Source organism: Anopheles arabiensis, chromosome 3 (genome assembly GCF_016920715.1).
Source record: "Anopheles arabiensis isolate DONGOLA chromosome 3, AaraD3, whole genome shotgun sequence".
Lineage (NCBI taxonomy): Eukaryota > Metazoa > Arthropoda > Insecta > Diptera > Culicidae > Anopheles > Anopheles arabiensis.
In genome coordinates, this window is record NC_053518.1 from 29,791,610 (window position 1) to 29,863,698 (window position 72,089).

Below are 72,089 nucleotides of genomic sequence, written 5' to 3' on the forward strand. Positions count from 1 at the left end.
AGTAGTGAGCTAGTGCGAACTGGATTGGGAAAGTTTAACCGTAAGCCTTACTGTCCTCCAAACATAATTTGCTCGATACATAACATGTTCACAGATTATGTTGAAGCTCATTATCAACAGGAATGATAATAGATCAACTGATACATTGACACTGAAATATTGTTGGATGTTTTTTATGTTATATGAAACATGGACGAGGTTAGATCGAAAATGAAAATCCTTGAAATTATGCTTCGCTCAAATCGTTTGAATAACATATAATTTTTAGGTTGCACATCAAATCAATCAAATAATGTCTATACACATATACAATTAAGGATTTGATGATATTATTTTTAATGTATAAGCAACAAGGCTGAACCATGTCGCTTAGTTGTCAATAATATTTCTAACTAATCAAATTGATTACATTTTTTTAAACCATTTCGAAAGATCGCTCAAACGTTGCTCATTTAAATAGATTCTTTTAGTTTTCTGTTGAACAACATTCCCCACAACGTACGTAATACTCAATCAAACTCATCGAAACTCATCAGCTGATAACGGCCTAGGACATGACAGAGAGAGAAGAACAGGAACAAGTTCTACTCACACACAAATAACAAAACAAAAAATCATAACACCCTTACCTCGAAACGTAAACGTATATTGTCCGTTTTGCTAGTTTTTGAATGAACAGTTTGGTTGTGTTGGTGTGACAATGACAAATCTCCCTCCAGATGGCTCAGTGAGTGCCCCGAAAGCTTTTTCGTTCGGTTAGGGGAAGTCACTCAGCTCAGCTTGAACCAACGAAGTCAACTCCATGGGCGAATGAAACGAAACAGCAACTCAGTAGCTCGGTGACTAGCGTTGACGATAGTTGACAGGAAACGGTTGTCCGTGCGTGCGTGCTAGCGTGTAGTAGCGGTGGGTGGTGATAAGAATACGACTGTTTTCGTTTCGTCGAAAAGCGTATCGAAGCGAGATATACAATCAGTGATTTCTTCTTAATCGGTCTTCGGAAAGATCATTTCAATCCTTGCTGGTGGATGGTGTAGTTCGTCTCTTGAATATTGGATTATTATTCCTTTACCGGTGCGCTGGTGACCATCGTCGGCAGACGTGTTTTAACGGCTCGAACGTAGGAATGTACGAGTGTGTTGAGGAAAGAGGCTCTCCAATACTCTCGTTTTGCTTGCAAAGTGTCATAATGTCGTACGGGTTCTTCCTTGGTTGCCGGTGAAGCGGACGGAATGAAGCGACTGTGATGCAATATGAAACAGTCGTCGTGCTTTTTATTTTTAAGTTACTCTCGACCATTGCTTGAAGAAGGATGTTTGATACATGAAGAAAGGCAAGACGCAGGATGAAATTAAAAGGAAAAGTCTTGAGAAAAGAATAAAGTGCCCTTAACAGAAGCATTCGACAGTGATGCTGTTGGATGGCAAAAATGTTCGGTCACACCTGTACAATGGCATGCCAAATGGTTGCTCGGTTAAGCCTTAGTTGGTGAAACATAAATTACCTACACACAAGTGTCACATTTCCGCCATCGGGTTGACGGTTTCACTAATCGTTAATTGCTCGGAATGAAATGCAGTGCACCAGGCCGTGTGTGTTTGGCGCAAAAAGTTGTTGCGCTTGGAATGTTTGGTAAAGCGATTTGAATTTTTTTACGACCCACTCATGATGATAATGTAGATGATGATGATGATGGTGATGATGATGATGATGATGATGACGATGATGAAGATGATGATGTACGCAACGCATGCAGATATGTACTCACGTCGACGCGGGTATGTGTGTTAGTGTGATCGTTGAGAGATGCCATTGGAATGTGGAATGTGTGAGACCGGTTTAATGGAATTAGAAAGCAATTTTCCAACCCGTTCCGTTGTACTGCAGTGTTTGATTTTCGAGGTTGTAGTGGTTGCGTGACGCATACGTTGTTGAGGTGCCTTGTGAATGGGGGCAAGTCCGGTCTAGTGTACGATTATGTGTCTATGAAGTGTACGGCAACTGGAATGCGGTCCAGAAATAAAAAAAGAAGAGCAAAATACGAAGCAGTAAATAAATAAACCAGTGTTCCCGAGAAATCTTTTTCAATTCCAGTGGAGACTATTTGTGTGTTGCATATTGGTTTCAGCTTATCGATGGATAATGCAGAATACTGAGTGTCTGTTTGTGTAACAGTATGTGTACTCCAGATAATGTTTGCATTAGCCGACGTCGTGTCATCCTTTTGCCAGGGAGGTGTAAAATTGTACCAATACTCCCAATTCCCCATGCATCGGTTGTATGCTCAAACCATTTCCTTCCCTTTCATTTTACAGTGTTTTCTCTACGTGGTGGTATGGGGGAAATTGTGATTTTGCGTTTCTCGTTGGTGGTAAACCTCGGAGCTTTGGATGTATCAGTGTGTGGTGGCGTCTCACCGACAGTGTCTGTTACGGTAATTGACAATTTGTGTTGCGGTCATCAGAAGCAGAGCCTGTGAATTGCGATCGAAAAAACCACGCAAAGGAACAATCGTGAACAGCATGCAGTTTTTGTAAAATAACGTCAATTTCGTTGTGTACTGGATACATATTGTGAAAATGAATTTATAAAAAAGTGGCCGACACAAACGATGCCAAATTTGGATTAAAATAAAAAAGAAGTATTTACTACAGGTACGTAGAAGAAGCATAGTCTGTATGTAAGGTTTACCATGGATTGCATATTTTATTCTTTTAAACTTTCATCATTTAAAAAAGTAAACCGACAAGCATTTCTGAGTATTTTTATAAATGGTTCTGTGTTTATTCTAACATTAGATCTGTAATTTCATTCAATACATTAAACTATGCTGCTCCATACACCAAAATAATCCAATACAGCTTTTGTTCTTTTCCAATATGGTCAAGGTACGAAATTTGACGCTTTTCAGCAAAACTCAATTTTTGACTTTTGCGCTATCAATGCGTGTAAATGCAACCTTTTCAAGTGAATAATTATGTCAATAGGTTGAACAGATTGAAAGGAAAACAGAATTTTGCATCTCTTTGTATGCTGTGTTTATTTTAATTGATTGTATCAACAACACAGAATTCAAATGAGTAAGGCTTTCCATTTACGGAGCAGGCGTTTCGTCCTGTTTATAATAATAATGTTCATGTGTGAAAAACATCACACGTAAAAATTACCTCATACCAGCAAAGGAGGTATTGTTGCTTCAACCAACCTGCTTAACTTTTTTTCATGTTTCCTGCTTTTCATAAACTTCTTTTTTTCGTACAAGCTGCGGGACCTTCTCTAGCGGCAGTTTATGCACGAAATTATTTTTCCCCTGCCACCACTACAGACGAAGTGTTAAAACCGCATTTTAACCTCCGGGTTTCCGGTGATTTTTCGGGAGTCTGCTTTTCCGGCTCACGGCTTTGCAGGTTAACCTTGGCCGGGTTGCACACGGTTTCATAAATATTTATCGAAATGCTCATACCTTTACGTGGTACTACTGTGGTGCACGGTGCAGTGTGAAACCATAAAACAGCATAAAAATGGTGAAATCGTCAAGACTCTCGTGGGACAGCAGCTTGGAACGGTAAAGCTATGTGCAGCTTAATTTTTGGTTGTTTTTTGGGTGAGAAAGTGGCAAAGTTTGAACACCAGCGTACGTGTAAGGAGTTTTAGAGACATTCAATGGGTTTCCTGAAATAGGCAGAGATGAATATAAAAAATAATAAAAAAACGGTAATAAATTGAAACAGAAGTTTGGTATTGCTTGAGAAGTTGAGTTTTTCGTTACCGAGAGATTAGGATATTTTGGTGCTAAATAACCTTAACTAAACCTAATGGGATACGTTCAGATTTCGATTTCTAACATATGAATGATCGATTATTTTAGTCTTTGAAAAAAAAAAATTGATTATAAGCGACTTTCCAGTTTTTCTTACGTGATGTGTGTAAGTGAGTTTTGACCAATGTTTGCAAATAAACTACGAGCTCAAAATTTGCTTCGTTGAATGTCATCATCAGGAGAGAGTTGATGCGTTGCTTGATTCTTAATTTGCTGGATTAGAAAAGATTCAACATCCGGGTCGAATGTGAACTAAGCAGAGGTGTTAGATTTTTTTTTTTCTTTATGATGAGATGAACCGGGTCTGATGTGCGTCTGTGTGTGTTTTCTTACGTGTAATTGTGTTGGCATTAGACGAATGATAAAAAAAAACAAAAACTTTAGAATACAGTGAGATTGTTCGCTCGGGGAGCGAATGTAAGTAACATGTCGGGGGAATTGTTTGCGACTTTGATTTTAAAAGCAACCAGGCGTCTCCATTAAATGACCTTTCTACACAAACGACTGGGCGGCTCCACTAGCAGTGTACCATTTACTCTCGTATACCGGTTTTGGACATAAAAAGGTAGGAAAAATAAGAAGGGTTTTCAATAGTTTTGAAATTGCTTTCACGATAATATTCTACACATTCTACACTTCATAAAACCACTCCAAGCCGGATTGAAAAGAGAAACAGTGGGGTCCACCTTCACAAACACTGTTTTCTATTGAAACCCCGTTTTGTTCGAATTCGTGGAAAATACTTACAAGCAAACAGCATTTTCATACCAGCTGTACCATCTATACTTCTGGATATGGGTCACCATGGTACAGTTTTCTCGCTCGAAGCAGTATTATTATTTCCTAGGATCGATGTTATTCGGACTCTCCATTCTCTCGCTCCGAAAAAGACCGGCAGTGGAAAAGCACAGCGATGATTCCATGAAATAACAAAATGAAATTTGCCAATACAAACGTGTACCACGCACCAAGGACTGAAAGCTTTTAGGTTGTGTTTTTGTTACCTCGTTCTTTCTCTCCCCTTTCGTTCTTTTGCACTGATGCTGGACAACTTTTAGCGTTATTCTTCCTGGTCATGGCTTCATCCACTGGGTTTCATTTTTGTCAGAATAAAGAAGCAGCAAAACTCAACAAACCATGAATAATGTGTCGGTAGCTCGAATAGCAATCGGTGGTTAAACGTACTACAGCAGCCGTATCCTGTTATCGGACACCAGGGCACACCTTTTTCGGCACGCTCTCGAGGTCGTGTTATAATTAATAGCACGTCCAAACATTGAGTTATGCGGAAAAGCGTCAAATTTCGTGCCTTGACCAAATTGCAAAAGATTGCAAAGAGAATGAAAGGCCACAACGGAAACAAAAAGGCTTCAGAGAAATGCTGTAAGGCTACTGATGGATGAAGCGAGTGTTCGTGCCTTTCCAATACGTTTCCGAGACCGGACGCATAAACTGTGGTCGTTACGTTTTGACGAGTCTATTCGTCGCACCAACGGTGCACATAGCTGGTGACATATTTTTGACCTCTCTGTTGATGAATGACATTCCGAACATGCTCGAAACGATACCGGAAAACACGTTGTGCGAATGAGATTAGCGGTTGGCTTAACGGTTTCGACTGGTCTTGATCAAATTTTGTGCCGTTTTTTGGTTTGGGTTAGTTTCTTTCCATTTTTTGAGCTACAAAAATGTGTCACTCACGAACGGCGACCGGATCCGCAGCTGCTTTGAGCTAGCTAGGTATGCAGATATGAGGAATGGACGAAAACCGACACCAGCTAAAGGCTCACGTAAAACGAGTCGTAGGACGTCTGAGAATGAGAAGCTTTTCATCCAAAACGTTGAGCGCTTGTGTTGAGATCCAACCACAATCGTCTGTGTCGGTGTGCATGCAGGCTTACGGTAAACAGAGGAGAAGCGAAGACAAAAAAAAAACACCAAACGGACGCCCTGTGAAAATCGATAAAAAAGATTTCCTCGTTTTGGGTTCACTTTTTGAAAGCTTGTTTCGCCAACGTGTCGACAAGGGTATGCCGCTTGTGACGAGGTCTGGTTGTAGCTAGAGAGTGTAAAATCACATCCTGCATGAGAATGTTAAACCTGGGAGAGGGTTTTATCGTTGTTACTGCTCAAGGCAGGGAAATTGATTTGATAGAGTATGTGTTCCGGAATGCGCACATTTTCCACTAATGGGGATTCAGGATTTTGACTGTTTCCAATGTTTTATTTACTATTGTTAAAGATTTTTAAGTGCTCTTGCTTTTTAACAAAACTGGCAAAGATTTTGCTCAATTCCAAAAAAATAAGAGGTTTTAAACATTTGATATCAAGTCCCGTCAAAACGTTTTATAGTAATTAATATCCCTTTGAAACATTAAGTTAGCTCTTGAGTTTCAAAATCATAGCCAAATTATTGAAAAGAAAAGGAACACTGCTAATTGTTATCTGTCTCAACCATCAAAGAACGACCGTCACCCCGTTATTGGTAACAAGATGGTTCGCCTCTATTAGCCAGTTAATTATTTATTAGGGCTGTTCATTAATCAGATTGCTCCACTGATTGTTGTGCAGATTTATGGCTTCTTCAAAGTGTTAAACCAAGCCATTATGCAGGTGTCTGGGACAAAGCGAAAGAAACTGATATGAATGGGGTTGTTATGTCTCAAGCCAACGCTTTATCCGATCGGTGCAAAGTGTTCATTAATTTGAGACGATGAGAGATTAGGATAAGTAAGAAGGATTAGCACCTGCTACCGCTGCTGGGATTGATTTCGTGATCCGGTGATAATTATCCAAAGAAGTAACGGTAATTAACGAGTTAAAAGGGCCGTTTAAATTATTTACTTTCAACCTGTGCTGTTTAACTTTGATTTAAGATTCTTCTTTGGAGACTGATTTACTCAATTTTCCTTGTTTAATAATTAAATGTTCAGATTAAAAAACCCTTTACAAATTGGACCGACAGAATCATATTTTCCACTACCAACGCTTCCTCATTTAAAAAAAAAACATAATCTTGTTAAACTGTAGTAAACTATCGCCTATTTATAAAGTGATTTAAAAGCCAATGAACAAAAGGTTGGTTCGTGGCCAAAAAAAACCCGTTCAGCTTGTTTATTTGTTTAGTTTGCCTAAGTGGTCGTAATTGCAAAAACAAATTTTCAGAGCTCAACGAAAAGCAAACCATTCAACATATTCAACACAAGGGAAAAGTTCGGCATATAAAAGCAAAGTCAAAAACGCAAATGAATTCTGCAGCGTTTTTATATTTCGTTCCGATGGCAATTGTGCGGAGGGCAGTTTTTCGGTAGTAGTGTTCGTTTTTTGTGGTTATTATGCCTTTCTCTACGTTTGTGCCTTAACCTCCAAAACTTCGCATTTTTAGTAGTGCCTGAAGTTTAACTTGAGCGATTAACTTTTAGTGTCGAGCGATTATGTTTGTTTGTTTTCACAACGATGTTGAGTAAAGCGTATGGTTCAACTATTTACGTATTGCAGTGGAATTAATTAAGCAAGCAGAAACAAGTGAACAATTAACTGCCCTTGTGGGAATTGTGTGTGAAATGAAGGAACCATTGTGTGCTTTTTCAACGCCCTAAATTATTCATATTAGGGTTTGATAAATTTCCACATAAGACTTATTGTAGAACTAATAACCAAAAAAGTTTTTAAATGCTAGTTCAACTGAAATAACGAATTTTGCATAGTGAATGTAAAGTTAGACAAACTCCTCTAAAACATTTCAATTCTTTAGTATTATCTACATCATCAAAAAGCACAAAATCATGTAAATCATTGTTCTTAATCGTACCAGCTGCGGCGCATCATAACTTTTTCACTATCTAAGCATTGCTGAAGCTCATATCTGAAATTGCTCCCGCTTTGCGCCACTGGGCATAAGTACCAAACACAAACTTACACAAACTTGCCAAACGTTGGCGCTATAGAACAAAATACATGCCGTGAGTTGCAGCCTTTTCATGAATGCTTTAAAACGTGTGAGGCTGCAACTGCAGAAATCGTTTTAAAGTGTTCGCTATTGTACGCTTGTTTTTTTAGGACTATGCAGGCTCGCGAACACATGCAGAGCAAAATTGGTTTGGTATGGTCAAAACAAAACGACAAATAATGGGGTTTTGGTAGAGGTTGTGTGCATTATGCTCTATAAATTGGAACAACATGCAGCTCAACGCAAAGCAGGATAGTGGAGTGTAGAAACAATTGAAACCACTTTCTGCGTGAAGGTAGCAAGTTTGTTAGCACTGAAAATGCTTTATGTAGTTGTAAAACAAAAAACTCAATCGAGGAAAAATGCATCCATAAAAATGCTAATTTCATAATAAATCGCAAAAATAAAACATAATGGTGTAATTTTGATTGATTTGCAGTGCAGGTCGTTGGAAGTGGAATTTTTGGAACGATTTTCAATCTATTAACATTATTAATCAAAATACTGGCCCAAATACTAAAAAATTTATGATTAATCTTTTTGGAAAAAACAATGTTATCTTTATTTTACAAAATACTAGTTTTAAAAATTATGAAATCGCTTGAGAAATGTGCATGCTCTCGAGTAATTTTCTACCTTTTTTGGAGTTGAAGCGTTTTTTTCTTCTCGTGAATGAGTCTCGCAACTTGGTAGTACCAAGAGCATAAATCACTTGACCTGTGGAAAACCTATCCAATTACTCCTTTAAGATCCAATCTTCTCTAAACTCTATCTTTAAAATGAGTACAATGGCCTTCAAAAAAAGAAGAACTTTTCAAACTGCCTTTTTTAACCGATTTAATAGAATAAACAAGAGAAAAGTCACACGTAAAGCACAATGCAAGAGAAGAATTTCATCATTTCTCATTTTCCATTGTCTGCTGCGTACAGATGAGTTTGCTTTCTGATGAAATTTCATCCTACCGTGTAAACCCGAGACAGCACCGAGAGAAATGAGTAAGATAAGAAGAATGGCTAGAAACAAAAAAAAAAACGTTGTTTTTGTTGTCTAGCATACTGTTGCTTGCCTTTCAGCGCCCACTGTTGCAACCATTAGCATTTCAATTTCAGTGTTGTCTGCTGATGGGAAAACCGTTCTCAACATAACGTCTGAGAACAATAAGAAGTAGAAATGCAATTTTAGAATTCGGCATAAGATTGAAGTTTGTTGCACGAAAAGGCCGCTACGATAAAAATGGAAGCCGAACTTTGAGAGCAAAAGAATGAAATATGAAACACTTGACGAATGTTTTGTAAGTTTGTAAATAATGCTTCCACGAAGAGATATATATAGCAGAATACGGAGCAGACAGGATGGACGCTGGGAGATGTCATGGTGGGAAAAAGTATCGGAAATGTAAATTTACTCATCGTGGGTGTTGATAATAATGGATTTGAGACACAACCAAGGCTTCCCAGTAACAGTGATTGCGGAAACAAAGCACGCAGTAATAAATAGAAAAGTTTTCCCGGTAGTTGTTCGTTGCCAAGACTGACTGTCAGCGCAAAATAATGGATAATGAATTATGAGCAGTACCAGGAAATGGATATAATCGAAAATGGTAATCTTAGTTATAATGTGGTTAGACTAATTATTAATTCGTGTTTAATAGCAATAATGGTAACAGTCATTTATGTGTTTAAACTGAAATCCTTGTTGAGTCCTATCCAGCAAAACAATATTATCTTAATAGGAATCTGTAACCGTTTTTCATTCTTATCTGTTAACAATCGAGAAACGCTTACAACCCACTGCCCTCCTATTAACTCGATGCAATCCCACAGAGAAGGTCATTCTGTTGCCCGAGTTGTTCCTTGATCACATCCCAACTACCGCAACGCGTAAAGTCAGCAAACAAAGCTCAAAGCAACCACAAGAACGAGGATTTACTTTTGCTCTAAGAAAATTCAAACACCAAACACGCTTGCATGCCATTTTTTTGAACCTTTTTCTGCCAGGTTTGGGAGAACTCGTTCTCATGAAATGTGTTGCTACAACCCACTCCCATGCTCCCGGTGGTTCGTAAAATGCAAAGTTTTATAATATAATTGGCCGGTGCGTGTGGGTAAGAAGTTCCCAGTGCTGTTGTACAGAAGCTTTTGGTAGAAACTTTACAGGCTTTGACTACTGTTGATGCTAGAATTCACTGAACACTAGAAATGTGGGTTGAAGCTTGAAACAGTTTACCACCACATAAAGCCCGCGGGTTGATGTACAATTTACCAAACGATAAACTATAATGTCATGTTGCTTTCCTGCTTCGCTCTTGTTCTGCGTTTGTTGCGGTGAACACAAGTCTCTGTTGTTTACGTTCGGATTTTTTGGGGAAAGTCAAGAGTATGGCACAATATTTCGAAATTGTTGGTCGTAACAAATATAAATTGAAAACCTTAACAAAACATAATTAATCAACAAATTACCAAAGCTTCCTTTTTCTTAGAACGTATATGTAACATCCCTAGTGCGGTGGAAGAATACACCACTGGTTTGCTGGTTCCACCACAAAAACCGCACAAAAAATGAGTTCAACTTTAAAGTCTCTCTTAAAGAACCTCCACGAAGGAAGGAAGGATTCCCGTGCGGTGCGATAACCTTCCATTGGAGTAACAATAGCAAAAACGAGGTACTGTTAAATACTGGCAAGCGCATTGCCTCGGGGGACGTGTCCCTCCCGTTGCCGGTTCAAAGACAAGGAAACGATTAAAAGTTTTCTCAAGAAATTATTCCAACCCTACACGCTTGACTCAGTTTCATTCTTTGTTCCGAATTCTTTCGTCTCTTCTCTCGCCGCTCTGGATCTTCAGGAAGAGGGTTCCACCCAATGGAAATGGAAGAGCAAAAGCACCTCGTTCCTGAGAAGTTTTCAATTGACGTTGGGTGGTGCTGTGGAACTGTATGTTTTATCTGAGATAAATCAAAGTTAATGTATGCCCGTCTGCTCAGTTTACTGAGTATTTCCCCTTTTCATATGCATTCTCGTTGTCAGGCTCAAAGCTTTCTAGAATGCTTTTGTTATATTTTTTTTCTAAGCGAAAGTTTCCCATCTATTTGACTAACTTTTTTCACTTCAACCCTACATCAGTCTCTGTGGCAAACTGTGACGGATAGTAAGTGTTGCTTATTGTGTCTTCTACCCATCTACATGGTGAATTTAACTCGGAAAAGGATGGTCGTGTTGGATGTAAAAGCTCGACGTAGCCATAAAACTAAAGCCAGCATGTGTGGAATGGAAAGTTTCAATATATTGTGGCTCTTTTTGTTAGGCTCGTTCTGTGATGCTTTCGACCACAACCAGCCATTGCATCGGTTACATCAATAGAGTGCTGACAGCAATGGCAAAAAGCTGTTCAGCAAACAAGCACATACACACACACTCACGCACGAACGCAAAAAGGGAAAGCAAAACAAAACAATCTCACCAAAAACCTCATCCAACGACACCCGCAGGAAACATAATGTTTGAATGTTGGTGGTGGCATGTGAGTGTGTGTGGGTAAGAGAAAAATTTGCATGCCACACACTTCGGTGTACATAAACCATGAGCACAAGCGATTTTGGTGCGGAGGTCACTGACGCTTGTTGTGTCTTGCGCGAGAAAAGAAGATGTCAAATTTACGATACCGATCTGCCCCAACAAGTCCCCACGTGCGTCTTACGACTCTGGGGCAAAGCTGCGGTGTTTTCCTGTTATTCGTTAAAGTTTCGTTTTGACAAACGCTTGGCACAAGCAATGGACTGGGACCATAAAGCATCTGGCAGCTTTTGCACAGTGCGTACATTTCGCATTTAGCTCGAGGACAGGATTAGCCCGAAGGTAGTAACAAAATTCTACGCACGAGCCCGAATAATGAACCACGGGCTGGTGTGAGTCGCTAGTGAGCACTTGGTTTTCGTTTTGAGCCGACAGGCAAGGATTATGGCAAGGACACGCAAAAGCCATTGAGACGGTAACCAAAAACCAGCTGGCGTGTGGAATGTCTCATAAAATGCTGTTATGAAACGCGTCGTTGCTTTCGTTTCCTACTTTTCTCCAGGTGAGACTCATCTTTCCCAAGGTGGTTTTGCAGTTTACCGACCGCTCCTTGGGGCTTTGTGATGGCTTTTGTTCAATGGAGGATGTGCAATAGAAAACAGCCATATGAAGTTTTCCTTGAATGTGGCTTATTGCTTGTACGGAAACGGTTTTATGAGCAACGGAAATGGAATAGAATGACATTTTTTTAAGCGAAAAGAGTTTGACGTTCTCGAATTTTGAGCCCTTGTTATGACTATGATACTAGTTTCGTTTCAAAAATGTGCCATGCTTCGAGAACATTTGAATCCATCCTATCCTATAACAAATTTTACAAAAAGGTTCTTATTTTCAATCTCTCACTATAGAGCGTTACTTTTTCACTCCTTTAGTGAGACGAAGTTGGTTAGTGATTTGATGGTAGGTGCGGATAGCTTGGATGATTTTTGTACTGTGTTGGTTTTCTTGCACACTTTACACCGATATAGCGGTTCATCGATGTAGGCGTTGCACGAAAAACGACAACCATGTTTACCTCAAACAAACATACGAATAATATGTTGTGTAATATTAATGAAGTGATCTAAATAGTTTAAAAATTAAATAAGTACAAGTAAGCATAAAATTAATTGCAGCAGCTTCCATGGTTTGTTGGTACGGGTAACCAGTGGATCACACACCGCTGCCAGACTGATATCGTTATTGACCGCATGGTGTACTGTTGATGTCTGGATTGCGGCAAGACGACAGCAAAATATCCAGGACCCTACAGGAAGCAGTTTCATTTGAAATTCTCAACATCTGCGTCGCCTATTTGCCCTTATATTGTCGGAGGGAATGTCCCAGAATCCTCTTTTATTGTAGGACGCAAACGTGAAAAGATTTGTTAAAGGCAAAATCGGAGCCAGTGCACCGTACACACTCGGAGCAGTATCGGCTGCTGCGAGCTGTCAAGCACGTCAAAATGCAGCGACTCATTGATCAGCACCTGCGATAAATGGTGCCGCAGAAGATGCTGACGATGTTTCCTGTATTCTGCAGTTATCCGACTTTATGCAGATGGGACCAGACCTGCTACAATACGCCTTATCCATTGCCGAAATATTTTCCCTGGTGAACGCGAAGCACTCTTATGCTATTGATGTGCTGGACAACATATTAGTATACGTGAATCGTTTGAACAACGAATAACGAATTACAATGTAATTAACGCAGCAGTGGATAGCTACGCTTTGACAGAACAATCCAGCCGAGAGGAGGCACATGGGCAGATCTTTTTCTTTGATGGACCAGGTAGCACCGGGAAGCCGTTTCTGTTCGAAACTATTATTGCGTACACGGGATGCCAATCATAAATTGCAATCGCAGTGGCTCCAAGTGTAATTGCTGCTCTGCTACTGACCGCGGGACGTACGCTTCACTCTACATTCAAGCTATCGCTATACCTGGACGCTAACAGTTCCTGTAACATCCATGTATAGTCAGGACAGGCTGAATTGATGCAAAAGGCATCACTGATCTTATGGAACGAGAATTCCATGAGCAGCTGCTATGCTCTCCAAACAGGGGTCTCCAAACTAATAATAGGCTCTCGAGGGCCTCATGCGGCCCGTGGGCCGTAGTTTGGAGACCCCTGCTCTAGAAGCTCGCGCCCTCGATCACGCCCTGCAGGACGTTATGGGAATTCGCCGGACGTTCGTTGAAAAGGTGGTGCTGGTATGTGGCGACTTTCGACAGATACTGCCAATCGTTTCGCTTGGTACCAACGTTCAGGTCCTGCAGCAGTGCATCCGGCGGAGCATGCTGGGGGGCAAATTTAGGGCATTGTGTTTGCGGGAAAACATGCGTGTGCCGACAGCCCAGACTGTTCAAGATGCTGAAGAGCGGAAAGAGTTCGTAGAATACGAAATTCCCGGGATTCGATAAGGCGTATGTCAAGATACCACGGGACATGATGTTACCTGGAACATATGACTCGAAAGATCAAATTTATCGCAAACGGTGTGTATTTTGATTAAAAAAATTATTCCAACCGGTACACCATTCACAATTCAATTTGTAGTACATTAAATAAAGAAAATTGTCAAATCCTAAACACTGCAATGTTTGTCATAAATAATATTAGCACACAAAAAAAATTACAAAGGATTCAAAAACAAAATGATTATTTGAAGTGCAATTTTATATCGTTGATAAGACGTATATGTCCCAATAAACGTTGCGTAGCCCTGTAACCGGGCCATTTTAACTAGTGTTGAAAAAAAACTTTGAATATTGCAGTTTAGACACAAATACTTTCTTTCATCATTTGAAAGGAAAAAATAACGATCCTAAATCAACGCTGAGCATTAGAGTGTTAAGTCAACGTTTAAGCCACATTAATGACTTTATCGACACATCAATGACTTTAGAAACAATTCCTGTTCATTAAGAAATGCTGTAGGATTTGCTACTTCTTCCATTTTTTTAAACATTCACACAGAATTGTAAATTGTTCACTTAATTTCAACTATCTCGATTGCAAGAACAGAATTAGTTCGACGGAATGAAAAAGCCTTAATGACCATTCAGGTCATGCATTTCAATGGAAAACAAATAAAAAGCCAATCGATGTAGCACAAAATTTCTACAAAATCCTGTTAGCCTCAAATAAGAGTAACGTTCTCAAAAGGACCCTTTTACTGAATGAAAGGGCAAAAGAGGTTTCCATAGCACTATTTACTGTCAAGAGTGTTTGATTCCAGTGATCTAGACTTTGTCATACGTATTGCATCAGATCGGTACGATTTGTAGAATTGGTAAAGGTGTCCACTTGGACAAAAAGTGTTAGTTGTCTCCTCTGTGATAGAAAATATCCATCGTTTTCCGGGAAAACACCAGAAGGTTCAATATTTGTATCAATAAATTGCAATGGAGACTATCCTTTTCTTGTGTGAGTAGCTTAGGTCCTGTACTACACACTGAACCACGTGCATAATTCATATACCAACAGGTTCAAACAACAGTTTGAATGTCTGAATAAATGTCCAAGACGTGTACAGGTCATCTCCATCCTAATAACAGGTTGGATTCGGTTTGTATTGGGTTCGCGTCACCCGACATTATTTTTCTGGACAGCCATTCGGGTCACCAATGTCGACATAAATCAGCTCACACGAGACCTGCAAACACGCGTCAACCCATATCGAACTCTGGACACAATGTCCATGCCTCAAGGTTTTGTTTCTTGTGCAACAGAACACGGTGTGCTTCAAACACGATCACGACGGTCAAGAAGAGCGATTACTTGACCACTGGCCATTAGCGTAATGAATGCAAACACGAGCTCGCCCCAGTGTAGAAGAACTAGGACGCCATTAAATCACGTCTCACCATGGAGAAAAGGCTTCCACAGTTGAAACACGCCGCCAACTATACCAACTTCCTGCAACTGTTTCATTCATTGCCTTCATTCTTATCCGGATGCAGTTTAGTTTAATGTGCTGGCTGGTTTTGTTTCATTGTCGTAGTGTTTTTATTGCACTTCATTGCAACGTTCGACTGGTAATACGTAAGAGGTGGTAATGGTTGACCTGAGCTACAATAATTCTCCCTGTGTGTGTGCTTCGTATGCTGTTGCTGCCCCCCGAGGCTGATAAATAGCCGTACATTATTCATTCGATATCACGTGGAAGGGAGACGCTTCGGGACGATGATGGGTGCAAGGTTCAGTGGTCTTGTTTTTACTAAAGTTTACCACGTGTAGCATGTTCCGGCTTTGTGACTATGTTTTTTTCTGCAGCTCTCATTCACTTTTCATGAGAAGGGCAAAGAATTCTAGAGGAAGGTGTTGAGAACTCGATACTTCTGGCATGCATATCATCGTCTGATGTACGCCGCGAATAGGAGGAACCTCGATCCTCCCACATTTATTTCCCCTGTCACGCTCGGATCGTTGGCATCCGATTACTCATTATGTTTATGTTTATGTTTATTTGTCTATCGATGGACAATAATGCCCTCTCGAACCATTTTTGCAATGTTTTACAATGAGTTCTTTACAATGGATTACAATAACATAGAACATAAAAATGTGCACTACGGAACCAAGTTTAACACAGAAACACGATCATTAAACTCAGTTGGCGAAATCCTCGGCTCAAAAGCGTCGCTGACTGCGTTGAAAGCACGGCACATGAGTAGGAACGGGTCAGAGGAGCCAAATTGCGTTCTACGGTCGTCGAGGGCCAACATTGCCCGAGTCCGGAGCGGCCTGGCCGGAACGTACAGGTTGATGGCAGCCAGTAGTGACGGAGAGTCAATACGGCCGTCGAGAAGTCCCGTGATGAACGACAACCTGGCTTTTCGTATACGCTCACTTAGGGTGGGTAGCCCGAGTAGTAAACACCTAGTCCGGTAATCGAGCCTTTGGTTCCATGAGCGAAGTGCAAATCGTGAAATTTTGCGCTGGATTGATTCCAATCGAGCTAACGGACGCGCTGCAGTTGGCCACCATACGATATTTACATATTCCATTAACGACCGGATAAGTGAACAATAGAGAGCCTTGGTGCAAGGTATATCATTAAGCTCGCGAGTCATATTGATAACTAGTCCTAGCATTCTATTGCTGGTGGCTACTACGTGATCCAGCTGATCCTTAAATGATAGTTTTGTATCGAGCAAAACACCTAGATCCTTAACACATAGTTTTCGCACCAAGGACTGTCCATCAAGCGCATATTCATACAATGATGGGCAGCGAGAACGACTGAAAGTGATGACTTCACATTTTTGTGTGCATAGGGATAACGCATTACGGTTGCACCAACACTGGAACTCATGCAAGGAAGTTTGCAGTCGGGCGTGGTCTTCTGGTTCACGAATAACACGAAAAATTTTCGCGTCATCTGCGTACAGTAGATGATTATCAGCCGGAAGGATCAATGTCGCGTCGTTGATGAAAAGAAGGAACAGCAAAGGACCCAGGTTGCTGCCCTGCGGGACTCCAGAAGATGCATGCACTGGACTTGACATGTACGGGCCTAACTTCACAGAATATTGACGATCTGTAAGGTACGATCTAAGCCACATTATCATAGGGTTTGGGAGACCAAGTAAGTCGAGTTTCGCTAGCAAGATGGAGTGCGATACACTGTCGAATGCTGCCTTGATATCCGTATAAATAGCATCTAGTTGTAAACCGTTATCGATAGATTTATGGCATTTGCTAACAAATTCTAGTAGATTAGTCGTTGTAGATCGCCTGGGTACAAAACCATGTTGATTCACACTAATATAGTTGCAGGCCGAGGCCAACAATGGCTCGTAGATTAGCATTTCGAACACCTTTGCACACACGCTGAGTGAGGTTATGCCACGATAGTTTACAGCATCATTCTTACAGCCCTTCTTGTAGATGGGTGTCATCCAGGAAGATTTCCAAGTGGCAGGAAAGGTTCCACATCTCAGGGACTCCTTAAAAATCTTCATCAGCGAGGGAGCAAGCGCAGAAGCACACCACTTTAGGATAACGGCCGGTATACCATCTGGGCCAGGGGTATATGAGGATTTGACACGTTTGATGGCAGAGGTGATCGTATCGACAGTAATGACTGGTAGCATAGGGAGCAGTGCACCAACAGGTGTGTTAGAGAGAGCATCGGCCACATCTTCTGGGCCAGTAGTTTGAGAAGCAAAGTTGTCCTTGAAGCGCAATGCAAACAGTTTACACATTTCTGGCAGGGAACAGGCACTGTCACCGTCATAACGTATAATGCTTGGTAGCCCAGCAGATTTTCGTTTTTTGTCCATATAACTCCAAAAGCGCCTAGGGTACTTGCAGAGGGAACGTGCAGTTTGTTTCAAATAACTTCGGTGACAGGATCTATTATATCGGCGATAGAGAGAATGAACTCTGTTGTAATAAAGACGTGACGTGCTGTTTCGTTCTGCTCGTTGATCAGAATAGGCTTTTCTTTTTTCTTTTTTTAATGCATTTAGTGTGCGATCAGCCCATGGTGGTCCACGACGAGGAATTTTAACAGGAGTGCATTCACATATAGCAGATCTCATGAACTCACAAAAAGCCTCTGTGGCATCGTCAATGGTTGAATAGTCCGAACAGTTAAAAGAATTGTCAAAAGATAAAATCAATCGCTCCAATTTTGGAAGGTCAACACGAGCATAATTCAGCCTTTTATCAGCATCAATGGCTGTAGCGATCGTAACTGGGGCTACGTTGTCCAAATCAAAGTCAAGCGGAGGGTGGTGTTCGTCGATAGTAGTAAGGGGATATTCACAGACACGTATTGAAGAACATGTAGATGCAGCTGGCCAATTTGCGTAAATTAGGTCAAGTATTCGCCCCGATGAGTTAGTATTGAAGTTAAGCTGGTATAGTCCACTCTGATGCAAACCATCAACGAACTGGACACTGCGCGCGGAGCGTGCATGAGGCTCATAGAAATCAAAAGCAGCTCCATTTTCCTCTGACGCCGATGTCCAGGATAGCGTAGACTGGTTGAAATCACCAATAAGCATGAACCTGTCTCTCGGACCAAGAGTAGTGCAGATATTAGTAACGAAGTCGATCAATGCACTTATTTTCTCCTCATTCATGCTATGGTTAGGAGGCAGGTAGGCAGCGGCAATAAATAAACGGTGGTCGCATAACTGAATACATACGCAAGTGAGTTCTAACAGTGGCGGCAACGTAGGAAGCACATAAGAGAGAAGAGAAACGTTGCATGCAATTAAAACACCACCCCCACGAGAGTGAGAGCTGTTATTGGCATCCCGGTCGCATCGGTAAACACGATACTCATCTCCTAGAAGGAGAGCGGTGGGAATACAGGGATCAAGCCAAGTTTCAGTGAGTACCAATACATCGTATTCCGTCTCAAGAACCGACAAACGGAACTCATCGGCTTTAGAACGCAGGCCACGCACATTCTGATAGTACACAGTGATACAAGCCGCTCGATCAGTGGGTGCTTGTTGCGTAGTGTTAGTAGGCGCTGTGGTGTTGCAATTGAGCGAGCTTATCGTAGAAGGTGAGTGTATTGTGTTTGTTGTCGAAGGATTTGCTCGAGCCGTATGCGCAAAATATGGGTGCGCTGCTGTAGTGCGGTTACTTCGGAAAAAATTGAACCAGTGTAGTTTGAAGTGTTTTTGAACGTGACGTGGACGGAAGAGTGGGTGAAGGGAGAGTGCAGTTCATATCGGTTGGTGATTGTTCGGTTTGTGTTCGTGCGGGTTCATGGATATGTGCAGGTGAGTATGGATTATTGTGGGGATTATTGTGTTGGGTACAAGGCTGCTGTGGTGCCGGTGAGTGTTGAGTGCGAGGCTGTTGTGGTGCCGGTGTCTGCTGAGTACGGGGTTGTTGCGGTATCGGTGTGTAAGTGTTCGTGTGTTGTGTTCGTGAATGTAGAGATCGCGGCGGGAGTGAAATGAACTCACGCACACCGAGCCCGACCGGCCAGGAGGCTGCGTTAAGTGCCTTACTACGAAGGGCAGCAGGGATTCTGACCTTGAACGATACAGCACTCAATGGGCTAGGAACCGTTCCTGCTTTTAGCAGACTAAAAGCAATTACGTCTGCAGTGTCCAACTGCAAACACACCAAAGAGACAACTTGCTCTATGGTGACGGACGCAGCCAACCTTGAAAGATGCAGCCATAAATAATCGGTTCTTGGTGTCTGTGAAACGGTTGGTATTGAAGCGGAGGTTGTATTAGTACCTGTGATTATTGGTGGTAGTGAAGGACGATCGATTCGGTGAGTGTTGTTTGTATTTGTGACGTTTGATATTGCTGCACTGTCAACAAACACGGCATCTGAGGATGCAACTGCATCACGAAATAATCTTCGTCTTTTTCCGTTTGGTAGTGCATCTGGGAGCAATTGATTGCTTTGCTGCAAGGATGCCGAATGGGCCGTGGCGATTCCGGCAAAGCCATCCCGAATCTCCTGTATTACCGGTGGGACCAAGCTAGCCTTCATGGCATCAACAGCAGCTGTGAGGGCTGCCTGAAACCCAACCTGCATACCCATGCCCTTGACCGCCTTGCTACGCGGATTCCCGATGGCGTTAGTACACCCAATGCAACTCCAGTGCAGGGAAGCCATCCGTTTCACTTCATCGATGACCGATATAGGCACCTTAGTGCACACCAGATGGTATGTACCCTCACAATATAGGCACGTAATTGACCCTTCAACCGGGCCCAATGCTTCAGAACATGCATAACACACATCCTCCATTTTAGATGCCGCTGCAGATGAACGTCGAAGCAGCCACAAATAAAAGCCAAATATATCGCGAACACGGTGGTTTTCGTCAGGAACACGATGGCAGGGTCACGAGACTACACTTATGTACACACTAAAACTGGTGTTGATTAGGGCAAAACCAGATTACACCAATAAAATAGCGGATAAATGCGGAGCGATAGCAGTAGACACGCTGTGTTGACAACTGTCAAATGTCAAATATTGCAGCCAGTGTGTAAGAGAATATTGTTGATGCAATTGCAACTCGCTGTTGTATAAATATATTGCTTACGTGTTCGCTCGGCGCTGTTGAAGCTTAAAGAGTGCTCGATGACTCTTCGTTTTATGTTGTCTGAGGATGCGTTGGAGTATGCGAGAGAGCGCGGAACAAGATTTATCATTCAGACGTGTTTTGATAGTGGAAATGTGAATCTTTGTTCGAGTTATAAGTCACCCATAGATAAACATTACCAAGTTGTACCAATTTTCGATCCGCATATCGGTGTTTTTTGTATGATCAGTTACGGATGCAATTCCCCGCAGGTTTGCTTCGTGTAGAAGATAAATATACTGCCTCTAGATCGCTTGCATTTGATGTACAGTAGTGATGGCTGAACAGGCAACTGAAACTTGAGACTAAACCATCGTTTTCCCTTCCGCCTAGTGGTGCTTGAATGCGATGCGATATGGGCCAAATATTTTCCCCTATGCTGAAGAAATATAATGAGCATGTTTTGCTTACCGAATGATGTCAACGAATGACACTACCTCATCATATCACTCCATCTCTCTCTTCCTTTTCCCTTTGATCTCTTTCTCTCTGTCACTAAATGTATCTCTAGTGCGCTCCACATGGAGAGGAGGCTGCATAAACATTCTAGTAGAAAAGCAAAGCTCGTATAATCGTATCTCTCGGTAGATGAAAGCAGCAAAACTCTACACACTCAAACATATAAAAGCAAAAAATAAAAACAAAAGACAACTAAACGACCTGAAATGAAAATTAAACAAGACAGCTTAGACAAGCCGGCTCCAGTCGTTTGACATTCACCTTGATCCCAAAACACGCCAGAGAGACTGTCTCACCAGAGACCAGAGCCATTAGAGACGAGCTAATGTGTACTTTGCTCCAGTGTGCTTTCAAGCGTTTGTTTTTGTTTTATGCTTAGATGTATCTTCGTGTTTCTTGTGAATAAGAGTTTTTCATGCGTCAAATTTTTGCTAAATATTTGTTCTATTATGATGTACAAACTAATTACTCGACTTTCAGGTAAAAATTTCAAAATAGAATGTAATAAAAATGTTATAATATGCGCTCACCTTGTTTATAAACGATCTCCACCACACGACTACGCTTTAAAATAGACGATAAAAGGGAATAAAACAATTAATTACGACCCAAATGTGCCCGTCGGCGACCATTAGCGGCACTCTTAAGGCATCTTACGCTTATTGTTCCGCACGCACCATTTTTTTGTGCTTTTCCCCCGGGTAAACACGATATCTAACGATGCTGGAAACGATTATAAATTTCCGTTTATTGCTCCTCAAACGATTACCACTTCTCGTGCTTACCGTTGCGTAGGATGTATCTTAAAGGGCAAGTCGGTTGTTATTTTCAATTCATGCTTTTGTTAGAATATGTTACACATTTGTGGTAACAACACAAGATCCTTTTCTAGCATTTTGGGAATGTTAAAGTGGAAGAGTATTAGATTTCTGAGCTGTTTCCATGCCGTATTTCTACCTTTCCTCGGCTATCAAAATGCTAAACCGTGCATATTATTCAAATGACCAACTGGTTCCATTCTTTCACCCATTTCTATAATCACCCTATGTAATGCTTTCCTACATGTCACAAAGAAAAAGAGAAAATGTTGTATAAGAATTAAAACTTGAAATTTATTGCAGTAGCTGACCGTTACTGGCTCGATGTGCTCCTTTTGTTCCGGTTGCGTGATGTAAGAGCGCGATCGCTTGCGTTAGGAGTGCCCGAAGTACATACACACACTTTTACATAAGGAGTACGTTTAAAGAAAAATGAAATTAAAAAAATATGATCCAAACTGATTGTGTTTGGAGCAAAAGGAGCAGCACTGAGGGACAAGCTTTTCAATTCTACCCATAAAAAGATGTAGCTATAAGAGGCACATCAACACCCCGGTACCAAAATCCATGCGACTTTTCGCTAACGGATTGATTAAATGGCGCCCGATTAGACGATCCGATAGAAGCACTTTTCAGGCTTAACGGATTGAGCGAGATACACCGCCGCGGCGACACGATACATGTTGCATACATGTGTACTACATTTCAAGAGCCCCCCCTCGCTTTTTTCGGATAGCAATGAGTTCAAACACACTTACGAATCCGTTGTTCAATTTTTTTTTTTATTTTCTACTTTCTTTTTCTAAGCACATTCTTTCATTCATACACACACCCTCCCCACTGGTATTTTTCGAAGTATTTTTTTTCTTCTTGAAAAACAAAAAAACTAACGCACACAAGGAGACCCACGGGAGAGTGCGAAACGACAAAGAAGAGAAAACACACACACACCTTCTCCTCCCCATGGTGTTTTTCGCAAGGTGATCCCGTAGGAGAACGCGAACCCAAAAACACACACACACACGCATGCAGGCTAGCACACAAACACACACCTCACTCCTCCCCCCCCCCCTCGTGTTTCCCCCCACCCCCTTTTGATTCCGTAGGAGATCGCGAAACAGCAAAAAACACACTCACAACCACGTACGCATGCAAGCACACATACACACACATACACATACACCTACCCCTCCCCCTCTCTTGGTGTTTTTCACAAGGTGATCCCGTAGGATCTCGTTAAGCGAAGCGGCAAAAACACACACAGCCACGCACGCAGGCATGCACACACATACACACACACACAGACGCGCGCGTGCACGCACGCACGAACGCACGAGGGAGCGTAAATGAAGAACGTATAGAACCTACGTTGCCGGTCTCCCCCTCCCGTGTTCTCGTTCTCCGACAAGGCTGAGGTGTGCACGTTTGTGCGTGTACCTTTGCCGTCCCTCCTCTCCTTCCTCATCCGTTGACCGTTCGTTGTAAGCTGGAGGATGAGTTCAGCGCTGTTGAAGAAATGAAAGTTAAGAATAAGATTACTCACTCTTTTTTGGTATGCTTTGTGTGTTATCATAACTTACCTTATTGCAAACAAAATCCGGAATGAATCTCCTCGTTTAGAATATTCCGCATTCGATCACATCCTCGGCGATGCTCGACGCCATCAGTGGATGAAAGCAGGAAAAGAAACAAAGAAAAGAATCCGTCACCATCAGCATCATCTTATTCTCCCAGTTTTACATCGGTTGATGATTCTTACCTTTTCAATTCCACCAAAACAAACAGCGATGGAACCAAATCCAGAACACCAAAATCACACACGATTTCTGGAGCAAACCGACACATCCTCCCCCTCCAATTGTTTGCCACAGACTGACGTAGGTGTGAGCAGCAAAGTTCTTGAAGCGGTGAGCAACGGTAAAGCACACACAAGAAGAAGCGAGACGGCTATACGAGTAGCGACTTACGCCGCCGCACAGACAGCGCGCGTCATAATTTTATGCGCGAAAATCTTAAAATTCAAGTTATTCATGACAAATTGAATCGACATTTTCATACTCTGACGAACTTTTACGAAAGATATGTAAAAACTTAATGTAGTGCAATTAAATTTAGTGCAATATCATTAGCAGAACATAACATTTTGACATTTGTTTGTAAATTCAGATCCTAAGAGCTACTACTTTTTTGAACAATAAGTGTAGAAACACAAATTTTGTCTGAGTCCAGAACAGCAACAGGGAAGATGTCGTACCCTGAGTGTGGAGATGTGTGTGTGTATGTGGTGAACGTTGCCGCGTCAAGCGTGCTGTAGAATAGAACGCGTGTAGGAGGGGGTAAAATCGCTTGGCTCATTGAAAATACAGGCAAAGTTGGCGCGAAGAAAACGCAACACTGCGGATTGTATGGAAAATGTTGCGCGTTCAATCCGATTGCCATGCGATTGTCCTGGGGGCAATAGCACGGGGTTTAAGGAGAAGAAACACACTCATATCGAGCCACAACGCAAAATGGTTCTGATGTAATGGTGGAAAACTAGGATGACAAAGAAGGGAGTGCCGCGTACAAGGAGATTATTAATGACCGTTGAGCAGCAGACGGGCGCGGTAACGTTTTCCACTTCCGGATAACAGCACATAACGAGTCCTTCTACAACTGACGCTCGATGCAACCCTGCTGAGCCCACTTCAACCGTATTCATACCGAATTCGGAGCATTTGCATATCCGTATACAATATGGGTGCATCCGGGAAACAATATGCACAGCACACTATTTACGCCACCCTCCCTACCCTTATGTCTATTGCCAGTGCTCATACAGGCGAAAACAACCTCCTTGACAGAAGCACTGCTGGATAATACAATTCTACCGCATCGTACCGTCAGACTGTCCTGGCAAGAGGTACATCAACGTCATGCTGTAAGGGGGGCGTAAGCTGATGCGTTTGTCGGTGCATTTCCGGTTGCTGAATCATGAGCATGGTTTCCGAAAATATGTGCCAGGATGTAAGGTCCAGGGATGGATAATGTTGTAAACTCGTTGCAACTTATTGATAAACCGGAGGCCCTGCACCACGCGGCGTTCAATATCGTTCAATAACAAATCCGAAGTGATCGATTCGATAGCATGAACGGGAATTTAAACAACGAGGGATTGCAATTGTTGGGAAAATTTACACAACGAACCACAAAATCACAAAATTACAACGAATAAACTTCGCGTAATTGGATTTGTTATTGCAAACATGCTTCTTTACATCCGGCCATTATGAATATTGGTGTGTAGTAGAGCTAACGCAATATGATTTTCGAGCGATTGTAGTGTAGATGAAATGCATGAATCAGATCTAGTCTATAGATATTCAATTTCTTGTTTTTGTTTGTATTTTTCGTACCTTAATGACAAATATGTGCCATACGTCATGTTGAAGTCTTTTTCTATGGCTTTGAAATAATTTACTTGACTTTACTTAAATACAACACTTGATAGTAACCCCTATAGGCCTTCAACGTTCAGTTATAAATTCGCTGACAGCCGTTTATGATTTGCACCTTGTACATGCGCTTTCAAGAGAAGCATCATTGGTATTGAAAAAGCGAATCGTTCCAAAAATAGGAAATTGCTGCTCACAAAATGGCGCAACCCCATTCACTGGAAGCCATATTTCAGCGAAAAGCAATCTGTGTACCTCTGGGATGTTTTACTGCGCTTCTTCGTTCCTCCAACTGTTCCAGATTGCGCAGGGTATAGATTTACAAGGCCCACTGAAATGGACCGGTAGTGGTTGAAAGTATCAAGAGCGGCAGCAGACAACATGCTGCTTGTGGATATTATACGTCTTCGGAAGGTAAAAATATTATCGGCATTGATAATATTTCACCGTGTTCACCGATCTCATGACTGCGTTGGTTCGTTAAGCTGTGCTGAGAAGTGATTGGACTTGGAAAGAGGACCGCAACCGTTTCCTTTTCCCGTTTGCCTGTTTCCTGGTGCATCTCGTAAATCTCACCGTGTTTGCGACTTTCAACACTTGAAATACGACTCTGGTTCGTTGAAGAGAGAGGTCAGGTAAAGCGGAGGGAAACTAGTTGACTCTGGAAGTGGAGCAGCCAATGCGATTGGATTGCATTTAGTAGAGAGAAAATCAATCTACTCGAAGTAACCGACCATGACTGTTCTGTTGGGCTGATGTCATGCCTTATTTCTTTGAGATGTTGTGCCAGCTTATTCAGAGAAACTTTTCTGAAGCCAAGAGTGTTGCGTGCGAGATAATGATTTTCCAAGCTTTGTTGAAGCTGTTTGCTGACTTTGCCTTATTACAACCAAATCTAGAAATATACTCGATACTGACGTGTCTGGTTTCTGTCAATAGTGAAGGTCTCAAATGTCTCTTTCGAGAAGGAACATACGAATGAAATTGATACAGAGCTGTATGATGATTCGAGCAATTCATGTTTGGATATTTGGTTGAGTTGTTATGATCCAGTAATGGTACTATGGGAACTTGAGACGGAGTTTTATTCGGAGACACAGGCAGTAGACGTCGCGTCTTGGGCGGAACCTTGAAGCTTATTCCAGCCATAAATGACGCTAATCATGACACATAGACACAGACGTAGAAGCAGCCTCTCGATCCATCGTCGTCGTCTTCATCGTCCTACACCCCAAGCTGCTTGAGAAAGATGAATTGCCTTAGGTTGGTGAAGGAGCTGGTCGGGTATTAGTGGCATGCCGCACAATGTCAGCCAATTCAAGCAGAATTTGACAAAGATAATATTCTTGGAATAAGGACGAACGGGAATAGAAAACATAAATTTCAACATGCAACCAAAGGAAAAGCAAAGGACATTTGGAGATTTCAGATTTGTTGTTTAATAGAGACAACACTGGGTGCAAAGTGGAAATGTTTCCTGGCGACGTGTTGAACTTGCACAGAGGTTTTGGAATCGATTTTTGATATGAAATAGATTTATTTTCAATCTGAGTGGTTTTTTATTTCTTTTCCCAGCTTTGACACGTAGCAACGAAAGCCTGGGATAAAGAACATCTGTGTATTGGTGTGGTGTTATATGAGTGAAAAAATGTTGGACAGTTTGGTGGAAGGAATAGGCATAGGTTTGCATTATTGTAGATTATTGATTTATATTATCCTTTCACTTCATTGCTTTTGTGATTGATTTAAACAACAGTTGCTAAATGTCCTTTTTAAAAGCCAATAAAACGTTTCTTACACTGCAACAGTATTGTTTCAAAGTTATTGTTTTTGCACGAAGCCGTAATTTCTTTCGACGAAAGAACCCGTACACGAAGCACTTACACACGGATAAAGATAAACACGTTTTATTTGCAATTAAAGTATACTTGCGGTGATCTCCGTTCATGTTGAGATCTATATGATAAGAGAGCGATCGATCCGCTGATCGATCGCTTTATAGATGCTTCTCGCAGGAATCAGGATAGCGCATTCTCTCGTTGCCACGTGCCGAACGATAACGTGTCGGCCCGTGATTGGTCGAGCTGGTGCGTGGGAGAAACGCATTCTCCTAGACGTATGCGGGAGAAACGCATGCGAGAATTCGCATGCCGACGTGTCGGAGTCGACATCAGGATTACAATTCGATTTGACCGTTTATTGCGACAACCATCCTCCCCCCTTTGGGAAGAAGACTTCCTTTCCAAATATTTCACGCTATTAGGTGGTCGTGTTTGTGTCCTGACTTCAAAGAGCATTTCGTGTAAGACATGTTGAACGTTGAGGTTTTCTCGTTGCTTATGAAAGTTTTTCCCAAAACGTACCTGTGTTGCGTTAGCTCCCCCCGTGGGGAGGGCGCACGCACGATAGACGAGAGGCCACCACGCTGGATGCCACAGTGCGATCACGGAGCGACACGAAGCAGGAACGTAGCACCGCTCAGGAACGATGAGGACTGGAGCAGGTGCAATCACGGAGCGACACGAAGCAGGAACATAGCACCGTTCAGGCACGATGAGGACCGGAGCAGGTGCGAGGTCACACGGTGCAGTCACTGGACGGCACAGTGCGATCACGGAGCGACACGAAGCAGGAACGTAGCACCGCTCAGGAACGATGAGAACTGGAGCAGGTGCAATCACGGAGCGGCACGAAGCAGGAACATAGCACCGCTCAGGAACGATGAGGACCGGAGCAGTTGCGAGGTCGCACGGTGCAGTCACTGGACGGCACAGTGCGATCACGGAGCGACGTGAAGCAGGAACGTAGCACCGCTCAGGAACGATGAGGACCGGAGCAGGTGCGAGGTCGCACGGTGCAGTCACTGGACGGCACAGTGCGATCACGGAGCGACGTGAAGCAGGAACGTAGCACCGCTCAGGAACGATGAGGACTGGAGCAGTTGCGAGGTCGCACGGTGCAGTCACTGGACGGCACAGTGCGATCACGGAGCGACACGAAGCAGGAGCGTAGCACCGCTCAGGAACGATGAGGACTGGAGCAGGTGCAATCACGGAGCGGCACGAAGCAGGAACATAGCACCGCTCAGGAACGATGAGGACCGGAGCAGGTGCGAGGTCGCACGGTGCAGTCACTGGACGGCACAGTGCGATCACGGAGCGACACGAAGCAGGAACGTAGCACCGCTCAGGAACGATGAGGACTGGAGCAGGTGCAATCACGGAGCGGCACGAAGCAGGAACGAATGGGCATGGTGAATGGGGTGCGATGATAACCTGATAGTTACTTCTCACTCCCATTGCTTTCGACGTGCAGCATCGTATGGTGTTTCTTGGAGCATACTTGGCATCGTTTCTCGCAAGGGCATTTTGCTCAGGAACGATGAGAACTGGAGCAGGTGCAATCACGGAGCGGCACGAAGCAGGAACATAGCACCGCTCAGGAACGATGAGGACCGGAGCAGTTGCGAGGTCGCACGGTGCAGTCACTGGACGGCACAGTGCGATCACGGAGCGACGTGAAGCAGGAACGTAGCACCGCTCAGGAACGATGAGGACCGGAGCAGGTGCGAGGTCGCACGGTGCAGTCACTGGACGGCACAGTGCGATCACGGAGCGACGTGAAGCAGGAACATAGCACCGCTCAGGAACGATGAGGACCGGAGCAGGTGCGAGGTCGCACGGTGCAGTCACTGGACGGCACAGTGCGATCACGGAGCGACACGAAGCAGGAACGTAGCACCGCTCAGGAACGATGAGGACTGGAGCAGGTGCAATCACGGAGCGGCACGAAGCAGGAACGAATGGGCATGGTGAATGGGGTGCGATGATAACCTGATAGTTACTTCTCACTCCCATTGCTTTCGACGTGCAGCATCGTATGGTGTTTCTTGGAGCATACTTGGCATCGTTTCTCGCAAGGGCATTTTGCTGCAGATGTTGTCGGGAGAAGCAATTGATGCACTTACCTAAGGCCATTATGTAATTGGTACGCTCCAAAAACGACCGCACGCGCAGTTCCGGACACAACGTGGACCCGTGCCCTGTTTTATCGCACGCATAACACCGTCGCACCGCCATCCATGATTGGTTTCTATTGCCTACTGTTCCGATATTCGCATGTCGGCCTTCTGCGAGCACAGTAGCGGACAGCATCGCGCGCTCCGTCCGCGCCGGTGGGTGGTTCGTAGCGGGACGTTCCGTCCGGAAGTTGTTTCCTGGCTTGGCCTTTGGTTCGTAGTAGAGGGTGTTGGCCAGCTGATCTAGCTCGTTGCGGAGTACTTTCCACGTAGGGATCTGCTGAGAATCCAGGCGGCGAGTGATCTGAGCAGCGGTTTCTTCGTCCAACTTGCTCAAAACGAAGCTCACTATCATTCCGTCTTCCACTGCTGATGCGGCTTGATCCATTTTGCCAGCAATCTGGCGCGCTGACGATGTCGATGTTTCAACGGCGTCGATAAGCCGCATCAATGCCGTTGAAGACGCTGCTGTCAATTTGGGTAACGCGTACAGCTGCTGAAAGTGGCCGAGAAATGCCACGCGCTTCTTGTAGCAGCGTTCCTCAAGACGTTTACACGCGTCTTGGAAGGTCATCCCAGCATTTTCAAATGCTTTGCAGCTGTCACGGGCTATTTCACACCGTTCAAAGCATTGGATAAGGAAGGCGTAGCGGTCTGCATCTTCTTCCAATCCAGCCACGCGTTTGTTGAACCGCCCCGCGAACGCGGGCCACTCCGATGGCGATCCCGAAAATTTGGGTAGATCTAGCCGTGGGAGATGGTTCTTTTTTGCAACGGCCGGCAGCATCGTCGTGTCGAGTGCTGGCGTCGTAACTATGTTCCCCGGGTGCAGCTCGGCCAAGGCGCACTTTGCCGTCGCGTACGCCTCGGTGAAGGGGACCCGTCTTGGATGCAGTCCCGCGAGACCCTCGAGCTGCAGGAGAGCGTTTCTACCGTCGCTCCATAGCGACTCTAATATTTCGGCCTTTATAGAAGCCATGGTTTTGGAAAGCTTTCCTTCGCGAGCCTCATGGAGTATCGCTTTAACTGCACCTTCCAGTGCAGTTAGCTGGCGCGCTACCTCGATGCTGTGCTCGCTGTCACCCGGCGTTGTCATGACTGAAGCACTTGTAATATTTTATACACTTACACGAAGCACTACACTTGCGTTGTATCACGTCGGGGTCACCAAATGTTTTTGCACGAAGCCGTAATTTCTTTCGACGAAAGAACCCGTACACGAAGCACTTACACACGGATAAAGATAAACACGTTTTATTTGCAATTAAAGTATACTTGCGGTGATCTCCGTTCACGTTGAGATCTATATGATAAGAGAGCGATCGATCCGCTGATCGATCGCTTTATAGATGCTTCTCGCAGGAAGCAGGATAGCGCATTCTCTTGTTGCCACGTGCCGAACGATAACGTGTCGGCCCGTGATTGGTCGAGCTGGTGCGTGGGAGAAACGCATTCTCCTAGACGTATGCGGGAGAAACGCATGCGAGAATTCGCATGCCGACGTGTCGGAGACGACATCAGGATTACAATTCGATTTGACCGTTTATTGCGACAACCAGTCATGTTGTTGATGCCAGCTCGACCATCTTGTAAAGAGATTTAGGATCGGAATCCAACCAAAGCGCGAACAATGCATCGAAAAACACAGCAGAAGTAGATTTCGGATGAAAACCTTCGGTCGTTTACTGTCTAGATGGAGTTTGCGCCGAATGAACATAATTTCAACAAACAGCCTGTACAACTTTTGCTATCGTTAAACAATATTGCCACGGCTGGACATGATGCTCATTAGAGCATTTCATGGCGTGTGGTGTGAAGTATCGCTTACATTGAATCCAATAAGGTTTAGAATATCCTGGAAGTCGAAAATGGTTTCAATGTTGCTGAGAGCTACCAATTTGAATTGCATTTGAATTGAAGTCGCAGATGTGGAATGGCTTATCGCAAACTAAATGTAGCAACACAGATGTGAGGATGACTTAGAATATTGTGTTCAAAAACAATATTACAAGTAAGACAGTAAAAATAGAATTTAAAAACGGCTTATGTAGACAGAGAGCATGCTTAAAGCTGCAGCTGCAGGTATCATAATGAATGTAATTCAACTGTTACGATTCAATTAATTAATGGCATCGAAGATTACACACATGTTTGCCCTAGCAAGCTGTAAAACGACTTTTCAGAAAATATTGCCACAATCACTTAAGGAATTCAAAAAGAGAGTTTGATTTTGATATGTTAACATTATTACCTACATAAAATTCCTAGAGTCCTAAATCAGTCAACTTACGATTGGATTTTGTTTTGTTTCAGAATGAGTTTTCGTGATCTTACTCATTATAGATTGGATAAAGCTTTGCAGTTATTTTATTGAGAATCCTGAAAGTCTACTGAAAATCCTTTGGAATCTTTTTGCTTCATCAATTTGCAATCTTCATATGCAAAATTACGCCTGACAAACGTACTTCTAAATTGAGCATTACTTGCAGCATTTCTGACATCACCATTCTTTCATATAGCGCCTATGTGAGCAAAACGGTTGCCAAAGTTTGTTCCCTGGGGTGGGAAAATTTTTCATATTCCTAGAATATTTCATATGTGTTAGACGACTTCCTAAAATACACTTCTACTCGAAAGCATTGCGCTTAATTTTCATGCAGTGTTAAAGCACATTCAGGAACGTTGATGTCTCTCGTTTCAATCGTTTCCTTCTACTTTTCTTAGTGAGCATGTTCATGTGTTCACGAGGTCTTCATGTTCACGAGCGTGAGTTGGGTGAATGGTAAATTATGCAACGTGTGTCGGGTAAAGCTCATTAAAGCTGATTTGTAGCCGAATCGCCTCTTCCCAACTTCTAGTTACCAACTGGGCTAACCACAGGACTGAAGTGTGTGTAGTTTTGTGCTCTTGCTCTCGTGGATGATGGACGCGTTTTGTGCGTGAATCTTGCAGGAGGAGCACGTGTATGTGTGTGTGTGTGTGTGTGTTATTGGGAATTTTATGTTCATGCTAGCACCTACGATGCTTTTTGCATGATATAGGCCAAATGGGTGAGTATAGTATCGAATTTGGTTGGAAAAAAAGTCAAAGTGGGTGAACAATATTCTCGGGAAATCGGGTAAAATTTGCTACTTCCCAGAAACACCATACCTTGTTTATGTGAAGGTACCGCGCAAAACTCATGCTTTCCTTTCTGTTAGATAGCTCACACAGATAGCAATACGTTACCGGGTTGAAGGACTTATTGGTCGGTTAAGTGTGTGGCACTGTATGCAGTTTTATGACCACATAAAGTACATTAATTGTTCACTAGAAAGAGATAATTCATTTCTGAGCCTCTTTTTCTCATTTTGCCCTGGACGACCTAGGTTGGTTCAAGTCCAAGCCAGACGTTCGACTGTGGTCGAGGGTCCGAAAACCGAATGTAAGGCTATTGAATAGGCGAACCATGAAACATGAAGTCTGTAGCAATAAGCCTTGAATTTATGGGCTACCATAAAACGGACGATCTACTCGGTACAGGAGCGCCTTTGACGGGAAGTTTGATATTCATGTAGATAAATATAAGTATGCATAATCTGATATATTGCTTGGTTGTATCAAACGTATCATTATCGGGAATAAATGAAATTCAGACATAGAACGCAAAAAGGTTTAGCATGTAATAAAATTAGCGAAAGAAGAATTTCCATCAGTCAACATGTGAGTTTTTATATGAAGAACAGTTCACTTTTTTAATATTATCATTTTAAATATCTTTTACAGGCTTCATGAAAAAAAAGTTCACTTGAATTTTCAACAAATATAAATACAGAACATTTTTTGAGCATCATAAACAGCTTAATATATTACTATGTTAAAAAAAATATTATTATTATTATAATTATTATTACCTTGAAACCGTTGCGAAAAGAGCAAAAATCATCTTTAAGCCACCATGTACTTGAAGTGGAGTGATTAGATTGGTCAAACAAGCCCAGTACTCGAACAGCAACCCTTTTAACGGTCGAACAACTTATCAAACTGAGTGTTTTGTCTCTGGCGGTTTGTGTTTATGTGTGTTTGTATTTCAAAAAGCCAACGTAGCGAGATATCTATAGACGAGACATGCCACCATTGCAATGGCGGCGGCTTGGAACGGCTTTGAGCGTATTATTCTTTGCGATATATTTTCACCATCACTGAAACATAGCAAACAAACTTCCAAGTATTCTCTGCACTTACGGCTGGCGCGGCTGGAACGTTTTTCTTCCCTCTGTTTGCTTTGCTCGTTCGTTCTTTTCATTCGTAATCAGCCGTACCGGTGAACTCGTTCGTTCCCGGGAACGTTCGCCGCGACGCTCATTTTCGCTCATTTCATCGGCCTCTAGATCAAAAATTATAAAACCGTCTGGGTTTTGTACTGCCCAACCTAGTGGTACAACCCTGTACACTCATGAGCGTCGAATGTTTCTTGACGAACGAGTTCGCCGGTACGGCTGAATCACTCACTTCAAGCTCAACTTTTATGGTGACGGCGTTTCCTGTCGTGCGCCATTCCGTTGATCAATATTGTTGGTGATAAAGTAGCGTCGGCCGGCACATAACTTTGTCATTTCCAACGGTACATAAATCATGTTCGAGAGTATCGGGACAAAAAGTCTACGAGTACTTACAACGGTAGCGTATCCCGCGGATGGTCATTTAATCGTTGGAGACTGTGTGAAGCGAGCAAAGCGATTTGACAGTGACCTTCACCTTTTTCGTACCCGTTACACTATCACCCCGGAACGATTGGAGCCTATCGGCGGGTGGTTTATGGTGCCATCCTTCGCTGCTGTCGGAGGTCATTTATCTAAGTGAGCTCGCAGTGGGGGTTGAATTTATGATCACGCACTAGTTAGTACCACATCGAGAGAAAAGGGTTTTGTGTCACCAAGCTGGTGGATAAAATGTGATTTTTCATGATTGAACATCGTCTGTTCTCAGCTCTTTGCGATCCAATCCTTTGGCTTATCGAGCATGTCTGTAGGTTCATGCAAAGAGATTGTGAGCGTTGAGCGTCATGATTGGATCTTTGAAGTGATATGTTTAAGGGAAATACCGCGCTAAGGTTCTTTGCTTTGAAGAAAGTGAAAGCTGTGATGAAAGAGCGACGATTGCGAAACTCCTTTCACACCTTTCTGCACTGCGATTCAAATGCTTACATTCAAGACATCTACGATTGCCTTTTATTCAAAGGTAAAATTGTCTACATAAATCTTGTATTTGCAACATTCAGACAACCACCTTCAATCATTCCCATTAGCAGCGAAGGCAATCGCTGTAGGAGGAGTCTACAAAATTCCGTCGATCTCAAACACAAAGTAAAGGATTCGATTTATCTAAGCTACATTTCAAGTGTCAATATTGTACCGGTGTACCCAATGCCGTTTTGTTTGATATGTTCCGTTTCATTTGAACTGTGTCATCTGGGGGATTTTCATGTCACCATCACAGGCGGAGGAAAATTTGGAAACAGTCAATTCAAGATAAGATAATCTGTATCTTGGAAGGTGTGCCATCATCAGATTACATTTGAAGCGTTCTGTGAAAATCGGATTTTGGGGAAGACACGATGTTCTTTTACGTTTATTGGCACTATTTTGATTTCGAATCAAGTTCCATTTTGGTTAACATGTGATCAAGCCATCTTATGTTCATTTTACCCTTAAAAGTAGAAAAAGTACTTAAAGAAAAGAATAGAAACGCGTGGAGAATGTTAAGTTTTGATCTGTTTCTACGGTACGAAAATTCATTCTTTTTTTAGCATTTTTTCGTCGCAAAATGACAACATTCTAAGATTATCAGAGCCGTAGCAGATTTCAATAGTTTGATTTGAATAAAAGCACTGATAAAGAACTATAATTATTAAAGGTTAAGGTTTTATAGATTTAAATGTATGTCATTCTTTAAAGAAAAATATTCTAGAATGCCTTATCATGCTGCTGTATGCATGGCGTTAACAGCATCGAGCTATTGTATTATGAAAGTTATATTCATATTGCATATTGTGGATCAATTCCAAAAACTATTCGTCAGATCAGAGCTAACAATACATTTTCAATTGATTAGCTTCTATGTAACAATACACGTAGGCATCACTACCCGTCAGAACAGTGGTTTGCTGATTATGAAGCCATATATCTACTCTGGAAGCGACAAAGGAGGTTTTGAAATTCTAGGTGATGCTGTAAAGCTGAGCGTGATACATGAAGTTTTAACATTCATGTGAAATCCTCAAGTATTATTTGAAAGATCAACGCTTCCTGGAAGGTACATTGCGATTCAAACTTCATGAACACCAAATTGGCTGGTCAAGCGTTATACAATGATTGGACTTTTAGCCATGATTCGGTATTATATTTTCCTATCCATAGCTAATGTCCTGATCCAAAGCGAAAAGGAAAGATTCTGTCACTTACGTGAAACCAGTAGGGGTAGTGACTCGTTCCTATGGTGAATTAAGTGGCAAGATCAACAAGGAATTGCTTTTATCATAGTATTTCTATTGTGATATTTTTTTTTTCTTGAAACTCAAGAAATGTCAAAGTGTAATGAAGTACACCAACGAAAAACTGTCTCAAAAGGAACACATTGTAAAGGTAATCTATTCGTATGTGTTTCTGTTGCTTGTTTCATAATCAATTTTACCAGACGAATGTTTAGAAGGTGTTGGCGAACATCAATTCAACTTCTTGGTACATTTTCGTATCACATTGTACCCAACAAGTTGAAAGAAAAAGCTTCAACCAGATGACACTTTTGCGTTGGTAGATAGCAGACATATAATCCCGTACATTATCAATGTGCTTAAAATATTCATGGCAAGCGAATCAAACGCAACGAAACAGCGTGGAGAGAACTTTGTTAATGTTAGTGATACGGCAGAACTAATTAACATTCCACCATCGCATTCCATTCCTGATTCTGCCCTGGTAGTTTACGAATCATTCCCAGCGCCTTCCTCTGCAGTTTTTCTTAACTTCAGCAGCATACTTGCGTGACAACCTTGCTGGAATGAAATTGCTTGAAAGCAATATTTGGTTCTCTGTGGAAGTAAATATTTAAATACAGATGATGGCACGCGTCCCTTTGTACATGCATGGCTGCTATAAGCATACGATCAACAATGCTGCCCGAATAGTGTATACCAGTTATGCTTGCACTTGCTTTAATTCAATTAACAACGTAGCCTTCAACACATTCCACAAACCAAAAAAGTGCTTCTGCTCCCCTTTGATTGGTGCGTGCTGTGCAGAAGCGATGGCTTGGCTTTCGACCCGGAGGCAGTCCATACTGGTGCGGCAGAGATTCTTGACGAGAGCATATTGGGCTGTGCATCTGGCTATGATAATCATCCTTCCATTTGATCCTGTATCAGCAGCACACAGGCGAACGAACACAATGAAGTACAATCTTTTTTTGAGTTGCTCTTCTCTACTCGTTCAAGCACACCGTTGCTTATGGGATAGCAACAAACAACGAATACGAACGAACGAGCAAAAAAAGTGCACGTTAGAGTGCTGAAAGTAGAAAAATAACAAGTGAACCGGTAGTAGCACCCCTTTTTTCTTCGCTTCGATATTTAAGAGCAGATCAAAGGATTCTTTCATCTATCAGCTTCTATAAATCCAGTCAAACGCAAGAATAACGTCAAACAGCAGCAGATGGAGCAGCAAAAACGATGTTCAAAGAAGATCATGCTAATAGTTATTCTCCCAAATAAAATTTAGCAAAAAACTAACAAAACCAAAGTCAGCAAACTCTCTTAAGCTATACACAAAACTTGCTATGTTTGGCAGAATACTTGCTATGACCCGCAAGAACAGAACAAGAACAAGTGAATTAATGTGGTAAACTCATACAGAAGGCTTAATTCAATTTGCTACCACTTTGTCAACGTGTCCTCATGATCAAATCTATTATTCAAGGTAATGCGGCGGAGTAAAAGCATTTTTTGTAGAATTTTTCAAAATTTATGTCGTTGGCATGAGACTAAATTGAGTATTTTAGAGCATTTTATTTAACAACTTAATAATTCGAACTCTGAAAATTAAAGCAATTCGAATTGCATAGATAGGATTCTAGTGCTTTTTTTTATTATACCTTTTTTTTTGGCTTTCATGGTTGATGTCTGTTTACAATTAAAAAGTTTACTAATATTTCTGTACCTATTCTATTCTGTATCTATTCTTCTTGGAATTTTATAAATTTGAATCACAAACTCTATAAACCATGCGAGGTAAATTAAGAAGATTAATGACCTCTCTAAATAGCGCCCGCATTGCATCAAGGGTCTTTCTGAAATAGAGAACGATAACCTAATTGCTATCATGCTTTTATGGCTGCATGACTTAAATTGGTGGTTGAAAGTATGTTCGACGAAAAAATCTTTCCCATTTGCTGTAGGGAGTTGCACCTACCGTGGCCTGGCAAAATGAGCCAAAGGCCCCCCAACAACGCGAGTGCTGCTGCGATGGGAAAATATGTGGTTCCAAACGGTGGCCCTTAGCGTGAGTTCAAACGTGTTTGTATGTGCATGAGAGTCTGAGTGAAGGATGTAGGTCAACCTTTAACCACTAATGAGTTTCCGCAGTGAATGTAAAATTCGATGAAAAACGACAGGTTGCATCAGATCGCAAACCGCCAAAGCCTCCAAAGTTAGTGGATTTCTTCCGGACGACCCCTGGCATGCATCGGATGACCTACAGCTCCCAAACTAGCAGTAGATTGAAAAAAAAAAAACAAAAATCTACCGTGGTAGCTTGCTTTTACACTAACATAGTGTACCTAGCATAGCGATAGCTGACGCATCGGGTAAATGTGATAATTTGAATATAGCCTATCACGGTATCGCTTCCGGCAACGGTGCAACGGTAGGCCGTTGTGATGTTGAGTTCACAAGGTACGCTCGCCACAAATGATCACCTAGTTAGGTTTGATTTTTTGCCAGAACCCACCACGGTACGGTGTTCAACCGGTACGACCCCGTGTATGCATGATGCATGATATTCTATTTCCCCCCGCGAAACATGGAGACGCCTGGTGGCTGTTTCACTTTTGACAGTTGCTGAGGGCGACTGCTGCAAACTGCTGCACGAGGTGCGTGTGACATTAGCCAGTTGCACAATCAGCGAACTGTGCATACTGCAAGGAAGAGAGGATGCTTGGTGTTGTATCCACTATGCCAGCCGTTGGACATGCTGATGCAATAAATCATTCAAATGTTGCGCCTCAGGCTTCGATGGGAGGGGGTTTTCAGAGGTGATGGAGACATGTGCTGTCATTCAGTGTCGTTTTCAACCTATTTTTATACGTTTGCTGATGAGAAATGTATGGTAAAGAGGCAAAAAACTGGCAGGAAAACTCACAACAGCTCAGGCCTTCGTCGTTTGTTCTGTTTTATTATTAAACGTATCCAATTTGAATAATTGTTGTTTGCTGCTATTGTGCATTGGTTGTACTGGATTGTTTTGGTTTTATTCGTTCATAAGCAAAAAAGCTGTTTAAAACTAAAACCGTTTCAAGCTCCAAAACTGATTTACAAAGAAAATTCTTTAATCTCTTTTTTTCAGTGATGGCCGCATTGCGCTCTCAGTATGGAATAAATATATTTTTCCTTTTCATCGTTCATTTAAACCACGGTAAGTAAATCAAACAGCAACAATATATGAACCTCATACTTTATTCAATTCAATTAAAAGTCTATGGATAAAAGGGATATTATACGTTAGATTTCTGTTAATAAATTTTTAGGTAAATATATAACAAACAGTCCCCGGTTGGCCGGTCTCGTAGTACAGTCGTCAACGCGTACGACTTAACAACATCCCCGTCATGGGTTCAATCCCCAAACAGACCGTGCCGCCATACGTAGGATTGACTATCCTGCTTTGGGGGGGAATCAATTAGTCACTGAAAGCCAAGCCCACAAGTGGGTACAGGCAGGCCTTGACCGACATCGGTTGTTGAGCCAGAGAAGAAGAAGAAGAAAGAAATATAACAAACAGTATAAAAATATATTTCAATGCTTTTAAAACAAGGTACAAAGAATATTGAATATGAAGAATTTGTTCGTCAACTTCTGTGTTTCTGTCATTGGCTATAGCACTCTGAGCTATTTAGATAATTATGTGTGGTGCAATTCATTCTCTTCTAAACCTTGTTTATGATTTATTTTACATTTACTTATACTTGTGGTATGCTGTTTAGGTGGCAACTGTAGCGCTTTTGTGCAGGAAATATTATAATTTAGCCTTTTTACTCCTCTGTGATGGAAGAAGTTATTCAATGCAGCTTACATGTTTGCTCTATGCGATGCATAATGTTCAGTTTCTTTTTAATTTTTGTTTAAGTTAAATATTCGTTTAACAAAACCTTCAATAGGGTATGATGAATTATATACGTTAAGGGTTTGTAACGTACAATAACAAGTGATAATGATACTGATTTTCCTCGCCACACAATCATACGCGCCCAATGAGGCTTACACAAGTATTTCTAAGAGCTCAATACACATTCGTCAACACATAAAACATACCAAAGCAACGAAAACCCCCTGTTAAGAAGAGTCTGTTTTGTGTTTTGTTCTCTCGAGCCGGTTTGTTTCACCATCCCATCCTTAGGGAGCTCGTGAACGGTACAGTCGATCTTTCCCAACCCGAGTGTACCGCATTTTGATTTATTAGCTCTGATTGCCCTTCAGTACACCGGCCGGCTTCCGGCACTGTTTCAGGACCACACTGGGCTGATGGTGCATTCGCTGTCTCCCGAGCTATTGAAATCTCCCTATACAAAACGAAGTAAGAGGTGACGCTCACGTCACGCTCACGTTACGCTCATAGGTGAAACGATTGCTCACTATAGGATCTTCCTGTACGAAAAAGTTACTCACTATAGAACGGTTTTGTTAACCAACTATGGGTGCTTGGATGATTTTTATTTCTTTGCGGTGTTTCCATTTTCCGAGGTATCAAGCAATGGTATAGTGATTGAATCATTGATATATTCAGATTAAAAGACATCATTGTTTTCTTCTACACACGTGTTGAAAGTGTATCAATAATTATCAAATTATTCCCAGTGATTCTAAATAATTCTGTGGTGGATATTCTACCTCGCTCCATCCGTTTTATCATGCGTAGTAGTGTTTTTTGTGTAGTTCAAAACGTTTAAATAAAAAGACTTGCTTCGAACTATCATGTACTTGCTTCCTGTACCATCATCCAAATGCAGTCAAATCCTTGCTTGAAAGGATTGCCAAATTGTACGCTATGAACGTTGAACAATTACAATTTTTCATTGTACACTAACCCAAAAAATGCGTGGTACAATGCAATATAGTGAAACCATCGGAGCTGCATAACTAGGACCAAGTGAACAACTTTAAAACATACATATAACGGGTTTATATTTCCCATGGATCGGGTCTCCATACGCAGATTGTTGGATAAGGCTCAGTACGAGTTGTGTTAAACATTTGAAAAAAAAAAAACAAAAATAATAATAATAAGAATAATTGAATTTTAATATTTTGTAGCGGGTACACGGAGCTTAGTCCCGCGGCTGTGTCATTACCAAAAGAAGGGCTTTATTCTCACTTCCTTCTATTCTTATAAACTATCCTAATCCTCTATCTTAATCTATAAACCTTACCTAGCTATAATAATTCCCAATTATTATGGGATCAAGGTTGCTACAATTTATTCATCCATTGAAAGTATATCTTGCGGGAAAAACAATTGTATGGTTCAGCAGTGAAATTACAACTGAACTGCACTGTAAAACTGAAATGAACAGCAACTCCTATTGGGAAAAGTAATGGGATAATAATATACACGGAATAAGGACATTCCTGGGTCAGGGGTTCTTTTTTTATATGAGCACATGATGAAGCTACAAAATTAAATGAAGTTAGTTTAATTGTTTTATTAGCATTTAGCACTCCTGAATATCCATGGTTGCTTGGTACACAAATAGTCTTGCAGAAGATGAGGCACGGTTCAGTAATAAGCTGTGACAGTGAACCCTGTGGATGGAAAACTCGGACCCATATGTTATATGAACATGTCATGACATTTAATAGTAGCTATTCCATAAGTTCAGAATGACTAAATTAAATTTTCGTATGTCCTATATGGTTGTGAAAATGGTCAATGATAGCGGAATAGCCAAACATCTTCTTCTTTGCCACAACAACCATAGTCGGCCAAGGCCTGCCTGCGCCGCACCGGGGCTTGGTTTTTAGTGACTTTTTAATAAACCATAGCAGGATAAAAAAAAAAATAAGTATGATCAGTCATACTGGAAGTTGAACCCATGATTGACATGTTGTTATGTCGTTCGAGTTTACGACTGTACCCCGAGTCCAGCCGATAGTCAAACATACTGAAAAAGAAAGTGGACCACGATTGCTAATGTAATGGAACAACTAACATTTGTAAATAAGACAAAAATATGGAAGGACTATAAACCGGGATCACAATAGGATGGAAGCCTGTACCAAGATAGCAACACGATCATAAAAAGTATCAGTAAATAGACATCAAAAGAGAGCAGGATTGCTTACCTACATGTTTGAATGAAAACATTTAAATGTGCCCTGCAGTTAGTATACACGTCTTAGGTTCTGTTGCTTAAACCTGCAACCGGGCCAAATTAACTAGTGAAGCAAATGCGAACAAAAAATATACAACGCAAACACACATACACACGCCTGCTCAAGGACTCGTTTGGAGCGTAGCTTTGGCATATCTTTGTACAATTTAAATCGAAACAACGCAGAAATAGCATTGTGTTTGCTCTTGTACACGCTTAAGGATGCGGAAAGCATCATCAAGGCGAATGGAAAGTGGCAAACAAACGCGGAGGATATGATCCATTGCATAAGCAAAGCATTGAAACGAGGCATGAAGCAATACTGTAATCTTCTCGCTACCATCAGACCAGGTCAAGTGGGGGAACGAACCAAAAACCCGACCTGCCCTGTCTACTGCTGAAAAAATTGAGCCTTTTTTTGCTCTTTCTTTTTTTTTTAAATAAGGTTAGCTGTGCTATTGTGAGCGTTTGTATGTGAGTACGTTGGCAATGTTTCGTATTTGGGTTAGTGGTCCGCCTTTAGGGACATTTATTCATCAGTTGAAGTGCTGCAAGAAGCGTTGATTTTTCATCATTTCCACGGTCATTGCTTAGCGTGCCGGTGTGAGCCGTTGTCTGGAGAGATTGGAATACATTTTATTTGTGTTGTGGAATTATTCATTTCCCAAGTCTGCAAGTATAATTACCCAAAGTGACCGAGAGAAAAATCTCAGAATGCATGGATCGTTGGAAGGTAATGTGCAGTTAACAAGAAGTATGTGGTGTTCGCCTGTTCAAATTAAGTGAATTGGGAAGGACAGCTTTTTCTCATCACTTGAGGTCTGCGATATTAAGGGTTAATTAGGGTCTCAAGTAGATAGTTAGAGAGCTTAGGAGATAACGGGAGAGTCGGGCAGGACACGCATAATGAGCGCGAGAAATGCGTAGCCTCGCGAAAGTGCGTAGGTGCGTGAGAAAGGACAGGTGCGCGAGAAGGAATAGGCGCGCGAGCGTAAGGCGAGAGAGAGAAGGTATAAAAAGGAGCATCCGATCGGATAAGCTCTCTTTCTTAATACTCCGGTATACCGCGACAATACTGTTCTCCTGCGCACGATTAACATAATAAAGTGAATATAATTGTAGAAACTTACAAATTGGTGACCCCGACGTGATCTGAAGTGTGTCGTGAAAAGTGTCGTGATTAGTGCAACAAGTGCTAAGTGCATGGCCAATGGATAGAGGAAACAACAACCGTCGTCGCTAACGCACATCACGGTCCCACCTCTTCAGCTGTTCACGTCCCTGTTATCATCGTGCTGCAGCGCCGGACTGGAGTATAACGCACACGGACACATACACTGCGTGTCGGAACATTAAGGAGAGTGCAACGCGTTACCGCGTGGACAGTGTTTTACCGCTACTACAAAACCTGTCAATCCAACGTACGGGGTGAATGCCATCGTGAAATCCGCGTTTCGGACCATGCGGTAGCCCACATTGTGAGTGTCGCAAAGGAAACCACTCACGGGTTTTTTTTTTCCTCGTTTTCGGATGGGAAGAAGCCAGCCCTCCGAAAACTGACGAGTGTAACACGGGACCACGCCAGAGCAGCGATTTTCCCGTGTGAAGAACAAGGCATAGGAAGCAACGCGATCTTCTATTTGGCAAACCGCGTGATGCAGCCAACCCGATCTTCTATTTGGCAAACCACGTGACGCAGCCATCGCGATCTTCTATTTGGCAAACCACGTGAAGCAGCCATCGCGATCCTCTATTTGGCAAACCACGTGACGCAGCCATCGCGATTTTCTACGTGGCAAACCTCGTGAAGCAGCCATCGCGATCCTGTATGGTGGAAACCACATGCAGCAGCCATCTCGATCCTGTATGGTGGAAACCACGTTAACCCATCGCGCAGCAGAAATCGAGCTGTGTAAAACAACGGGAAGCAGCATAAGATGACGTGCCAATCATTCGACGGAACATCATAGTGAACGAACGGACGCAGATTTCAACGTGAACGAACGTGCGGAACATCGTGGATGACGGGTGCAGCTTTTTACGGTGCAACATCGTAGATGACGTGTGCAGTTTTTCGTCGGCGCAGCCATCGCAATAACGTGTCGAGATTTTCATCGGCGCAGCATCGTCTTTGCTGCATGAACCACAACGCCGCAGCCGCTATCGAGAACAACGAGCTGAGAACCTCGTGGTGACCTACCGGCTGCTGACGCTATACGCCACGATATCGGTGAGCTCGTTCCTTTATTTTATTTTATCTTTTCTCTTATTATAACGTATTTTCCCGCGTTCCATCATTATATTATTATCGTATATACTATTGCGTTAAATATTGACATGCATTATATTTGAATTTGCCGACCTATTTATATATATATATGCAAATTTATACATATTTCACAATCGTTTCGTGATACGTCGTAAACATTTCAAACAAAAATTTTTTTTTCATCATAATACTCAATTTTCATTAAACCAAAAAAAAAAAAAAAAAAATATCAACTCAATAGTGTAAGCATTTTAGAGAGAATTAGGTACATTTTTTTTATTAGATAGGGAATATTCTGTGAACCCAAAATGTCAAAGAACGAAAGTGATGATAAAAATGCTGGTCCCAGTGCAATTCCGGTGCGAGCCGCGGGGCCGTCATCAGTGGCGGGAACAATGGAACAAGAAAACTCTCATTTGGCCATAGAAAAAATTTCCACAAAATTGCCTTGTTTTTGGGAAGACGCTCCAAGCGCATGGTTTGTGGCAGCAGAAGCTGAGTTCGATATTTCAAACGTTACAAGGGAACGCTCGAAATATTCTCACGTTCTAAGCGTGCTCCCGAAAAACGTCTTGCCGAAAATAATGGACATAATAACTATGCCATTACCAAACAACCCGTACTCACATTTAAAAAGTCAACTTCTAGAAAGGCTTAACGCGAGTGAAGAACAACGAATCACTCAGTTGTTGTATCACGTACAAATGGGTGATCGTAGTCCGTCTGATTTTTACAGACACATGGTTCAGCTGGCAGGTGATTCTGCAAACCTCACTTCCGAGCTTATTCGTAAGCTTTGGTTATCAAGATTGCCAAAAACAATGGAAGTAGCGCTCATTGCCATCGGAAACCGAGAAATTAATGAGCTAATTAAAATCGCAGACAGGGTGTGGGAAGCAACCCAAGCCGGAGCGGTATCATCAATCGCAGGCGTTTCTTCTAGTGAAAGCTCGGGAAGAAATACCTCGAATGAAACTGCAATATTGCGACAGGAAATTTCTGAACTGCGTAGTATGCTAAGGAGAATTTCCTTCCAAACAGGAAATAATAGAGGAAGACAGCGAGAAAGATCTCAGAGCCAAAAACGTGCAAGAACACCATCACAGGTTCGAAAGCACCCCATGTGTTATTTTCATTTTCGGTTTGGCGAACAAGCACGACGGTGCCAAAAACCCTGCAATTTTTCGCAGCAAAAAAACTAATTTGCTCAACGGCAGCGGCGGGCAACCCGAGAGCAATATTGGGCTCCTCTCGTCTTTTCATTGACGATGAAAAAACAACATTTACCTTCCTTGTAGATACAGGAGCCGACGTGTCCGTCATACCGTACAATCTTTTTGGAAAAGTCCTCAAACAAGCTGAACACCAACTAGTAGCAGCTAATGGTAGCCCTATTGCTACTTACGGAACCAAGTTGCTACAGTTAAGTCTTGGACTTAGGAGAGTGTTTTCGCACTGTTTCACACTTGCTGAAGTGAATCGACCAATCATTGGGGCTGATTTTTTAGCGAAGCACGATTTGTGGGTCGACTTAAAAAGAAAGAGGTTGATCGATCATCTTACAGGACAAGAAACGATCGCAACCATCGCTTTAGTGGATACACCTACCCCCAAAAACTGGATGATTGAATCGAGCATATTTGGTGAAATTTTTAAAAATATCCAACTTTAGTGGATCCACCAGATTATAAAAAGCCAGTTAGGCATTCGATAGTACATAACATCGAAACCAAAGGAAGCTTACCATTTTCTAAACCACGACGTCTGGATCCGAAAAAGCACAAGATTGCTCAAGCAGAATTTCAACACATGTTGGATCTGGGAATCTGCAGAGTGTCCTCGTCGTCAGCTTCGTCACCGCTACACATGGTACCCAAACCTGATTCAGATTGGAGACCTTGCGGCGATTATAGGCGTTTAAATGCCATCACAATACCTGATCGTTATCCGATCCCGCATGTGCAGGATTTTACGATGAACTTGGATGGTTGCAAATTTTTTCTAAGTTGGATATCATTCGAGCGTACCACATCATACCTGTTGCCGAGGAAGACATCCACAAAACGGCGATAACCACGCCGTTCGGGTTATTTGAATTTCTAAGGATGCCGTTTGGCCTCAGAAATGCAAGCCAGTGTTTTCAACGACTCATGAATAATATTTTTCATGATTTAGATTTTGTGTTTGTATACATAGATGACATTCTGATAGCTAGTTCGACGCGTGAATCCCATTTAGAACACTTGCACATTGTTCTAAAACGTTTAACGGATCACGATATAAAACTTAAGCCATCAAAATGCATTCTTGGTGTGAATCAAATAGAATTCCTCAGCCACACCATTTCGGCGAAAGGGATAACACCATCGCCAGAAAAAATAATGGCCATTCGAGATTTTCCTTCACCATGTTCGGTGAAACAGCTTCAAAGAGTTTTGGGAATGGTGAATTATTATCACCGCTTCATTCCTAACATTTCAGATAAGCTAAGAGTGCTTCACCAGTTAGTAAAAGAGCACAACAAAAATAGGAAAATCAAATTCGAATGGTCTGACGCTTGTGAACAAGCACTAAATCAAATAAAGGATGAACTTTCAAACGCTACCATGCTCGTGCATCCGAAAAGTAATGCTACTTATACACTAACAACAGATGCTTCTAGTGTTGCTGTAGGGGCAGTATTACAACAAACTAGCGAAGGCATTTTGGAACCTCTTGCGTTTTTTTCTAAAACGATGACGCCCACGGAACAGAGGTATTCCACATTCGATAGAGAATTGCTCGCTATTACTCTTGGGATAAAACATTTCCGACATTTTCTAGAAGGTAGATCGTTCACGGTTTATACAGATCATAAACCATTGATCCATGCCCTAAATTCAAAAACAGAAAAATCCCCAAGACAATGCCGACAACTAGACTTTATTTCACAATTCACAACGGATATAAAGTACATTACTGGCGAGAGCAACGTTGTGGCAGATGCGTTATCTCGAATAGGAGAAACCAACGAAATCACAAACTTCACATATGAAGCAATTGCAAAGGAACAACAAAAAGACGAACAGCTAAAACAACTATTTGAAGACTCAAATAGTCAGGCAAACTCCAAATTCAAATTAAATCAATTAATATTGGATAAAAACAAACTAGTATTCGAGTCGTCGACTGGACAGAATAGGTTGTATGTTCCTCAATCTCTAAGAAAAAAAACTTTCGCCAACCTACACAACCTATCCCATCCGGGTATTCGCGCATCACGCAAGCTGTTATCCGAAAGATTTTTCTGGCCGTCAATGAACAAGGACGTGGGAAACTGGACTCGTTCGTGTGTTGGATGCCAAAAAGCTAAAATTGGTCGTCACACTCGCTCGCCTTTGGAAGCATTATCCGTTCCAAAAGGGAGATTTGAACATGTGCACATGGACATCGTTGGTCCATTGCCACCATCCGAAGGAATGAGCTACTTACTGACCATTGTTGACCGTTTTACACGTTGGCCGGAATGCTATCCGATGCCTGATATGTCGGCTAAAACGCTAGCTGAAACATTTGTAAGGAATTACATTCCAAGGTTTGGTTGTCCATCTACAATCACAACCGATAGAGGCAGACAGTTCCAGTCAAAACTGTTTGAAGAACTAACAAAGTTGTTAGGAACACATCACATTAAAACGACTGCGTATCACCCTCAATCCAATGGAATGGTTGAAAGATTCCATCGACACTTAAAAGGAGCGTTAAAAGCCTGCGAAGACAATACGCATTGGATTTCTCGATTGCCACTGATTCTGCTGGGCATTCGAGTAGCATACAGAGACGCATTAAAAGGCGCTCCAGCAGAAATGGTATATGGAGAAAGTTTGCGACTTCCTTCCGAAGTATTTTTACCCTCTGCTGCAAAATCCGTCGAGGACGTACCCGAATTTGTCCAGGATTTTAAAAAAGCGCTAAGGCACATTGACCCATGCCCACCAAAACTAAATGATACAACACCGGTTTACTTACCAAAACACCTTCAAACCTGTAAACATGTTTTCGTACGGGTAGATAAAGTGAGAACGGGTTTACAAGCACCGTATGAAGGACCTTTTGAGGTAGTTCGACGGTGCAGAAAATTTTTCACGGTTAAAATCAAAGAAAAAAATGAATCTATTTCGATTGACCGCCTCAAACCTGCTTTCGAAATGGAGGGTGTCTCCAAAACAGGCAAAACCACAAATAGCCAAAAGAATGTTCGCTTTGCGAAAAACTAAATGAAATCTCAAGTTAAGAGACAAACACTCTCACAATTCTTTTTCTATCGCGACTCCGTCACTGGTGGGGGGTTCTGTGGTGTTCGCCTGTTCAAATTAAGTGAATTGGGAAGGACAGCTTTTTCTCATCACTTGAGGTCTGCGATATTAAGGGTTAATTAGGGTCTCAAGTAGATAGTTAGAGAGCTTAGGAGATAACGGGAGAGTCGGGCAGGACACGCATAATGAGCGCGAGAAATGCGTAGCCTCGCGAAAGTGCGTAGGTGCGTGAGAAAGGACAGGTGCGCGAGAAGGAATAGGCGCGCGAGCGTAAGGCGAGAGAGAGAAGGTATAAAAAGGAGCATCCGATCGGATAAGCTCTCTTTCTTAATACTCCGGTATACCGCGACAATACTGTTCTCCTGCGCACGATTAACATAATAAAGTGAATATAATTGTAGAAACTTACAAGTATAATTATACATATTGAGTTCCGTTTTTGTCTCGCCAGACCTTTGCTTGCTTTGCATCAGAGTCAATCAATGTGAGGAGCTGTCGTATGTGTTTTTAATGCTTTATTGTTATTAATCATTTTGTGCCATCGCCATTATAGCATTTTCTTTTGCTGCTGGCTGTTTATGCATTCATCTTCCGATCTTTTAAACCCAAAGTATTTAAAAACACTTTTATCAACGACTTTTTTAACTGCACAATAAATATTGAACTCAACGGAAATTTTTCATGTTACAAATAAACTAATACTGTACCTTTGTCCAGTCAAACCTCTTCCAATCGATCATTTCAAACAATGGATGAACAAATGAACAAAATTCCACGAAACCCCTTCCTCATACATCAACTTGCCTTCGAAAGAGTTTTGGGAATTGAATCCCTTAAACACACAAGCAGAAGATCCATGCAGAGAGCTAGAATGGTAAATGGCTATCATATTGAAGGGCCGAGCTTTTTGTGCTATTTCTACTGGCATGCACAGAACTGACAGGACGTGATAACGCCCGATATTTGGAATCAGATTTTGATGTTCTAGGAGCAGCATCTAGCACAAGAACGGCTCGGTTGGCTTTAAGTCATGTCTTTTTACTTGATTCTCGTTGAGATTTGGCCGGGAGAAAAGTTACAGAACAGTGTCGTTTGTTTCAGCAGTGCAGAGTTTCTCGGTACGGTATCGATTATTTGGTGAAAGCTTAGTATGTCAAGTGGGATGAAAGCGAATATTCTTCGATGGTTAAAAAATAACGATAAAATATAGTAAACAACGAATCATAACGACTGGTTTGGTTGTTTATCAAAGTTTACAACTTGTTAGAGCAATGTAATCATTTATCAGGAATGAAGAAACATACCCTTTCATGAAGAATCACAAATACTAGATTCCAGAGTGTTCCCTCCAAGCATCTGGCTTCCATGTATCTTTTACAAATTCCGAAGCATATTTTCCTTTTATTCTTGTTCTGGTAACAGAAAGCAAAAAGGTATTTGCACCAAAACCGCACAAAAACTCCCTTGTCCTTCCTTCACTATCATCGATCGCTCACTTGTCATGCGTGTGCCACTGTCAGAATACCGCACCGACCAGCGAAATCCCATCATGCCGGTGCTGGCGGCCACCAGAACAGGCTTGCGTTTTTCATCCGTCCTGCCTGATGTCGAAATTGAATTTGATCGCAAACATACACACATAACAGCAGCACTACGGTAAGGCTTTTACTGCCAACCGTTAGCGTGGACGAGTGTTGAGTGATTTTTTGTGTGTTGAAGTTTTTCTGTCCACTCTGCTCTTGTACAAGAAAGCGGGACAAGATTGTTCAACGCTCATTGTTATCTGCGTTTCGCACAAACTGAAATCATATTTCCATTTACCTAAATGTGTCCAAATTTTAGAGGAAGTGAAATGAACACAAAAAATCACCATAAAATCAAATTGAAAACACGTCAAAACATCATCAAATGTCTTGAAGCGCTCGAGCAGAACGGTGGTTTTACGCTGAGCTCGGGGATTATTTTATTTCTGTTTGTTTGTTCTTTATTACGGCAAAAGCAAAAGGAAACAAAAAAACACGTAAAGCGAAAGCTTAAAATTACCCAAACGACTACATGAAGCGATCAGGCGGAAATTCTCACACACGCAAGCAAAAACAAAAAAAGACGTTATCATTCCGTGCGAAACGCTTCGGAATGATTTATTAATAGCCATTTACGCTTAACGACAGGCCGGGCTGGCTGGTGCCGTTGGTGCCGGAATTGATTTGCATTTTGTTGGCAACAGCAGTTTGTGTACAGAGGGAGTGAAGGACAGGAGGATACAGTAATTCGCACCAGTCGATTGAATCGTTTCGCTTTCCAACGACACACATCACATTCGCGAACGCCCATCATATCAATCGTCGAACACACGCAGCAAGCAGAAATGATGTAATTTAAATAATAATGGTTCATTTCGCTTCCTCTTAAGCCTAGAGTTGATGCCTGCAGCAGGAACCAAAGCTCAGGCACAGGAACATTCACTTACTTCATGGTAGCACGTTTGGAAGAACAAGAGCTTGTTGTGCATTCGGTGAAGAGTTGGGCAGTTCTGTTTTGTTCTCTGCATCGTTCCAGTTTTTTGTATCGTATTTGTAACGTGTTTACGGTTGTGTTAAAATTGATATTTCACAAACACGCTCTCAAGGGCACGTGCGTGAGGTGTTTGATATTGTGGTTGGGGACAATGATGGAAGCGATGAAAAGTTGAAATTAATTTCCGTGTTTCATTGTTTCCCGATTGAAATTAACCGAAAGAGAGCGTGCTTGTATGTAATTTAATGAAAAAGGTAGTTTATTCTTGCAGTTTCAGCAATCGCATTGGAATGTGTTGAAATAATGGACAGATTATTGTAAATGGTTGTATCCCATCCTTTCCAATCAAATTAGAAAATGTAACTGGGGGTTTTTAGCTTCATGCTAGCGGATAAATCCCATTGTTGTAGAGCTTATAAATTGTGTTTTAATAAGATAAAACACATTACACGCACATTTAATACAAACAAAGGAGATGCTGTATAAGCGAAAATGCCGATGGAAATAAGGAACAGCAAAAAAAGGAAGCTTACTTATTTTATCCCTTTTTTCGGTGCAGTACTCGATCGTGGAACCATTTGTCTTGTTTTTAACAAACATTGTGCAGAGATATCCAATTCGGTGTATTTGAGAACAAGAAATAAAACCTCTCGCCAGGTAAACAATGGCACAAGGAATATTCATGAACTCGGCACCAGAATCAGAATATCTAAGAAATTGTGACCCTTTTTATACACCGAGCAGAATCTTGTCGAAGAGCCGCTCTAGGAAGGTTGGTGCGTACATATTTCGCCTCGCAGTGACCTTTCCGGAGTCGAATGCGGGCTGCACCGTGGGTTTTTGGTTTGGTGGACCCACGCTCGAAATATTGCGGTAAGATTAGGCGAGTGTAAGAAGTCAAAGCAACGAAAAAAAGAAGGAAACCTCCAAGCAGAAAGGATCACCGGAGATGGAATACCGACACGTTAGCCGGAACCGGAGTCCCTTTGGCCGGAAAGCCAGAATAACAGGCCTTTACGGGTTCGAAGGAGGATATTTAAGGTCGAGACAGTACTTTATGAAGTCCCAATTGTAATCCTTTTATCTGTTATCTGCTTTGTTCGTGTTCAAGTGCGGCAAGTAGGGCCTGTTTATGATAAAGCTCAACAGTTCCAGTAGAGGTACAGGGCAGCTTTTAATGGCTCGGAAGCTTGCACGACAGTACAAGAGGTTTCGCGTAAAAGTGCCCAAAAAATGCCTATTCTTTCCAATAGTGTCAGTATGGGCGAACCCTTTTTTGTGGAACTGAAAATGTATGAATATTAATCTTGGGTTTTGTACCTCATGTTGGGGTCGGTTTAGTTGAACAATGGTTTGGTGTGCATGCCAGCACAATGGCATAACTGTACAACATCTGGTTCACATTTGCAATCTGTAAACACGGCAAAATGCTATCCAAGAAGATAAAGAAGCTTTCAAAGCCAACTGACAAACTTAATTGATGTGTTTTATTTTGCTAACCCTTGTCAGTAATTCGGGCAGAGTTATGAGCCTGAATGTAAGCAATCGGCATTTAGAATTTCATTCTTTATAGCAATCTCATCAAATTCTAAGCATTGTCCACTATTTATGTCTGCAAGTTAATGACAAGAAAATGATAAAAACCTCTGATACTATGTCGGAACTTCAACCACAGCTCTTGTTTAATCGTGTATCCGTTCATTAGTTGCAATAAATATCTTCCAAAAATACATCAATCCTGCATCTGAGTATGGATCTTGTTTAAATGACTGTTACTTACTGAGAATAGCCCACTGCCGCACGTCGCATTTCGCCACGATCCACCCCAATCCACGACTTGTTCTGTTTTCCTTTAAACATAATCAGCACTCAAACCGCATCAATAAATCCACAAAACAATCGATTGCTATGTGTCACAGCTGTATGATACTCCGTCACTCCCGTTCTTCTGACGTGCCTTGCGGTGAGAATATTTTCCGTTAATTAACTGTGTGCGTTCCCTTGACAGATTCCAATCACGTTGCTCAGTTGCCGTCCTGTGAAGCTTCCAGTCTCGATGTGTACCAGCTGCGTATCCACTGGGGAGGTGTGCCAGATTTAAGATCAACAATGCTCACTGCCATACCCTTTGCACCTCTCAGCAGCATGGAGTGGCGATAGCCGAATTGACTGTTTTTCGTTTCGGACCGATTTCACAAAACCAGATGGGAATCGGCTATTTCCGGAATTGATAATCGATAGGAAAATATGTCTGTGTGCCTGTGTGAGCGTTTGTATCCAGCCACAAGACACAATCGCGCTGCCAAATCACAGGCAAAAAGGGCTTAATTATACGCTTATAATCGTTGCCAATCAATTTGGAAAGTTTGGCGTTCCGATGGCGCTCCGACCGAGCCCTCCCTCACTAGCTCAGGTGGGGATTATACCGTTAGGAGCACTGCAGGTGCCCTGCAGGAAGGATTCAATTTGGAGTTCATTTAGCGTTCACACAATTAACAACCACATTCAGATAATTGTGGCAGTCCATCGGAATTAACGTAATGGGCTGGGATTATGAAATAGACGGAACGAGTTTGTTACAAGGTAAAAAAAAACGCCCTCAGGCCGTTACTAATCAGTTAAAATGAGATAAATTTTAATGTTTTACTTGATAATGGAGATGTATACTTTTAAAGCATCTTATCAGCTCTTTTCTCCTGAGGGCTTAAACGGTGTGGCATATCACACTGATTTTCCTGAATTATGACTTTGATGTTTCTTTTTCTACAACAACCGCGTATCTACAGAAATTCAATTAAAACTTTACCCACTTAATCATTGGAATCTGTTTTGCAGTAACTTTAAGTATAATTCCGTTTGATGTTCGGAATGAACCAATCGTACCGATGCCATCGTTGCAGTTTCCCAAGAACTGTGATTGTAAATCAAACGTCTACAAAAGCTCATCTACACGACTGCCAGCAGCGTTTCGTTAAATATTTAAACATTCACACAAACCCGCCCTCCTCTACCAACGGCATCTAGTTACACTTCAACGCAATCACATCACAATCGCCAACATCACTGAAAGATTATGTGGCGACAGTTGATTTATGTTTCTTTGCCCATGTGATAACATCTCACACCTACCTAGCAGAGCTATCACTTTTGATTGACTTTGATGGTGTTTGCTTTTTTGCTGTACTTGTGTGCCCAAGGAAGCTTATCGAGCTAGAAGCGAAAGAACCGCATGAAGCTGCAACGGCTACGAGTGTAAGAGCAAGATTGATAACAACGATAAATTAATTTACGCTCCAGGGCGATGAATCCATAGCTTCACAGTGCCTGTGATGCAGCTTAATTCAAGAGAGCGGAAAGGCTTTTCCTTTGACTGTCATGGTCAATTGAAGTGACTTTCTTGCGTGTGGAGAGCTTAGAACTTTAATGTTATCCCTCAAGGGCAGGACAATCACAGTCCATCTTGTGAAGAAAGAGATACTTTAGCGAAGATTATGTATACCTAAGCATGTTTACTTGAGGTAAATTCAACATGCAGGAAGTTCATGTAGTATGTATGGGTACGATGAGTTGTCTCACTGAAGATGATGCATGTTGATGGTTGTGATTGTTTCAGATAATGGTCATTCTAGCAAATATTGATATTGTTGTGATAATTAGCCTTTGAATTCAAAAAATATTGATAAGGGAGAGTACGTGCATTTATTATTTATCAATAAGAACAATTCGTAGAAAGTGAAATCTCAATAATAAATTACATCAAGGGTAAATGATTTTTACCATTTTGTTATTACTTGGAAAACATATTAACTAAACTCCTGCAAAGATGAAAATTATAAAATCTGTTAATAAATTAAGCTTGCTATAATATTTTTCATTTTTTTTCATAAGTTAATGTTTTTTTCACTACAATATTGACATTGAACGGTAGTTGGATTGTCAAAATTATAATTTTCCTTCAATACTTGAACTTACTTCAATTTCTTGTGAGCTTTTTACATTTGATGCGCTCTGCAAAGCTGTAATATGTCTTTCTTCATAAGAAAGTGTGTAAAAACTTCAATAATGAAAGCAACAAAGTGTACAAATTTCAATTATATTCATCCCAACGTGGCCATCGTGAAGGAAACAGTGTTTTTCATTTATCATCCCGACCTTCGGACGTTTTGATTTCCTGTGTTCGACAGCTTCCAACTGCCACCTCTAATTTGTATCTTTTCGCTACTTTTTCCCATTGCCACCGGATCTGTGGTCGTCGATTGAAAACTCCCATCCCACAACACCAACCCGGAAGGCATAACAAAGTCACTGCAGACCTTTTCGGAGGAACAGTTCCTGCTGGAGCTGAGTGATGATCGCAGCAGTTCACCGGTAACGCGTCCTCCGATACGCAACCGGACACCGCCGTACCTTGGCAATCTGCACCTTGGCTTTCACCAGCACCAGCAGCATCACCATCAGCATGCGGAGACGAGTGAGAACGAAATTAACGACTCGGACGAGAGTAATCTACGGCGGACGCCGCTCGACCGTGGGCCACACTTTGATTTGTCCGCCTCGAAGAACATTACAGCGCTGGTCGGGAAGACGGCCTATCTCAACTGCCGGGTGAAGAACATCGGCAACAAAACAGTAAATTTCAATTTCAATGGTGCTGTGTATTGCTTCTGTACTTGTTTTTTCCTACCCACAAGAACGCGTTTTGCCCGTTTTTGTGTCCTTTTTTGCTTTCGGGCTCGAGTTGCTTCCGTTCGGATAAATTCTAACCATGTGTTTTTATTTGTTTCTCTTTGTCCTCTGTGTGTGTGCTACACCTGTTCATATATCACAACACAACGTGCAACGTCCCCCTGTGCGGATCGTTCGTCCTCTGCAGGTGTCCTGGGTGCGGCATCGTGACATTCATCTGTTAACCGTAGGTAGATTCACCTATACGTCTGACCAACGTTTCCAGGCTGTACATAATCCCCAGACAGACGACTGGTCGCTACAAGTAAGCCCCCTTATTCCTCTGTTGCTCCATTGCGTCACACGATGAGTGTTTTTGTTTTTATTTAGTTCAACCTCTATCTCTCTGTCCCTCCTTCCCGATGAGCCTTTTGAGAGCTTGGGGAAAAGCACAAACGATGAGTCAGCAAACTATATGAAATGATAAAAAATGAACCCACTCTGCCTCTATTGACACTCTATATGGCCTATCCGGGCCATCGATCATGTGCTGGTGGGCGTTGGAAGTAGATCCATGAGCACACGCACGAACACGCAAGCTCTCAGGAGATTCCGTCCGTGGAGTGTTGAACTCTCTTTTTTGTCCACTCTATTTTTCCACCTCTTTTGCGTCTGTCTATCTCCCACTGGCAGCTAATACCCGTTGGTTCGTTGTTCTTTCAGATTAGATACCCCCAGAAGCGGGACACGGGCGTGTACGAGTGCCAGATCTCCACTACGCCACCGGTCGGGCACTCAATGTTCCTCGCCGTCGTAGGTAAGTGTCCAGACGGACTAAATGCACGGGGCTGATACTGGTTTAATACCCGTTTAGGATACGTATTGCTCGTTCACTCTCTCTCTGAAAGACCTTTGAGTGTTTCGTTTTTCTGGGGTATAGGTTTATTTCCATTTTAACAGACACTTGTTTTCTTCTTTCCACGTTTCCTATAACTCCATCATCATCTACAGAGCCAATCACCACGATCGTTGGTGTGCCGGATCTGTACATCAACACGGGCTCAACTGTAAATTTAACCTGCATAGTGCGGAACTCGCCCGAGCCTCCTTCAACCATCTTTTGGACCCACAACAATCAGGTAAGCGGAGAAGAGGTGTGTTTGTGTGTCTGGAGTTGCGGAAGATATGTATTATGGCTTGGATGAATGTGAGAACATGTCCGAAAGCTTAGGATGGAAACGTTATCCATTTTGATGTCTCGATAGGAAGGGATTTGTGTTTAGATATATTTTAAGAGATGTGATGTGTTTTATGCCCTAACTAAAACATTTAATAGGCAGGGTAAATAATAAATCTAACAATGGTTGAGCTCTCTTTGTTGATGAATAGAGTTGTCGATGACAGCCAATATAACATTCAGTTTTTTGGTTGTATTCAATAAAGTACATTCTGAAATATAAAACATTACGCTCAAAACGATAAGCATTGTAATTTGCTGTGGAAATAATGTTATTGTCTATAAAATTGAGTTATTATTATGCCTTTTCTTATTCATCGAAAGCAAACAATTTAAACCAATTGAGGGAACGATGATAAAGTTTATTATATTTGAAAAACAAACCTGTTCTTGAATCATTTTTAATTACTAAGAAATGAAACATTCACTTGATTTGACCCGATGAAATGTTTATTTCACACTTGTTTATAACTGAAACAAAACAAAACATTTACTTATATCTAAATGCTAATCACTGACACTAATCTAAAAACCTCCAATCACTGTTTAAGGACGTTTCGATTGTATCTTCATGCTTAAAGTTATCTCTGAGCCTTTTGGAACCATCCTTTAGCACCCCTCGTTCTCCTTATACATTCAGAATAAATAGCATAATTTAAAAACGGACTGATAATTAAATAGAAAATTATTTCAAGTCCTCAATACTTCGCCAAGGCCAAATCAAAAAGCGTGAATAAATACTTCGGTGCAAATAGTTCATAATGGAATATGATCTTGCTTGCTTTGACGATGTGTTCCCCTAACTGCATTCAAAATGAAAATTCCCGGTCGGTCACGTTCCCGTTGAAACTGCGCTTAAAAGCAAATCGCTCACAGCTTTCACTGCTTCGTTCTTAAAAATCAATAAAAATGAAAAGATCTAATGAAGAGTGTCAATGTCAATTGATTGTGAGCTTTTTTCTTGGTTCGAGAGCATATTCTATTTATTCCATTTCGAGCGATTTTTCCTCATTTCTCACGTCACATTTTTTTGCAGGAGATCAACTACGATTCACCCCGGGGCGGTGTGTCGGTCATAACGGAGAAGGGTGAAACGACGACATCGTACCTGCTAATACAGCGCGCCCGTACCACCGACAGCGGGAAGTACGTCTGCTCCCCATCGAATGCCGATCCTTCCACGATCAACGTGCACATCCTGAATGGTACCGTGCGACCGCCCTACTCGCTAACCGCGTCAAGGGCAATGACAAATACGACATTGTTCGTCCGATACTGGAAACATTTCAGACAGTATTTGTCAGGGCTACCATTGTGTGAGTGTTTTTTTAGGATGTTTGGGTAATGTGTTAAATATGTAAAAGGTATATATATATAAAGGTATATTTTTAATCGTTCCTTTTCACAGTGGGCTCCCCGCTCAAGCGGTTAGCATTGCCGCCCAGCCAGTGGAGTTTGCCGCTGAACTTAATGGTGCCGAGTATTGCATCGACAGCATTTCTCCTGAAAATCCACGCGTGGACCAACAACTGTCGGTGGTGACGGTGAAGAAATTCATCGTAGAACTCATCCCTGACCAACAAGACAAGACAGGAAGGGATAATAGGAGAAGAGAGCTTTGTTAAAACTCTTGTGCATCCAAGGCGGTGTAATAAAATAATTTCGAAGTAAAATCAATTGTATTTTAATAATTTACATATCACAACAAAAGACTATATTTGAGCTTAAGGTAAGTGAACAAGTTGACCATAAGCTGCAAAAATCAAGTGTATTCGAATGTTCCCCCCATGATCCTAAGATAAAAGTTTAATTACAAAACTGTGCCCATTTCCCCTTTAAATGATTTTCTTTTCAGAGAGATTTTCCCGTACCTTTTCGTCAATTTTTCTACTACATCCCACGTAGCTTTCTCCTCTGTTCTGCAAATGAAAAGACGCTTAATCAACTGTATGGATATTATTATGGATATTATTACATGTCTCTTTACTTCCTATCCTGCTCGATGAAACCCCTCATTGCCGTTAGCCGGAATGAATTCAGAGTACCTTTTTTTGCTACCATTTGGCGCTTACCGCACTATTCTGCTTAATCGGATTATCAACCAGAGTGTAAAAGAAATGAGCGAATGAAAAGCGTGGCAAATGGGCGATAAATCAGAAAACTATTAAAAACATTAACCAACCAACCAGCGGCAGTTGTAATGCTTTGTGGACGTAACATCGTTTGTGTGTAGCTTAGCTTTGTGTTGAAAAGGGCTTTACTTTCATTATGCGAATAGAATGAAAAATGGCTGATAATATAGCACAAATTGCATTATGTGTAGTTGGTTGTAAGGATATGCTTTGGAAGGGTTGGCTAAAGCAAACCGAAATGATGCTTCTTTTGTGCTTTATAAAAATGCATTCCGGTGGGAATTACGTTTTCATTTGCGCCTGTTTGAAGGTTATTGTTGTTAACAAACAGCAATACAAAACAGAGGGAAAGCTGTGGTCGGTTTTCCTCTTTTTTATAGTCAATGTGTTAATGTTGAATGAAAACCCCTCAACCAGAAGCACAACCAAAAAAAAAAAAAACAGACGCACCTGTAAAGGATGCAAAACCACATTAGTGCCAGTTGTCTGGTATGGTTGTAATAAACACCTTTCACGCATTAACCAGACACAGTAAGGCAAACACAAACAAATGGGGATAATTATTTCCGTAAACGATATGCGTTCATATGCCTGTTTGTAGCATTGGCACGATGAGGGAGTCAAAGAATTAATAAAAATGCAATTAAATCGAATGCGAACGAGCGTAGCAAAAGCAGGATGGGACTGTTCAAATTTTCTTATTTGTGTGTGTGTGTGGTTTCGTGTTTCATTTAATCACACTTTCAATTTGAGTGCATGTTTGCATGCCGAAAAGAATTGCATTTCGTTCCTTGTACCAATTGGCCTTTGGCTACTAAATTATGGTTTTCATTTTGATAAATTTGTTCAAGCGTGAAAACGAATGCTGCGGATAACTAACTGGCATTGTCGTGTTGTTAGTAGCGCACTTTTATTTTAATAACATCTTTAAAAATGCAGATAATTATAATTAGCAAAGAGACCTACGTGGGTAGGGATGCTCACTGCCCACTGATCCTTCTTTGGCATGTGAAACCAGTGCGACTACAAACAACTGTCCCCACGTTTTACGCTGATGACCGGAGGATCTAGTCTGTAATGTAAACAGTTGATTCAATGCCGGAAAGAGTATTTAATTTCGCAAAACGCTACAAACAGATTCAATTCAATTAAATTCATCCAAAGTACCACAAAGCATACATTACACATACATATAAGTATGCAAATGGACACGATAACACGGAAATAGTAACAATTGCATCGATTTGATGATGTCTGTTTGCACACTTTCTGTAATTATTGTACGGTTTGAAAGCAGCTGGGCACGGAACTAATAATCGAGCCACTTTTCGGATAGCTTCAAAATGATTAAATTACGCAGAAACCAATTGCATAAATGAATAGGAACGCACAGGATGCACCATATACGCCGAGTTAGGGTAAATTCAATAAACAGTGCTAATTTACACCTGCTGTACACGGTCCATTCTAGAATTCAACTAAGCTAAGTATATTCCTATCAAAACCACAAATGCTAGTGTTCAGGCACTAGCCGCCCAACGATTTCTTTTCAAATCTGCCAACATAGAATTTATAATTTAAATTCCATTCCAAAGTTTGGTACCGGTTGCAACTTACCTCGTTCGAGTCTCCATGCTTTACGAGCTTAACATTCAGACCAAACAGGCAGACAGGCCAGGTTGAGAAAGAATGAGATTTTCGGAAAACGTTGACACCGTACAAATATTCGACCCACCTTCAACAGTTCTGTCGAGCAAAACGAGAACACCACAGCGATGAATGTTGAACAAGAAATTTTTCTACCGTCCGCTTCGTTAATTTGTGACTCAGAACACTCCGACACCAGGGCAACACTGCAGCCGGACATATAAAAAGCGAATTAAGATAAACAGCGGCCTCTCCTTGCCGCCATTTTCGTTCCATTTCGTTCCATTTTGTTAAGAATGACTGTTTACAGTTTGCATTTTATTACTGGTGATTATTACGATAATAGGCTTACAGTTTCAACGAGTGCTATATAATAAACTATGGTCGTATAATGTTGATAAACGCACGCTCGACACCTTCAAGAAATTATCTCTCTCTCTCCCTCTCTCTCTCTCACACATCTTTCGAGCGTACGAGATTCACGCGATCCTGTTCAGAAGGCAATGCCGGGCGATTCTTCTGTGATCCGGGTCGGTCGGTTAAATCTCATGGGTTGAATCAATAAATTGAAAATCATACCGATTTTCCCATTCGCATCTCGTACAAAAGGGAATCTCGGTGTATCGGAAGGAGGGTCAAAACAATAAAAAAAGGATTCTCTTATTCTACACCGTCACGTAACGGGCGCCACCCAAACGAACATTAAAACCTATATGTGCTTTTTCACTTGCTTTCTTGCTGCTGTTCACTCCCAATGGGATTGTTGGTCGATACTTTTTCCATTATGCTCTGTCTCTGTCTTTCTCGATATGGGTCTGTAAAGGAAGGTGAAGAGCGACACTCCAAAGCTTCTTTAATTGCTAACCGTTTCCGCCATCATCTTGTGTGGAACAACCGTGCAGTTCTTCACAAAACCCCTTCTTTTGCAATATCTTGGACAACGATCGTCACGAAAACGCTTCCATACACTATGAGCTTAATTCATTTGTCCATCCGGCTGTAGTTCGCAGATCCGCAGAGGGCCAAACCAGCTCAGTAGTGATTACAGTGGTAAGCCCTAATGATGGTGAACATTAATTCTTATTCCGCCGGTTGGGGTGTACCTTCGCCGCCATCGCCGCCGGTAGTGGATGATCCGGCCGCTGCTCCTACTGCCGAATCCACCTGAGACACCACGGTAAGTTCGTAGTCAAGCACGGCATGCTTGTACAGTGTCGCTATCGTGTACGAACGGTGCCATTCGGTGTGTGAGGTCTGTGAGGAATAAAAAAGAATAGAGCATGAAAGTTACATGATTTTTGAGGGAAAAACACATTGAAAACACAAATATGGAGGAGCACACTGCTCAATGAACAGCGAAATGGATAAAGAAATGAATGACCCTTCCTTTCCGGTTTTTTGGGGCTTTAAAAACCGATGATTTACGGCGGGATGCTATCGATGCATTAGAAGGATCCTTTGGCAAGGGTAGCTAATCGAGGTGGAAAATTGATAAGTGTAACTTTTTACTACTGTTCACAAATACGAATAGATCATGAATTTAAGCTCTTGATACATTTTTAGCAGATTTTTTGCTTAATTCCTCTGAATCACGTACAGCTAGCCATTCCATTCCGATTTACATTACCCGGAACACCACATCCCATTTAATGCATGATTTTGCGCATGCATGAACGTTTGTTGATCCAATCAAATCATCATGATTGTCTCTGTTTGTGTGATTTATATTAAACAAACATACAATCGGACCGGAAACAACGCGGAAGCACACCTCACGAACGAACAACATCAATCGGTCAATCAATTTAATTGGCTGTTTGTTTAGCGGCTGCTCACAAAGTAACACGTAAACTCCGTGCCATTGCTGTTTTGATGGAACATCACTGGTGGACCAAACAGAATGGAAATGTAGCGTTAAATGAGTCCGCTTTGCTTCAACGGAGGGACAGGTACTGGAGCAACGATCGATACGTGAAGTTTGATGGAAAACATTTAAAATCATATTGATCGATCGTTCAATCGACTGTAAAATGGGTTATCAATCTGTATTCAATATTATAAATAGGAAAACCCTTTGAAGCGTTTTTCCACGCGCAATCGAACCAAATCATTTATTATTATACTTTAAACTCAAACTTGATTTAGAATCGTAAGTTATTTTTGATCAATTTCTCTTACTTTATTTCAAAATTCAATTACCCACCGAAATTGTCTAAAAAAGCAATATTTTCAAAATCTCTCATTCACTTCGTTTCAATTTTAAGCGAATTGTTTTATTGACCTTTTCCAAAACAATCAGCAAAGGATCGGGCATGTTTTTACATCCCTACACACTACAAACTACTGCAAACAACCGGAAGTAAACGAGAAAACAATTCTGCTCAAATGTTGGCTCCGGCTTTCCCCCATAACCCGAACAACCACCCTGAATCGTCCAGGACAAGTATTGGATGTGACTAGTCACAACGATGGCAAATCGAAAAGGCTGCAACGTGATGGAAGAATGGAAGAAAAACTACATCATCCACTCGTACTGGCGCTTGTAACGCTTACAGGCACTGCCTGGGCGATTTTCGACATCCGGTCAAACAGCACCAGCCAACCAACGACTGGCTTCTCCTTCATTCGAATGGATGCCTCGGTGAAGGTAGATTGTGTTCGATAACTTTCAATTTGTGTGTCTGTGCAGTAACGTTCGAGCGGGTAATGTTGAATTTAGCTGCAGTGCACAAAACGTGATCAAATGGAACAGAATATTAGGACGTCATTCCATCCCATCGCTCCCTACAACGACCAAGTTAAAACCCCCCCATGTGAAAAATATTTTATAATCCAATTTAGGCACTCATTTATATGTTTGTGTCAGGCTGGTCCATCCCCGGCGGTAAACTCTCTTCCCAAACGTGTGATCACCCTTCATCCGAGCCAGTGTTTTACTGTCCAAGCGCTCGGTTCTGGGACCATTTTCCTAGGGCTAATCATCAACTGGACCTCCTGCCGTTGCAACAACTCATTTGCACTCTATCTCCCGTCTATTTGCTGATGAAAACCACCGAAAGGCATCTAACCACATCGAGCAAACGGTCATTCCAACCAAAAGATAGCCATTCGATATGGATGGTACGCAAATACCACAAAAAGAGCGCCGTTTTCATCCCTTTAGTTATCGCATTGCTGGTTGCTTTTAATTTTTGTGCGATTCGCAAACGATGAAACCGTGAACCGAATTCTGCATAATCGGGTTCGGTGCAGTCGTTCCTAGTTTCTGCATTATTTCCCGGGAGCTAAGCAGCTGCAACCACACCGGGCGCAAACATCCACCCGGAAGCGTGCACAAATCCCTGGCCAAACATCCTTGACCGTTTGCTCTCGGTTAATCCTTTTTCGAGAGTGGGATGAGAGAAGCCTTCAGGGTACCATCTTGTGCAACAACGGACGCGGTTGAAACATGGCATCAAAAGCTAACTCGAGCACTAATGCAGCCAATCTCCGGACGAAGGATAGCAGCACTTTCCGTAGAAGATTAGTCACGAACTTAAGGATGGAAATTAAACGGGAAGGACACGAGCAGGTTATGTTAGGACCGTACAGAGCGGCAGAGGTTTGTCCAATTTAAAACATCCACCGGTGAATGCAGTAATTCTGTACAGATTAAAGATGCGGATACACAACTTTGCAGACACTCGTTGTCGCTCCAAATATCGCTGTATATGTGTCTCTCTCCACTCTAGGGGTTTAACAAAATGACAATCATTACAAGAACGCATAATCTCATTACGTTCGAGGAACACCCGGGCCTTCCTTCCCCGTTTGCAGGGACGTAATCGATTCCAAAACGAAACCACACAAAACCAATACGTAGCAGAGATACAATAAAATTTAATTAAAATCATCCCATTTCATCGAACGAGGCACAGTGACATTGAACGATAACGGTCGGTATACCGAATGTCCTTTTGCAGGATGATTTGATATTTTGCCTCCTGCTTCTTACCCCTGTCCACTAATTAAAACAAGCATTTTCAGCCGGCAAATATCAAACGGTAGCCATGAGGATTGATTTTGCCTCTGGGGAATAATAAGCGTGAGAGTGGTTAGGATAGAAACGGATCAGAAATTGTGGGAAAAGACGAACAAGTTCAATCATTTAAGTAATGTAATCATTTCAATCTTTTGTCGTTCAATCTCGTTCCAGTGTAATTGATGCATTCATAATGTGCTAAGCATGATTGCATACTTTCAGGCGTTGCGTCTTTCGTTGCGTGTTGCATTGAAAGTGCTAAGTAGAAAGCTTCCCCAGGCTCTGGGAAATGTTTGTGGATTCAACTTCTCGGAGTGCCAAATCTTATTATCATTCATAGAGTTAAGTAAAGTAAAGGCAGTTAAGGCCTATATTGCGTAGTAAGTTTATCATGGCGAAGGATTGCATACATTTAGGCGCCTACGTCGTGTTTTAAGCAGGAAGCTCCTTGCTTTTGACCTTTTGTTACATCTATGAAACGTTAAGCACACAACACAAGATAACCTTTGATCAAATTGGAATAAATTCGGTCAAATGTTCCCTTTTTATTTCATCATCTGTGAGCAAGGAAAGTGGACGAAAATGGGAAAAATCAACCGAAAAGGTACCAAAGAACCCCAGAAGATATTTCACAGAATACAGCCTTTATAGCGAACAACATCACAATGCTTTTAATAGATTGTAAGTCCATTTACACGACATTTCACCATCTCCTTATAGAGCAAATTTCACGCTCCGTCTATGCTTAAGCTTATGGTTCAAGATACCATTTTACCCTAGAATACCCTTTTTCTGTTTTCCGCTTTGATGCATTTTATCGTCGCACGAGAATCGACCATCCAAACCCTTCCCACAATATATCTAGAAAGATGTCTCCGCAAAAAGGTACAACCTTCACAATATTGTGACCCAATCAAGTGAAAATAACATCCGACAGTGAGTGCCACAAATCCAAGAAACTCCAAAAGGTTCTTGGTAATTCGTCCTTGCGCGTACGATAACGCTCGTAAACGTTCAAAGAGCATCCGAAATTAGTCTGTGACCGTACATCGTCTTTTCCGACCCAATCACACGGAACCGGAAGCTAATTAAACGTGAGTACCGTGTGCGTCCGCGTGCTTGAATGCCGCTTGTGGGAACAATCAATTAAAATCGAACCCGAAACTCCCCAGCGGATCGATATTCAATACCAAAGGACGAGGTTTTACGGAAAGTTATAAGTGTATCGCAACGGTGTAAGCTGAGCAAATTTGAAATACTAGCCATGTTCGGTGTGGGTAAAGGGGTAGCTCCATCGAGAGAGCTGAACGTACCCGAGTCTCGTTATCAGAGACACGTCATCATCAAATTGTAATCAACTATTCACAAACATGATTTTGATGCTACGAACAGGAACATCACCCATCGGACAGATAATACGCAATGCTTGCACAATTTGTTACTAGCTTGTATCAGAAGGGTCAGGTGATGGTACAGTTATTTCGCAACAGAACCCATCCCTTCCCGTGTCCCGTGGAAAAAGGGATCAAAATCGAACGTTCAATAAACCGATGATCCCAAATCTCACTCACCTTAGGTCCGATGTGTACATTGTAAACTAGACCTCTGTGAAACGATGCCTACATAAAGCCTTCATCGGTCGATTCGTTCCATCAACAACGGCTACCATATCTGGAACGAACACATCATGGCCTTTGGCCTCTTTTCAACAAATATCTCGTACGGTTCTATCGACAAAGGATTATTGAGGAATAATAGTTTCACAATCGGTGCAAACAGGAAGAATAGGAAAAAGGAGCAGAAAATCCCAACCTGAAAGATGTTCTTTATTCGTTACCTAACCACTCACAACAACCAAACGTTTGAGAGGCAACTGTCATTAGACATCGTCTATTGTCTTTCCCTCGAATTTAGGTTCTTCTGCAATCTCTCAGCACAGGAATGTCCGCCGAATCATTATCAAACCAACCTACGAATGGTTTCAAATCTTCCAACATGCATTTGCATACTCAACTCAGTCACCAACAGCTGCCGTGGTAATGATTATCCTACAATCGCTTACCAGCTCTAAATGTCCTTTGTGGATGGACATTTACATACCTTCCCTTCCCTTACAAAACAAGCGAGACTGATCCTAACGACAACAATTACACACAATGAGCAATGGTCGAAAACTTTTAGGCCATTAATTTAACGACCGTTAAACGACCTATCAGTGGGGATGATGACTTCGGAACTGAAATGTTCAATGCTTCAAAGTCAAGTGTTATCTTCGCTGTGGACATCATCAGAAACTGATGATGATCAAGAATTTACAAGTTCGAGGTTGTATCGTATTTAATCCATAATCTTCATCAGTGCGAATCGTCATAATACCAATACCCTTAACCCTAAAAGAACGGCATAACCTGACCCTGTTAATAGTAACGATACTGTTGAAGTTTAAATAAACGATATAAAACTTTACAGAATGATTCAATTGCTACACGCTCTTGCCCTCCACGTAAAATGTCGTACAAAAAGATCCTAGTTTTGGTCTTCGAACTGTAAAATTAGTTCCCCATTTCCCCGGGTAAAGTATCCATTATTCAACTGGCACAACATCAACAACTACACTTCAAACTCTGTGCGTTAAAGTACAGCAACAAACGGCACACAAAGGCAGCGCGGTCAAATGACCAGCCAAATCCACTTCAACTTTAACCAATTTACCGAAAACTTTCAACACGACTCGAGAACGAGGACCAAACAGAATGACCGTCGCCTGATGGAGCACTTTTAAATTTTCGTCAACGGCCACCCGGCGTAAGGACAGGCTGTGGATGGGAAATAAAAGTGACAAAAAATACTCTCTTTGCAGGACAAACTTTTAACGCAATGTGATCCGTTGATGCGACTGCTTGTATGTATTCCTCTCTTTTTGGTCTAAAATTTACACGATTTGGAAGAACTTCATTCAATGAAGGAGTACTATACACGTTCACCGTTCATCGATTGCACCCAAAAAGAGCGAAAACGGATGACTTACCAGCGTGCAAAACGTTTTCCCCCTCGTTCTGCACATCATCACTGTCCGCAAAGGGGGTTTCCATCTAGACCTAATCTTGCCATTTCCTGTCACAACCAAATAAAAAAGAAAACGGACAACATTGCAAACGTGTCGTTTGTGCACCCAATTACGATGTGAACTTCACAGTAGTTGAGATGTTGGGAGCTAAGGGACATTGCATCAAGAAAACGACCGAGACGAAACGTGCGCACGTGTCTGGCGCAAAAACCACCCGAAACAAGACGTCCCCGGTGCAAGGTCTCTGGTGCATGTAATTGATTGGAATTAGATAGAGTACACACGGTGTAAAATGGGAAAACTTTCCTGCGCACGACGACGATGATGACGGACCAAGTTACTCAGACACACCGGTTGAAATTGACTGCACCCCTTGCGGAGTGTCGCAGCGTCACAGTCTTCCACTACGCGATATCATGCTGAGTCACCTGGTGCAACTTTTACTCGTTGCACAAAAGAGCAGTGGCGGTGGTGGTATTAGTAGTTCTTGGTAATTTTATCGCCGCCGATGGAAAAACTCATCCAGCATAGACCCTCACAGCCAATTTGAATACCTGCAATGGGAAGAGATTGTGGACAACACACATACAACTGTGCTCGCTTAATAAAGCGATGCAGCACAGACACGCGCACCACTATTAATAATTCATCTCGTATAAAACCTACGTTTTTACGAGCTTTAGCGCCAGAATGTATGCAACACGGCGAGCAAATGGTACTAACTAACAGCTTTCCGGAACCATCGCAGTGCCAAACAAACACCATCGAACTGTTCCTTGTTGGGCTGCACTTTGTCTTGCCGGGGAACACCTTTCCATGCACACAGACGCATACAGACACGCTCGCTCTGCCTAACGAAACATATTAACGTCTCGGTGACCTTGCGTCTGCCTGGGCCCGAGCGAATGGCACCAGTAAACCACCAACCACCAGCCAGGGACACACTTTATTTGAATAGGCAACCACGTTGGTGGTACACCACTTACTTACACACATACATATGCATACTCCACTAAGTGGCACACAGTTTGCTATTTTTCATTCGCTATGACCATTTTCCTCCGACACGAAAACGGGCGTTTGGTGAGGCTACGAAACTCATGGTAATGAGTTAGCCGGAAGTTTGCAATAAACCGAGCAACACCCTTGTTGCCAGCCTGATACTTAAAAAGCGGAAGGAAAAGTACACGCACATGGAAGCAACCTTTCCGGAACGCCTTTTTGTCTATTTTTTCTCCTCAGCTAAATGCAATAAAACATGTGCTGCTTGCTGCATCCACACGGAGATGGACTAAAGATGCCTTTATCCATCCTGTTCAACTCCGCATTGTTTAAATTGGAAGCAGTTTTAGTAATTGTTGCTTCCATTGCAGGTGCAGCGATGAAATATTGCACGTAACCATTTGAGGAAAAAAATTAAGGATTTTCTATGTGACAAGCTTTATTTTAGACGATGAACGGAAATTAAAAACGTTTCGCTTTCTAAGACAACAAGTTATTATTATTGCAACTGCCCCTAGCAGCAACACATTGGAACGACAATACGCAATCGTCAGGATTTATGCGGATAATTTGGCCTGACGGTAACTATACGCTGAACATTTACACGATTATTTTTTAATCTATTGTGTAAATTATTAAATCATTTGAATGGCTTGCATTTAGCATATCCGGCAACATTGTAATTTTTTTTTTTTTATAAATGTTTTATTAAAAACGTGCTTAGGTTCTATTTAACATTAATTTTTACAATGAACAACGCAGAACTTCTATGTCAATCACAGCATCATTGTTTCCAATGATGTGGATGACATAGTTCGCAAACAAACTTAGGATATGGCTGCGTTTACCTGCACTAATGCCGTTTAGTACAGGCAAACGCAACAAACCGAACAATAACGTTGACGAAGACGGACACCCTGAAATTACAACGCTAATTCGCTGGTGCAGAATCTGCCAAGCATCAGCAACTCTTCTGCAGCCAGCGAATTTGTGTTCCAGGGTGTCTATTGCAGAACAAAACGAACATGACGGAGATGGGACGCGTTTCATTCGATGCAGCAGCTCTCCATGGCTGATCTTGCCGTTTACCAGCAAGAAGAGCGTGCTGCGTTGAAGGGACGATAGACAGGAACGATGAATATTGCGCCAGAGTAGCCGCCAATTCACTGACGGATTTTCCAAGGCTACCTTCGGCTCAAGAAGCACTTCCGTCATTGTTTGGCGAATCCAGCGTGTCGTGATGGTGGCTGATGGGGGTTGGTAGCCAAGTTGCTGTATGACGATACGCAGACACGGGTACGTTGACGAAACAGCGGCGATGTTCGGAGGATTCCCAGCACAAAAAATGTGCTGACCTCCGACTCGTAGACAGTCCTGTTCCGTAACATACCGGTTCGTCAACAGCGCCTTGGCCATGATGGCAGGAAGGTGAAGGTTAAGCCCACCACGGTTGCGAGGCAGCGCCAGTTGCTGCAGTGGGACTCGGAAGCCTCCGGATCCATCCCAGAGGAACGTGTTCACGGTGCAGGTCACCTTCGCTATGTCCATTGCACGGGCGCCACAAACCGATGCAACAAACCACAGCTTGGGGAGTAGGAAGGTGTTCAGCAGAACAACCTTCTGCACCACGTTTAAATCCCTCACGCGATGAAGCCACACCAGCTGTCGGAAATGGTGGATCAACAGGTCCCAGTTGAGGCTCATAGCTTCTCATACATTGTTGGTAAACAATATACCGAGGAACCTAAGCCTCTCCACGGTACGAAGCCAAGGGACCTGAATGGCATTTGATGTGGTGTATCCCACGTCGAGCGCGATGGTTTTATCGACGTTGAGGCGGGCTCCGGAGACTCTGCCAAACGCTTCAAAAGCCTCACGCACCAACTCGATTTTTTGGGATGAGGTAGTCACCACCGAGATGTCGTCGGCGTACGCATTGACCAGGTCATCCTGGTCGCAGCATATGCCTTCTAGTCTGGTGATGAGGGGATGAAGGTATAGGATGAAAAGGTGCATGGAAAGTGGATCCCCCTGACGAACGGATCGTCGGATGGAAATAGGGGGAGATAGGGATCCGTTGACTAGGATACGGGAGGAGGACTGATCACCAAACCTTCTCAAAAGCCCCACCAGCCCAGGATTGAAACCCATAGAAACCATGTTATTAAAGAGGAAGCCTCTATCGACGCGATCGAACGCCTACGAGAGATCAAAGGAGACTAGTTTACCACACTTGCGTTTCATCTTCAAATCAACCACCCTCTCCTTAACAGAGAGTACAGCTTGAAAAATGTTGCAAGGTTTGTTGCAACACTTTTGCGCTGTCGAGATTATCCCCCATTTCCCGATTATACAATCGAGACGGGGTTTAATAACCTTCGACAAAAGCTTGTAGTCTGTGTGAAGGAGTGATATAGGTCGAATTGAAGACATGGCATCCCCACCCCCCTTTTTCCTCACCAGCACTATGACCCCGTCGACGAAGCTTCGAGGAATCTCTCCGCGGAGTGCCTCATTGAGCACGAGCCCAAGCTCGCGCTCGATGACGTCGAACGCGCGGAGATAAAACTCCTTGGGTATTCCATCTGGGCCAGGGGACTTTCGAGACTGTGAGTTTTTGATCGCATAGAGGATCTCACCAGAAGTGATTTCCTCCATGCAACCATTATTGATCTCACAATCCTCAGGAATGACGCGTGTGCATGTAAATATGTCGTCTGTTTGTGTGTTGTCTGTGTTGTCTGTGGTGTATAGCTCTGAAAAGAAGCTCCTAATGTGAACATTTATCGCGTCTTTATCAGTTAAGGATGTCCCGTCTTCAATATTTAGTTTTTCGATCACAGTTCGCCTCCTCCTCCTTTCCTCAAGCTGGAAGGTCGAGATGTTTTCGCCACATACGCGGGTTTCATTGATACGTTTAAAGTCCTCGGAAAAACGTCTCTGAAGGAGAAGCATTTTACCTTTTATACGATTGATATTCGTCAACTCGTTAGGGTCAGACAGATATCGCTCGTATGAGGACTTCAACCCTCTGTAGAGGAGTTCGTGGTGCAAGTGGAAACTTCGGAATCTCTCATTTGTTTTCCAGCGGAAAAATGATTTTATTTTAGGCTTCGCGAACTCCACCCACCACGAGATCCACGTGCCGTAGTTTCGACGCTGTTTAGTCCAGTTATTCCACTTGCATCTGAACTCCTCCAGGTTTCTTTCAGTTAATACGTGTGGCCTCAGCTGCCAATAACCGTTGTTGGTCAAACGATTGGGCGGGGTTGGGAGGCAGAGGCGCACTGTGAGTGCCTTGTGATCCGAAAAGGAGAGCACATGCATATCGGTAGTCCTTAACTGTGTTACCAGCGAAGAGGAGACATAACAACGATCGATGCGTGACCCCGAACCACTAGTGATGTAGGAAAACTCCACAGAGTTGCCTCTGAGAGCCTCCCAGCTATCACTCATACCCATGCTGTTTACGGCGTTTCGC

The 72,089-nt window shown here is 42.2% G+C and overlaps 3 protein-coding genes and 1 long non-coding RNA gene across 7 annotated transcripts; 2 read left to right on the plus strand and 2 right to left on the minus strand.

The window, feature by feature from the left end:
• Positions 1-840: 840 nt before the first annotated feature.
• Positions 841-58,412, plus strand: LOC120904835 (zwei Ig domain protein zig-8-like). 3 transcript variants are annotated; one of them, XM_040315246.1, is made up of 9 exons: positions 841-906; positions 2,316-2,654; positions 38,735-38,803; positions 55,129-55,466; positions 55,711-55,827; positions 56,226-56,319; positions 56,514-56,641; positions 57,776-58,055; positions 58,148-58,412. In XM_040315246.1, the coding sequence occupies exons 3-9, from the start codon at positions 38,737-38,739 to the stop codon at positions 58,279-58,281; spliced, it is 1,158 nt and encodes a 385-aa protein (XP_040171180.1). In that variant the 5' UTR covers positions 841-906; positions 2,316-2,654; positions 38,735-38,736; the 3' UTR covers positions 58,282-58,412. The 3 variants fall into 3 exon arrangements, with proteins under 3 accessions (XP_040171180.1, XP_040171182.1, XP_040171181.1); XM_040315248.1 differs by having other exon boundaries at positions 58,172-58,412; XM_040315247.1 differs by lacking the exon at positions 841-906 and adding an exon at positions 2,007-2,235.
• On the plus strand, positions 18,474-20,194 carry LOC120899622. The gene is made up of 3 exons (XM_040305670.1): positions 18,474-19,583; positions 19,695-19,985; positions 20,075-20,194. Exons 2-3 carry the CDS (start codon positions 19,737-19,739, stop codon positions 20,192-20,194), a joined length of 369 nt encoding a protein of 122 aa, XP_040161604.1. The 5' UTR covers positions 18,474-19,583; positions 19,695-19,736.
• Positions 22,789-23,558, minus strand: LOC120904839. The gene is made up of 3 exons (XR_005739828.1): positions 23,446-23,558; positions 23,267-23,339; positions 22,789-23,191 (listed from the first exon to the last, which is right to left on the minus strand). It is a non-coding gene; the product is annotated as an uncharacterized LOC120904839 (long non-coding RNA).
• LOC120904837 lies at positions 27,001-28,487 on the minus strand. 2 transcript variants are annotated; one of them, XM_040315250.1, is made up of 2 exons: positions 27,484-28,487; positions 27,001-27,400 (listed from the first exon to the last, which is right to left on the minus strand). In XM_040315250.1, exons 1-2 carry the CDS (start codon positions 28,417-28,419, stop codon positions 27,380-27,382), a joined length of 957 nt encoding a protein of 318 aa, XP_040171184.1. In that variant the 5' UTR covers positions 28,420-28,487; the 3' UTR covers positions 27,001-27,379. The 2 variants fall into 2 exon arrangements, with proteins under 2 accessions (XP_040171184.1, XP_040171183.1); XM_040315249.1 differs by having other exon boundaries at positions 27,001-27,404.
• Positions 58,413-72,089: the final 13,677 nt, after the last annotated feature.

Excerpts from the sequence above, each read along its gene's own strand:
- LOC120899622 (XM_040305670.1), top strand. The coding sequence starts at position 19,737 with ATGGGCCGTGGCGATTCCGGCAAAGCCATCCCGAATCTCCTGTATTAC. Across the intron at positions 19,986-20,074 it reads ACCTTAGTGCACACCAGATG|ATGCCGCTGCAGATGAACGT; the intron begins GTATGTACCCTC and ends CCTCCATTTTAG.
- LOC120904837 (XM_040315249.1), bottom strand. The coding sequence starts at position 28,419 with ATGGGAGTGAGAAGTAACTATCAGGTTATCATCGCACCCCATTCACCA. Across the intron at positions 27,405-27,483 it reads GGGGAGCTAACGCAACACAG|TCAGGACACAAACACGACCA; the intron begins GTACGTTTTGGG and ends TGCTCTTTGAAG.
- LOC120904835 (XM_040315246.1), top strand. The coding sequence starts at position 38,737 with ATGGCCGCATTGCGCTCTCAGTATGGAATAAATATATTTTTCCTTTTC. Across the intron at positions 56,642-57,775 it reads TTTGGACCCACAACAATCAG|GAGATCAACTACGATTCACC; the intron begins GTAAGCGGAGAA and ends ATTTTTTTGCAG. Across the intron at positions 58,056-58,147 it reads TTTGTCAGGGCTACCATTGT|TGGGCTCCCCGCTCAAGCGG; the intron begins GTGAGTGTTTTT and ends TCCTTTTCACAG.